The sequence below is a fragment of the Clupea harengus genome, chromosome 2 (genome assembly GCF_900700415.2).
Source record: "Clupea harengus chromosome 2, Ch_v2.0.2, whole genome shotgun sequence".
Lineage (NCBI taxonomy): Eukaryota > Metazoa > Chordata > Actinopteri > Clupeiformes > Clupeidae > Clupea > Clupea harengus.
Genome location: NC_045153.1, coordinates 25,609,637 through 25,681,725, shown reverse-complemented (window position 1 = coordinate 25,681,725; position 72,089 = coordinate 25,609,637). Strand labels below are relative to the sequence as shown.

Here is a 72,089-nt window from a genome sequence, read left to right as displayed (position 1 = left end):
ACACTGTTCTGGACTGGCCCTAAATAGAGTGTTGATAGATTGCCTTATGCTTTTCTGTGCGCACTTGATGCGTTAGACTCCAGGCGGTTTGATGTATGATTTTTTTCTCTCTCTCTCTCTCTCTCTCTCTCTCTTTCTTTCTCTTTTCCCGCACCAGCCCTCCTCTGTGCTTCCCTCGCTCTGGCTGGACTTGTTCTTCACAGATGATCTCCTCTGGATTTCCAATTTGCAGTGCTGTGTGTGGAGTGGAGCGGGGCGGCGGGCGGGCGGGCGGGAGGGCGGGAGGACGGGCGAGTGAGCGAGCGAGCGAACGAGCCTTCAGCCGGGGCTGGCCGAGTCCGGCTGCCCTCTCCTATGTCTGCGCTGTGACACCTCCATTCCCAGCCCTTGTCAGTCTCCCATGAAAAAAAAAAAAGAGGATTACTGTCAGTTTCTGGGAGGCTTCACAATGCAGCGCGCCACGCCACACTCCCTAACACTGCTGCTTCACTCTCTCTCTCTCTCTCTCTCTCTCTCTCTCGCTCCTCTTCCTCCAGTTTTTCTCTCCTCTCCCTCCTTTCCCTCCTTCTTCTATTGCTTTCTCTCTTTCCCTCTCTCTTGCTGTCTCTCCCTCTCAAGCGATGGACGGATGACTGGTGCCCACGAGGAGCTGTGGAGTACTTCTGTTTAAATGTTTGTGTGTGTGTGTGTGGACGTGTCTGTTCGCCTGTGTGTGTGTGTGTGTGTGTGTGTGTGTGTGTGTGTGTGTGTGTGTGTGTGTGTGTGTGTGTGTGTGTGTGTGTCTGTGTGTCTGTGTGTGTGTGAGTGTGCTTCCCTATGTATATATGTGTGTTTTGTGGGTGGGTATGTTTGATTGAGTGTCTCACTGGTCACATGCCCAGATGCAATCAAACACACACGACCAGTGCCATCAAATGCCGTGGGACAGGGTCTTAAAAGCGCAGCTGCTAATCACACGCGGACGGCATTAGACTCCCTGCGTCTATATCTGTTTGTAGATTTGACGGTTGTGTGTTTCTGCAAAGCCCCCCTCCCTCCTCCGCCTCTCCTCAATCCCCTTGATTTTCCCAAGAGACACCCTGCTGAGAAAACGACAGGGCAGCAAAAATGTACAAAACCAGCTCTCTGCTGCTGTTTCTCTCTCCCTCTCTCCCTCTCTCTCTCTCTCCCTGTCTCTCTCTCTCTCACTCACTGACTCACTTTCTCTCTCTCTCACTCACTCACTCTCTCATTCTCACTCTCTCTCTCTCTCTTTGGGTACAAGCTCCTTCTCCCAGCTCAAATATCACATGCTAGGGCAAAAGGATCTACAGACAGGATTTTAAATTCTCTCCCCACTGGCTTCTCTCAAACACATCAAAAGATGGAGAATCTATTTGTTGAACAACTCCTCTTTTTACATTTATATGAGCCAGGTATCTAAATCATTCATGTGTTTACAATCAGAAAAGATAGCGGAATAAAAAAACAGAATACGAGCCATTTTGTAAAATGTGATATGCCTAAATTAATCGTTTAAGCGACTTGCATGCTGTTAATATTTTTTCGATTTTAAGTTATAACAGCAATAAAACAGGACTGCACTTGAAACATTTTATCATATGCTCAAGCTGTCTGGCAGGAAGATTTTCACAAATGTTAATTTGATTTAAACACACAGATTTATGCCTCTGTGGATTTGGCAGTTTTACAGCCGTTTCTGGATTCGGGCCAGGGCCCATTCACAATGCAAATCAAGATGCATTGTCCTGCATTGTGAGCTGAACACGGCGAGATTTGTTTACTGTGCTTAATTTCCGTCTAATTGCAGCCACTGTGAAATTATTTAAAAATCCACGGGACAAGAGCTGGTGCTGAACGGCACACAAAAAAGATGAGTAGGGTCTGAAGAGGGGCTGGCGCCCGAGTCACGACAAAAGAGCTCGCCAAAAGAGGAGCAAATTAAAGAATTTGAAGACAAACCATGAAAACAGTGCCTCAAACAAACAAGATGAAATTAATTAATACGATGGAGACAATTGGCTTGTTAAGCACGGTGCGTTCGGTGGAGAGCATTAACACCTGATATGATTGGGTTCTCCAGGCACGAGTGTAGCTTAACATTCCTGTGGTCTCGGATTGCCATTCAAAAAGCTCAAGTTTTGCTATCAGCAAGACGAGAGGCAAACCGTGCCAATACATATGTATTAGAGTCTAAAAAAATGCCACTCTCTAATAGGTCGTGTCTGTCCACTTGTTTCTGAACGCTCCGTTTGACAGTTTACTACATATGGCACTGCTATTTATAGATGACACTGCAGCCAGCGTGGCCGTGGCAACAGCTGTTTAAGGATGGGCATTAATCTCTAATTTATAGAACACTCACTCAATTGAAGGAACTTCCCACAAACATCTGGACTACAGTGTCACGGAGAGGACATGGCTCCGTGCAGTTCCTGAATAAATGCATGTAATTTCAAGAGACTTGATCTTGATCTTAGCGCAGACTGCTTTTGCCCCGCAATGGTAGTGACTGGTAGAAGAGCTGAGCAAAGGCAAGCGAGGCACTCAAGTGCGTGGGGCATTTTTTTGTCATCCATAACGAAGGTAAGCTCCCCTGCCTTTAGTTCAGGGTTCTGGCATGTCATTTTCTTAACACGCTGCCCGTACTGAGGCTGTTTATAAATGTGCGTGATACTGAACCGCCCCCAACAAGCTTAAGTGTCCTCATTCCATTGACATCAAGGTCCTGCCAAACCCCCAGCCTTTCCTCCACCCTCTCACCTGATTATTACCAGTCATCTCCAACAACAATAGTTCAACAGTTTTCTCTCCCCCCCTTCCCAGTGACAATGAGAAAATCGAAAACAATTAATAAAAAAAACACCCAATACACTTTTCTAGTACCAAAAAACAATCCCCCTTCACAGTTCCTGGGATGCTTAAGAGCTCTGGAAACAAGGTGAGATGTCCTCTCTGAGCCTCCCGTGAGATATTTATTATTACTGGGCCTCGGCAAGGCATCACAAGTGCTCGATTCGAAGTTGTGACAGTTCAAGGGAATGGTGGACTGTTAACATATTCAAAATGGGCCATGGCAAGGTCAGTGCTCCAATCCCTCTTCCCATCCGGGGAGCTCTGGCCGGCAGGAATGTCGCTGCCTTCATCTGGGGGTTCCCCCTCCCCTCCCCTACCTCAACCCCAGCCCCTCGCCCTCCCCTCTCCTCCTCCTCCTCGCGGGCTCAGGACAGTGTGAAGCCCTGACTCGTCTAGACATCCTTCGCTTTGTCCTCCCAACGACAGCGCACCTCTACCCAGCCGCATAGCAAATAAATCTGCACCGGGGCGCTTTCTGTGGCTACATCAAAGCCCACTGATTTGCCCCCCACACCATCCACCCTCTATCCCACCCCCCACTACCACCACTGCCGCTGCACCCAACCCCCATCAACTAGCAGCCACCACGAGGCCAGCAGCAACGCCTCAACTGCCACGTAATACATGACGTTATATATTTTGCGAGCTAATATTGGCTTTGGCTGCCGCTGATTGACCCGCATTCTGGAATGGGCCCCCCTCTTGGCGGTCACACCTGGGGCTTGGAGGCTGCGGTGTGGCTGTCAGGCTCGATGGCTGCGGCGGGCGATTGATGACAGCCATTCACTGATGAAGCTGTATTCATCATTCCTGTCCAGGGCTGCACCGGCCAGATGGACCCTGACCATCCATCCTCTGTCAGGGACACATCTGTTCCTGTTGTTGCTTAGAGTACTAACAAGTCACTCGCTCCCCGAAAGGCTGGTGTCAACCATGGAGTTTGTGTGTGTGTGTGTGTGTGTGTGTGTGTGTGTGTGGATGTGTGTGTGTGTGTGTGTGTGTGGATGTGTGTGTGTGAGTGTGTGTGTGTGTGTGTGTGTGTGTGTGTGTGTGTGTGTGTGTGTGTGTGTGCGTGTGTGTGTGTGTGTGTGTGTGTGTGTGTCTATGTTGGGAGGGAGGAACTGATGCCCCCAGTCTGTTAAAGACATAGCCTAGGCTTTACTGTGTGTGTGTGTGTGTGTGTGTGTGTGTGTGTGTGTGTGTGTGTGTGTGTGTGTGTGTGTGTGTGTGCGTGTCCTGTGCTGTGCAGGATCCGTTCTCTACACTTGTGGCAAAGCTTTATCCGGTGTAATCGTTCAGCTGGGGGGCCTGGATGTTTTGCTGCTCAGTGTTTGTGGCTGTTGCTTTTGGGCAAACCCAGCCACCCCGCCACCCCCCCACCCCCCCACCCCCACATCCACCTACCTTTTCTTTCCCCCCTTTTTTCTAATACGTGTCTGTGCTTTGTGGCAGCCGCGTTCAAAATCACCTCCCCACAATGGGAGTTTTTTTTTTTTTTTCCTTGTGGCACAGAATCCTTTCTTACTGGCTGACAAGGACAAGCGCGAGGCTCTGAAAGAGGACGAGTGGCCGCCTCTGTCCTCCTCGCTGACAGACAGGCGTCACACAAAGAGACAAGCAAAGCGTCTTCCTCTCTAATCTCGCTGTCTGTCGCACGCAAAACGTGATGTGGTTAGTCTTCATTTTCATACATCGTCTTTTTATTTAGTGTGTTATGTGAGTATTTCTGTGAGGGGAGGTGGTGTGGGTGAGTGATGGGTTGATGTGTGTGTGTGGGGGGGGGGGGGGGGGGGGGGGGGCTGTTGAGGAAAAGATGATGGGTTGACATTGAGATGTGAAAATTAAAACAGATCTTCGTGTAAGTCTGCAAACATTATGTACACACGTCCTCTCGCCTGATATGTTTGACAAAGCCTGCGTGTAAGTTGTAATAAATCGCACAGGCGCAGAAAAGACTGTTCAAATACCACGGGAGACCCGGGAGATGTAATGCTCACTAATATAGTGTAGCACATGTCTTCGCTGAATGCCAGCTGTCAAAACAATTACATATCAAGAATCTACACCGAGATGATGGAAGGACTGCAGATTTGGGCCAGATTGACAGCCAAATAAGTTGACAGGGTTGACATGGTGTTTCAAGTGACAAGTGACTCTAGACATGTCTGGTTGCTGAATCCTGAAGTGATTCAGAAGCTGAGAACTCTTCAGCAGGAAGTTCAGCGATGTCCCGTCTCAAAACCCCTTCTTCCTGTGCCCTTCAGCTCCTCAGCATCGGTGACTGAATCGAAGCTGTCAGACAGAGCAGAGCCTCACATGACTGTGAAATGGGAATCTCCACTGTTGGATATTAATCTCCCTCTGTTGTATAATGAAAGGCTACACCTCAGCAGTATGTGTGTGTGTGTGTGTGTGTGTGTGTGTGCGCGCGCCTCAGAATGTGTTAATGTAGTGTGGGTGTGTGTGAGAGAGAGAGAGAGAAACCAAGGGGATCAGAGTGAGAACATCAGAATGTGTCTGTGTGTATCTGCATATGTGTATTTTTCAGCATGTGTGTGTATCTGTGTGTGTGTGTGTGTGTTTGAGTGTGCATGCGTGTGTGTGATTGTGTGTGTGTGTGTGCGCGATTGTGTGTGTGTGTGTGTGTTTGTGTGTGTGTGTGTGTGTGTGTGTGTGTGTGTGTGCGATTGTGTGTGTGTGTGTGTGTGTGTGTGCGTGTGTGTTGTGTGTGTGTGTGTGTGTGTGTGTGTGTGTGTGTGTGTGTGTGCGTGTGTGTCTGTGTGCGTGTGTGTGTGTCTGTGTGCGTGTGTGTGTGTGTGTGTGCAGGTGAGCGGTGTGCTAGGCGTGCGTTGGCTGGGTCGTCCAGCTGCCCCAGCGCAGGGCTCCCCCTCTCAGCCGCTCTGAGTTCATTAGGCCCCCCGCTGAGGAGGCAGGCAGTGGCGCAGGAAGCCCTGTGAAGTTCTTCATTGTCTTAAGACTCAATTCTAATCACCTCGCTCAGCGTGACTGACAGCTACGTGCGCCGCCGTGATTGAGGCTATCGATCCGCAGTGGGCCCACCGCTCTTTCTTTCACCCTCCCTACTCTCTCTCTCTCTCTGTCTCTCTCTCTCTCTCTCTGTCAGTCTATCGCTCTCTTTCAGAGGCACATCGGGATGTGCAATCAGAGCTTTTCACTTTCAAAAAATCTCTTCATCTGTCGTAATCATCTGATCAATAATTAGCGTTGGGACGCTGGGGCTCTGACAGTGCTATGTCAGACAGCTTTTCCTCTGGCCCACTCCTTCTTATTCAATATTCCTCTCTCTCTCTCTCTCTCTCTCTCTCTCTCCCTCTCTCTCTCTTCCTGTCTGTCTCAATCTCTTTCTCTCTTTCTGTCTCTTGCTGCCCATGGGGATTGGAAGATGCTGAGTAATGCCAATGTTTGTGATGGGGGAGGGGGGGGGGGGGCAAGCTGTGAGGTTGTGAGGACAGTGTAGAACCCCTAAACGGACTTGACTTTGAGATTTGCAGGCTCCGCCTTGCGCCTGTATCCTAACCCACCCCCCCACCCCACCCAGAACCCACCCTCCAACCCCCTGTTCCTCCCCTCCCACCTCCTCATCCCCTGCCGTGCTAGATCGGCAAGATTGCTGTCACCTTCACGGATGGCAAAAGGCCAAGCTCTCCTGGAACTGAAGCCTCAGCAGCCAGCGGTGGCAAATGTACACTTGTTAATCTCTCAATAATGGCCGACTTAACTGGAGTACCACGGCGCCTGGTGTTGTAGGAGCAGGTAGAATTGATCTGGTAACTTTGGGTTTGTAAACATCAATGAGGCGTGTTGTCCCCCCCCCCCCTTGCGCCGGAGCAGTGGCCGTGACAAGACCAGTGTGGCTTGCCACGAGTGTCCTTGCAGCCCACTATAGTGCAGTAGCAGAAGGTGTACATTTATTCACTGCTTATTGTTGTACGCGGAATTACAAAGACTCACCGTGGTTTTTCAGTTTTCTGTTATACTTTGCAGGTTTAGAGCACAAATATAGTCCACATTCATACCTGATCAGTGCTATTTCCTCTCTTCTCATTAAAAGGCCTGCTATTCTTGCATTTGCCATGGCAACCCTTTATCCCCAAACAAAGACCAGAAGCAGACAGCTGTGAATGACATACTCCTTCTGGAGCCGTTCTCACACGGGCTTCAATTCAGAGTAGGAAACCCATCTCCACTGTGCAGCACAGCATAGGGGGAGAACTCTGTTTTAACCTGGCAAGTCATTTGAGCCTGGGCCTATTAGCTAGGAACCCTCACAGGTCCACTGCTCTCTCACTTCATCTGGTGTTGATAATGAGAGTGAAGTATGCAGGGCACTCACTGGTCAGTTTGTTGCCTCACATGGCTCTCCAGTCGCCAAGGGGCCAGGTGATGTATTTCTATGGAGACTGACTTGGGGTCCTTCAGAAAGGGAAACAAAAGACTGATTGTGCGGAGGCCTTATGTGCTTGGTGATGGTGGAAAACAATGGCTTTACCAAATCCTGCTCAGAACATATTTTGCCACACTGCAGCAAAGCGTGGCCGTGTAATGGGGATTCCAGATATCAGATGGGATTATTCAAATGGAAAATATACATGACTCTTACGCTGCTTTTGCAACCTGAGATTCTTTATGTGGTTCAGAAAATTGCCTGTGGCTGTGTCTAATCCAGAGATATATTTTATCAGTTGTGGCCACTGGTACCCAGGTTTCTATTTGCCTAATAGCAGAGCAGCCTCTCACTCCAGTGGTCTGAGTGAGCTTCCTGATTATGGCTTTGTGAAGCTGACACGTCACCTAGCCAGGCCCATCAGCTAATTGGTGTGGGGAGGGTTTGTTTCCAGGTCACAAAACAGTTACTTGCGATTAAGGTACGTGTTTAAAGGAATCGGATAAATGCAATATAAAACACAGAAACACACACCCCAAACATTTTAATACAGATAAGTAATACTGTTGTACAGACGAACAGACCAGGAAAACAAATCAAACCTGTGAACAAACTCCTTGCATTAAACCAAGGAGAAAAAAATCTTTAGCACTATCCAAGAAGAACAGCCTTTCAGTGATGGAAAAAAGATGTTTGCACATTCTTGTGTTTTGTCTGATCTGGGGTCCAGGAGGAAAAACAATAGTATTCCATTGTTATGACAAAAAAAAAACACAAAAGCACTTTCAGCTAACCGCTACAGCATGTTGATTTTGCTTCCGATTTAACGCCTCTCCTCACCTTTCTTCCATAAATTTGTCACACGGTGCCTTAAAATCTATGCCACTGACAGAGTGTACCAAACGACTGCGTTCACCTTTTCATGGGGCCATTCGGTGCCTCGTTGCTCCTTTCGAAAATAATAGGAGAGGCGGCGCGGCCTCCCAAGGCCACTGTTTATCCTGTCTGCTAATGGTCCTTTGTGGACAAGTAAAAAGACATGAAGAGATGCATGCTAATGGCAATGCTCGCATTCATGGTCACTGACACTGTTGTTTGTATGCATTGGGTGTGTGTGTGTGTGTGTGTGTGTGTGTGTGTGTGTGTGTGTGTGTGTGTGTGTGTGTGTGTGTGTGTGTGTGTGTGTGTGTGTGTGTGTGTGTGTGTGTGTGTGTGTGTGTGTGTGTGTGTGTGTGTGTGTATGTGTGTATGTGTGTGTCAGCGTATGTGTGTGTGTGTGTCTGTCTATGTCTGCCTGTGTTTAAATGTTTGTCGTGAATGTTAGTGTGGGTGAGTGTTAATGCATATATGCATGCATTTATACCTGGCCCCGTGTTGCATATGTGGGTGTGAACAAACACAACAAGGTGGAAATCAAACACAGCACAGAAGAGACTGGAGATTTAGGTGAAAATGCACTACAAAGTTCAACAAATGAGGAATTGTGTGTGTCCTTTCATACAGCGAATTACGCCAAAGCATATTCAGTTGATGGCTGGTGTCAACTCGGTCATGAATATGTATGTTCTGTTTGTGTTACAGTATAATGTGCTGCGAAGCGTCCATAAGAGTCCCATTGATAATTGTGTTTTACTCTAGAGACGGGAAGCACCAATTTCGCAAAATATAGGAGCCATTTTCAATCCCTCTCCATTTTTTCAGCCACAGATTTCAAGATCAACTTGGAGCTTTTGAGAGTTCTGCACTCTTACCCCCTACTCACACTCAAAAGTATCTCAATTTGGTAAGAGCCTGTTGGAGAAAAATTGTACTACAGAGACAATTGATTATGTAACGTTGGAGAGGCTCTCGGGCCCTTTGCAGCCACTCCAGCGGGACTCGGCATCTCAATCCCTGCAGCCAGGATAGGGGAGAGTAGTCACCGCTCGTATAATCAGATTTACCACCTCAAACTCATCACAAAAGTCCTTTCCCTCGCCATGAATATTCTCCCTCCCTATCCTCTCTCTCTCTCTCTCTCTCTCTCTCTCTCTCTCTCTGGCTCGCTTGATGGCTCACTCTCAGGTTTTCTTTTCTTAGTGATTTTTAATCACTTTATCCATTTGAATTGCAAATATAAAAATCACACTCAACCTTTTCTTGATGAATATTCGTAGTTTCCGATTTAGGTAGGAGTGGTCTTTATCATAATTACCATATGTAATGAATAGAAAGATGTGTGCATACATCATGTATTGTTACCTTACAGGAATAATGGACAAAATGTTATTGCAACAGGACGCATTACATTCAGTGATTCGCCGCATCACAGATTGTATACCTGATATGTTCATCATACCATACTTTATTTGGAATGTATGAGTATTCAGTCTTCTGTGCACTGATAGAATACAAGAGCATACCTTTAAATTGTACACTCTCTGTGATGCTGCCAATAGATGGGGAGAGTCAGGGATGTCCCTCTACCTGGGCGAGGCAACGGTCTTCTGTGAATACAGCCACAGGGACACGGGGACAGGTGTACACTTCAAATGAGTGACATCAGTTTCCCCATAATTGTTGCATGACAGAGAGTGGACACTCTGAGACCTGACCGGGTTGAGATAAAGCCCTTTCGCCTGTGGATGGGCCATTTGAGTTCGGTACTTTCATATCACCGTGCATGACAAACAATAGGCAGGGGATCCAATTAGTTTGTCTGGTATGAAAAAAAGAAAAAAAGAAAAAGACACACAAAAAAAAAATCTAAATCCCAACAGATCTGCTATGATTTTCCTCCAGGAAGCGTTTAGCTGACTATTTCTTTGTTTGCCAATGGCTTAATTATGGGACGATTGTAGCATTGGTTTTCCCAGGAGTGCAACTTGTTGGAGGCATGCCAAGTGCATTTTTTAATCCACTTCTTGTGCATGGGGAGAGAGGATGTAGGGTTGGTGCTGGTGGTGGTGGGGGGGTGGAGGTGGGTGGGGGGGTTGAGTAAGCGAGACTAAGGAGCTGTGCGGCGCAGACAGGAATGTCCTGAGGAGCAGGGAGAGAGAGAGAGAGCAAGAGAGAAAGAGGGAGAGAGAGAGAGAGCAAGAGGAGGGAAGCGAGAGAGAGAGCAAGAGAGAAAGAGGGAGAGAGAAAGAGGGAGAGAGACGGAGCGCTTTAGGCTCTGATGGTTATAGGGAGTGAAAAGGCCTGTAGGGCACCATTACACAAGCCTCTGGGTAAGAGACACTCCCCAAGAGGCTGTAATTCAGGTGCTTGTCAGGCTTTTACATTCACAAAGCCGCGGTGCGTCAACATCACATATGTGTACGTCGCCTTTTATTCCTCCTTTCAGCCATACAGTATGGATTTGTATGGCTTGACATACGGTGCTTAAAAGACATTTAAAAACTGACACATTCAAAACTGTGTTTTTCCAACATCAGTTTCCACGGTGGAGTTTCCATGAGCGTTTGACTTTGATACCCATCTAAGGTACAGCGTAGGCTAACGTCTAGAGCATGTTGTTCTGTGCGCGGCGCAACCCGTGTGAATAGCTGTATCTGATGCTTTAAAACCCCGGCTCCGACTCCTGGGTTGCGATGCCAGTTTGATCCCGGCCTCCTTTTCATTCTCGGCGTAACACTTCCTCAAGAGCATCCTCCGTCCTCTTCTCTCTTTTTCCCCCTCCTCTCTTCTATTTATTACAGACGAGTGTGCTGTCTCCTTTGCTCTGCGTCGCCTCCGCTGAGTTTGATGGCAGCAGCCACAGGTTCCCCCAGGCACTGGGACTTCCTAGCAGGTACACACACGGGTTCCTGCCTTGCGAGGAATCATTGTCATCTTCAGTCAGCAGAATATCGCCTCTGGCGCTGCCTAGCATACAATGCGATCATTGAAGTTCACAATCACAGTGACAGAATGTGTTTTCTAGCTATGGATGCTGCATATTTAGAAAGGGGAAAGAGAAAGGTATTCTTAGAGACTTTGATTGCTGTGGATGTGGGGAGTTTTTTTGTACTGGTTTACAGTACTAGTTTTCCTTTACACAAACAGAGGGTGAAACATTTCTGCCAAGGGCTTTTACACATGTTCAGCTCAAAGTGTTTATTTTTTCATGTTGCCTGTCTAAACTGATAATGGCAAAATTAGACAAACTTTTACAGCCTTTTGCTGATAAAACTGTTAACTATCCAAAAATATGACACGTGGTCTGTGAATGACAGTGAAAGACCACTGAATGACAAGACTGTTAAACGTATACTATGCACACACAAACACAGACATACACACACATACCCACACAGACACACACACAGACACACACACACACACACATAAACACAGAAGTACACAAACACAGACATACCCACCCACACACACACACACACACACACACATACATATACACACACACACACACACACACACACACACACACACAAACACAGAAGTACACAAAGACAGACATACCCCCCCCACACACACACACACACACACACACACACACACACACACATACACACACACACACACACACACACACACATACACACACACACACACACACACACACAAATTGAGCTGAGCCGCTCTAACGGCTCCTAATGATCTCCTGGTGGCTCACGTTTCCTGCGGTATCTGACTGAGCGTAGGAGCGAGCGAGCGAGCGTGTGAGACACTGAGGAGACACAGGTGGTAAGGAATGCGCTTGGGCTCATCCGCATGCACAGGCACTCCAGAGATGCCACTGGTAATGGAGGCTGCAGCTGTCGCTGGCCGTATTGATTGCTCAGGCCAGCAGTTTATTGTTCTAAGGACTGACCAACAACAAGACGCTGGAGGTGGAGCTACTCAAGCCAGCGCTGGGCTAAGACTGGGTGTGGGGGGTTGTGGGGGGGGGGGGGGGGGGCCGGAGCCGAGGAGACGATGGGTTTAATTGTTTGTGGTGCTGGCTGGGCCCGCAGCAGGGTCCCCAAGGGGAGAAGGGCCGGCCCAGACCCTGACCTTTTCCTTTACTGAAACCGGCCTGATGCACAGATTGACTGCAGAACATATCAATGTAGCTCACTCAAACCACACTCTAATTAAGACACAAACACGGACACCGAGAGGGTTTTTTTTTTCAAGAGGATTGTGGAGATTTCTTGCCCTATATGTGAGAGGCTAAGGTAAGACTCTAAGGTAAGTGAAAATAATGCTTCCGAGAAAAACGGAAAAAAAAACATTTCGTCCATTTTTCTTCATAATTGTTACCTTATGGATAGTGTGAATTGTCAAGACACTGTCCATTACAAAGCAATCTTAAACAGACAATGATTTATCGATAGTCTCTCATTAGTTAGAATGCTTGATACTAAGCGGAATAATACTTTTTGGATAACATAAAACAAGTAGCAGTGCAGCTGGTGTAACTGCACTGAACACAAACATAACATCATCTCAGTGGAAGCATTAGAAAATCCAGTCAGCCTAAATACATCAACTGCAGTTCCTCAATTCTAATGAATATTAATGGCTGTTTTCTGCTCCATAATGATCACATAATGACCACGGAAAGTAAAACCAGAATTACTGAAACCATTATTCATCATAAATGCGCCTGATATCTGGGTAGCAATGTCATTTACACTGTGTCTATAGGAAAGTGCCATCCATTTTTTTTAATGCTTTCAGACCTGGGTGTTTATCAAAGGATTGAAACTGAATGGATCGTCTGACTATAAATACACGTGTTGCTTTTATGTGGCCACAGGGAAATGAAGCGATGCATAAAAGCCTCCCCTGTTCACAGACTCGCCCCGCGGATGCTTTGAAAAGGTGGCAGGTGAGCTCTCTATGTCTTCTTCGGTTCGGCTAAAGTGGCTTTTAAAAGGCACATGGTCAGTTGAAGCCAATTGTTTAGTCTGAAACTAATGTAGATTTTCCACGGTCGTCAAAGGAACAAACACAATTTGGCAAGTAGCGCAAAATGAAATTGAGCATCGTCTGCGCTGCGCTGCTTCTTCAGCTCCACACACTCCGAGGTCTCTCCCATGGGCCTTTTGAATCACAGAGGAGTCCGCCTCAATCCACACAAACATTATCTGTGAGCGACTGAACTCTATTTGGGAATTGGTAAAGCGTCCAGAGAAATAGACCTGGAATAGAACAGGCCGGCAAATTCCATTTCACATCTGAAGTGGCCTGCTTGTGAAAGATCATTTGGTTTGGAGTGAGTAAACACAGTGGAGTCCATCGCTCACAATGAGTTATGGGAGAGGCCTGGGGACCCGCGGCTGATCAGGAAGTGCTGTGGCCACCTTGGAAATGCAGTGTGGCACAAAAAAAATAAAAAAGTGGCCGCCTGACTCCCATGGTGTCCAGCCTGTCCTTTGCCTATACCATCTCACTTATAAAATAGAGCTGCTTGAAATGGTCCTGAAATGAGAGCAGTTTTCAGTGTGGGTTACAAGTAAATGTGTCTAGAAATACACACACACACACATTAAAAACAGAGGAAAAATCCGGGTATGGTTCCTAATATTGAAAGATAAGGGAGTTTCATTTAAAAGTCTGTTACTAATATTGAAACTATGATAACCATATATTTGTGATGCCCATTTGAGCATATTGGTGCCATATGATGCCATCACAAGTTCTGTGTAGCAGCATGATATGGATTTGTGCACTGTTTATTAGCTTCCAGTGATGGTGTAGAGGTGGTACTGGTGGTGCTGGTCTTGTGAATTTCAGGCTTTTGCATTCCCTGCTCCTCCATGCATCTCATTGCATGCATTGTTTAAAAGCTCGTCTCGTACTACGGCTGACCCCTTCTCCTGCTTCAAATCTATAATGCGCAACACCTTCCAGAAGGAGACCTTTGTTGTTTTGACATTGAAAATGTGTGTTTTTCCATGTGTAGCCGGAGCATCTTTACCCACAGTCAATATATTGATGAAGCGATAAGTTATGAGGCTATGAGAAAGAGCCTCCTCTCAGTGAGCGCTCTCTCACCACCTCTACATGTTTTATCCATGTGAGATGCATCATTGATAGATACGGCAAATTATAGGATACATTAATATGGTTCCACATCGGGCTGCGCTGGGCCCAGGCGTTTCAGGTCCAGGCCTTCTATGTGACCTGTCCTGTGAGGCAAACAAGTTTTATGTGGAATTTCACAGTGTGTGTATATCAGACACTGCAGGGCGCTCGTTTGTTATTGGACGTAGGAAGAGGATATGGCCGAGTAGCACAAGGAAAGGCGCCAGTAAATGGACCTGAACTTCAATCTTGCTTCAGTGTTGCAGAGATCAGAGTCAGCTGGACGAAAAACAAAAACAACAGCACAGAAACAGCTAAATTATTCTTATTGTTTAAGCAGAAATACATGAATAAATTAGCAATCAACTATGGAGCAAAGAAAAACTGTAAAACTGTAAAGGTAAGTAAAGACAGCAAAGTAAAAAAAGAAACTTGTGAGTGGTGATTGTCTGAGGACAAATCCTTCCTTCCTAGCTAATGGGAATAACCCAGGCAAACTAAACTCCCAAAATGAAGAGGAAATGTTTTTTTGCTACAAGGTGCCGTTCTCCTTCTGCCATCTCCAGCTTAACTAACAACATATCTTTTGATCTCTGTCCTTCTCTCACACTAGCATAGCACATTCTGGCTAACTGCTAGCTCTCTTAACCTCACGCCCTCAGAGGCTGCAGTCCACTAGACTGACTGTAGAACATGTAATGTGTGATTTTGTAGATCAAGGCCAGCTCAAAGGCCTTTTTGAGATGGCATATCAGAAAGATTATATCCATCATTTTCAAATGAAGGAATCTGATCGTCTAGTGAAAGCATCAGTCTCTCACTATGTTTTCATTCGGCTAAATTACCGAGGGATTCACTGGAGATTGTAAAGACTCTGAGGGGGTAGAGGTTCAGAGTGAGGCTTCATTTTGAACAAATCACAACACAAATTCTGACTGGATAAAGGTCTGTGTCATGAAATGGAGCCACTCAGAATTGTAATTTTACAATTTTACCGAAGAACAACGGGGCGAACTTATTAGAGCTTATTTTATACAACGTGTGGCACATCAAACTAAGGCACTCATTACATCAGTATTGACCTCACACGTAGTACATCCAATCAAAATACACTCAACTTAAACCATCATCACACCTCCCCCTTAAGTTTGTTCATTATACAACCCATTAACAAACTGACATTCCTTGCAAATAAACATTTGTGCTGTCCTCATTAGGGTAGGAGATATTTATTGACTGCAATAACAACATGACACATCACTAGTGTAACATTTCCTGTTCAGTCACAATTTACGCCTAAGACTACACCCAAAATAACTGATAGTATCTGTCCTCTCCTAAGTAAACTGCATTTATCTGATATATTCCTGGAACTTCACAGGTGTCTTTGTGGCTCTTCTGGAGATCCTCTGTGTTATAGGCACTGGTGTGGGTGACTGAACAGGCATTTCTCCTGGGGGCGGATAATCTGAACCAGATACAGGCGAGTCTGGTTCTGAGTCGGATACAGGCGAGTCTGGTTTACTCGTGGTATTCCTAGACGGTTGGGTATCGCTCTCCGGTGGCAACTGTCTTACCAAACTGGGTAACTTGGGAATGAGTTTAAGGTGTCTCTGTTTTCGATGGGCTAACTGTGTCTCAATTTGGGAGTATCTGTGCTCTTGTGTCTGTGTGCCTGCTCCTGGGCTTCACCCCACGTCTACTGAACATTGCTCCTCAGCAGCTCAGTGATTGGGTGCATAAACTGAAGCCAGGTGAAGCAAGAATTTGGTCAAATAATTCACCATCTCCAGCATTTGGGGGAGTTTGTGAATGCTTTGTGGACTAGGCAGCTCTGTTATTTCCTTGGCTTTGCTGCTTTGTCTGGCTTTATCCCACCAGCCCCAATGACACGTCCAAACTATTGGATCTTCGAATGCACTAGAGCAGAGGTCGCCAACCTGTCGATCGCGATCGACGTGTCGATCTCGAAGACCTTCCCTGTCGATCTCCGAATTATTTATTTTTTCAAATACAGAAAAAAAAAAAAAAAAAAATTGAACATTTTCTGAAGTGTCTTCTGAAATGTTTTCTAACGGACTTCGGAAGACCAACGTCAGAAAAGATCTCCGCCTAATTCATGAACGCCAGCTATTTAAATCTGAGGATGTCCGTAGAGTTGATATGAACGTAATCACCAACGATTTCTCACAAATTCAGGCCTTCCCACTAAATGCCCCTTCTAAAGCAGCTTGCACACTGCCCCGTCAAACGCCAACATTCTTCAACAAACGCCAACAAACACCGACAGTTGGGTCAGTGTGCGCCAGCAGTTGGTGTTTGTTGGTCATTGTCGGGTACTGTCGGAAGAGTTCAACATGTTCAGTCGGATTGGGTAAAGTTGCAGAATGTCTGACCAATGTAGAGAGATTTCCAACAGTCTGACAGCTCGCAACTAGGCTCAACTCGCGTGCATAACATCCTCGAGCTCTCTTGGATGTCGTTGTTATCTTGATTATCGGCCAGTTTGTTAAATAAACCGATATCCTAAGTCTATTTATAGATTAACGTTATGTATTAGCTTACCCAAATGAACGGTTTTCGAGACAGATATTTGTCGACGACTCGTTTAACACTGCAACGTGTTTCTAAATATTAATATTAATGTTAAAGGTGACGTTACATGAGTACGTTTGCGCTTATGTTAGTTATCTGCCACTCCCACTTCATTCCAATTACCGTGTTGGTTTTCGAAATATTAATATGCCTGCATACTGTCGTATTAAAAGTTTTGGCACCCTCTGAGGCTGCATGATAATTTACTCTGTCTTCACCAAAAAAAGATCACAGTGGTATATTATTAATTTTCTATTTAACACTGAGTACTGGGGTGTTTTCCAGACAAAGATATTTACTGTAGCAGTATTTGAAATTAAATCAAATGTGAAAAATAGGCTGTGCAAATATTTAGGCACCCTAATCATTTTCATGATTTGAATACCTGCACTGAAATTAAGTGATTTAGTGTGTTCTTGGTCACATCAATTTGAAAGCTGGACCAAAGTGTTTAATTTCACTCAATTACAATTAGGCTAAATAAAAAGTTAAGTTGTAAGTACAGTCTGGACAGTCTTTTTCTCTCAACGCCTCAATAGGTAGATCTTGCCTGTCACCAAGGCAGAGTTTGTGATCTTTGGCCAAAAAAGTTTGGTGACCACTGCACTAGAGCTTTCTAGAGCTTTCTAGAGCTTTAGCCCTGAGGCTCTGATTGTCTGCATTGCAACTTTGAGATTTAGATTGTGTTCTGCTTTCCATAGACCAAGATTACATCCATCACCATAAGTGTGCCTTTATGTTCACATAAAAGTGTACCCATTTACCTCTGAAAAATGAAAGTAGTCAGCTTTTGACAACTGGGTTCAAGCGGAATTTGCCAAAAATCCAATAGAGGCATTGAGTGTTGAAAAGATTATGGCCGTGACAACTTTGGTGCCACATCTTCCAGTGTAGGTAAGATGAATCTCTCTCCTCACTGCTTCATTTGGCCTCTATAAGTCAACACAAATTCTCACTTTGCCATTCTTCCTGACTACAAGCACCATTGGTGCACAGCAGTCCGTGGCTTCAGTCACGTCTACAACAATCCCCAAGGACTCCATCCGTGCCAACTCCTCTTCCATTCTCACCAGTATTGGGAAGACAACAGGATAAGAGGTGGCGATGCTATTCAACAGTCCGATTCAAAATTTCAATGTCCCCACATACGCAGCTCTCAATGCCAATCTCATTTAACATGATTTGAAATAGCAAGACAAAGTAAACATCAGTCATTCGTCAATGTTTGAAAATATCTAACAGTTACAGTTAATTCTTGTCAAATTAGTTAATGCGAAGTATCGTACTTCTCATCAAAATAGTTGTGGATATCTGTTTTATTGTCATAAAATGTAACCTAATGTTATTCTAATGACACAATAAGATAGCTAAGATAACAATATTTGCTAGTAAGACTTTAAAGTCATCAATCACTCTGACCCTTCACAAAAGTTTGCTAATCCAACTTAGTTGCTGCTGTTTCTGAATAAGTTAACGTTAGCAAAGAGGTAAAAAAACAAATAGAAGCCTTTATTTAGCTTAGAAGTCATGAAAGAGGCTTTCGTGCAGATCCGGCCCAAAGGTAAGTGCTGTCTGGGGTGTAGATTATCCTACAAAGGCACTCATTACTTCCGTATTGACCTTACACATAGTATGAACAAATCAAAATGCTCTTAACATAAACCATCATCACAGTCTGCTAAGGTGTTTCCAAAGAGAGCCAAGCTCAGCTCTATATGGGAGAAGAGAAGGGGGGATGACATGCCATGTAAATACAAATAAAGCATGGCCATAATTTAATAATGCGTAGAAGAATAATACAAATCACATAGTGTGGGTAAGAGATTATTATGGAGATTATTATGTCCTGACCAGACCTTCATAATGTGTGGATCTTTTTTTTAAACTTCATTAGAACCCCTCAATAATGTTATTAATTTGATGCCATTGCTTAGAGGCATGGGAATACCACTCTGATCTCACCATGGCTAATGTTTTAAAATTTGTGAAAAAGCTATATTTTAGGATGTGTGTGTGTGTGTGTGAGAGAGAGAGATTTATTTTTCAATGACACAATTGATTTTGTACTACTTTTTGATGCTTTATTAGGAATATCCAACATTTATTCATATACTACACTTTGTATGTGTGTTTTTGCGTATTTTGAGCATTTTGTGTATTGTATAAAAATATACATTTAAGTTGAAATGGACACATTTATAAAGGTTGGGGACGTGGGGAAATGCTTTTTTTCTATTTCATTGATCAATTGATTAGTTAAATAATCTTTAAAATTGTTGATGTTTCTTGTCTTCAAAAAAATCCAAATAAGCATAAGCGAGAGAGAGAGAGATGCAGAGGGAGTGAGAAAGGAAGAGAAAGTGTGAGAAATAGCGATTACTTTGTTGAAAACATTTGAATCAGATGTATTCATTGTTTCTTTGTTGCCAACGCATAGACCAGACAAAAGTAACTTCATTCATGTGCAAGGACAGAAGTTATAAAAAATACTACCCAGAGTCAATATATATATATATATATATATATATATATATATATATTACTGAATTTTTTCACCAATTACCATGCCACCTAAAAAGACTGAAATCCTGAAATACTGTATGGGGTTTAATGGATTGGAAGGAGAAAAAAAAATATTCATTGAGTCATCAAAGCAGGCATGGACTGTGGGTAGACAGTACTTCACTGAGATGGGCAAAGTGTCGTTCAGTTACAATTGTGCTCCTAAAGCTGATGAAAGGCAAAAACATTAATTGAATGACCTTGGCATGGCTGTTTTTTATGAATACATCCACTTCAACATAAAATGCATACTGTAGAGAAAAAAATTGTCTTTTAGCCATTTTAAAATTCGCTGCTTTGACCATGTCCCTCTGAATACTGACCATTGTTGCCCGGAATGACATTACATGGTTAACTTCCATGACCTTCTTCAGAAGCCTTCTTGTGGGTTTGGAATAAAGCAGGCCGTGCTGAATACCACAAAGCCAAGCGTGGAGTGCCTGCCAGTTCCAATGAAGGTGTTGCATGTATTGTTGGAGCGCATACTGTAGGTGCTGATCTATGTTCACAGAACTGACTAAGGGAGAAAAGGATGGCATGACAGTTCAAATGGCTTTACACAGCAACTCAAAAGTTGGGAATACTGTAGAGAGCTGCATATTCTTTGAGCATGTCTACAACAACAAATGAACAAAAAGATTTCCAAATCACAAATGTCACTTTATTACAATTCTCCATATGGGTCTCTGCCAAATACTTACAAGGGATTTATCTTTTACAAGTGATGTGAGCAATGGAGAGGAACGCCATGTTTGTAAAAATGTAATGTAATGTGAATGACATACTGAAAGGCTACTTTATTGTTGTTATTCTTTACTATGAGAGCAAACTGAGAGATGGTGGGGTAGAGGTGACAGAACACAAGTGTAGAGGAGAGGAGGGGAGAAGTGAGAAGAGGGGAGGAGGACAAGAGAGGAGAGTTCTAGTCTCCTGCTGTTGCCAAGCACTGGCTGAAATGGCAGATCCATCAAAGCCATGGAAGCCGTCCTGCCTGGTGAGGGCTTGGGCATGGGCTCGGCCTGGCACTGGGAGCAGGGAGCTGCTCTGCTGCGGAGAGGAGGAGAGAAAGAGAGAGAGAGAGAGAGAGAGAGAGAGAGAGAGAGAGAGAGCACTGGCCATTGGCATGCTGCCAGACTGGACTCTCTACCATTGTCCTTCACCCTTCAAGCCCACGCTCCGAGCCTACCATGCAATTACAATAACTTTCAGCTCGGGCTTCTAGGACACATCAACATCAATATTTCTTTGTGGGTTTTTTTTTTCTTCAGTGAGGTAATCCCAGATGTGACATCTACAGTACATCTCATGAAAAGCTGATGGCAGTGGGAGAAAAGGTGTTGTTGATTACTGTCAGTCCGAAAGAATGGTATATTTGGCTATGCACTGGACATTGAGCATATACAGACTTAAGTGATTGCTTTGTCTCTCTAGAAAACACACTCACACATGTGCTTTTAGTATAGTGCTCAATTCAGGATGATGTTAAATAAGTTGATGGAGACAGGTTTGAATGTTGTGCAAATTTCAAGTATGCATTCAACTGAATATGAGTGCATGCATTGCAGCAGTCTTAAGCACAATCAATACAGCCATTCACACCTATATTCAAGGAATGCATTTTTTCCTGCTTCTGTGCGGTTTAAATACGATGCATTACTCAGAATTCACATTGAACTTGTTTACAATCAATGCCAACGTCTACCATTGCAACAACAAACTGAACAGCTAGCTCTCTCGTTGTTGTCTGCAACACTGTGCAGAGTGTTGAAGAACTGCACTGCACTGAGCTGAGCAAAGCTGTATGGATTCAGGCATTCTCTTGAACAGGTTGCAGCCAAAACAAAATGTTCTGTTTTAAACATGCATGCACAATGCTAAGAAGGGAAAAAAAACCTGACAATTGCTTATCTCCATGGAGATCAATAATGGGTACGGGATCATTGTGTAAAGTGTCTGCAGGTTTAATGCAGATAGGATGTCATTATTATTTTCTTTCTCCTAATGACGGTCATTATGCACGGACACTGATTGAATTCCATTTGTTACCTGCGTTTGAGCCTGAGTGGAATAATTACCATTTAAGTGTCTCCATTAAAATTCATACACGAATTTCATGCCCAGACCTCCAGTTAGAAATAACTAAAGTATTCTTTGAATGTAAAATGAATTGCAATTTTATCCCTGCTCTGATTAAACAATAGTCTGTCCACATTAAATAAATTCTCGCATGATGTGTGGTGATCAACAGAAACCAGCTCATAGCTCGCCTGTCCAGCATGCTTATTTAATATTTAATTAAAATGGATCTGCTGGTAAAACATAATCAATATCAAGTTCTCTGACTAAATTGCATTTTCAACCTCCTGTGCCTCATTCACAATAAACATGGCTTTTTTCCATTATTGTGAACCTCTTTCAAGTATCTTGTTTTTCATGGTGACTGCTTATGCTACACTGCTTCAATTCCACGTTGCCTGTATTCAATTCACGGCTGATCAGTAAATATCACTGTATAGAGTGCATAGATTTAATCTGATTCCTCTTCAGTCAAGTACACAGGGACTGAGGCAAGGACCTCTGTGCTTAAGAACTCTGTCCCATGAAGAACCTGCCTTTAAACATTAGTGAAATGCATTGTATCTATCTATTTGCACAGCATATCCAGCACTGACTTTATACAATACAGAGTAAACAATGCACAGTACTAGGTAAACATATGTTTAGGCATTTCAAGGGGTTTGACTGTAGCTGCTAGGACATCATCCATTACTGTGCCCGTTGAGAGCTAGGAGTCTATTAATACATGTTTGTTTATTCCCTGCTAGATATCTCTAGGACCAACAAGAACATGTCACTTCTTGTTTTGTTTGTAATAGAGTCCCACCCCTCGCATATGTCCACCCAAGTGGAATTAACCATGTTTGTGTTCCAGGTAAATAAGGCGTACTCTTCCCTAATACAGCCGTCGAGCTGCAGACTCACAGCTGTGGCCGAGCGTGGAGCCGGTGGAGAGGCGAGCGAGGCGAGCGAGGCGGGAGCGCGGCTCGGCTGAGAGCTAATCAATCACTGACAGATTACTGCTAAAGCCACTTCCATAGCCATTAAAGAAGGACAAATGCAGAATTGCAACTGAACAACTTCTAGTTTTAAGCCAACAGTGGGACTTCCTGGTTATTTATCAAAGTCAGAGCCTGAGCAGCACGCCTCGATGCGCAGCCGTGGTTACGCGGCGGCAGACGGAGTCGGGAGTAGGCAGTGCACCGAGAGGAGTGTTTATGCCCTCAGCTGTGTTGCTGTCAGCCTCGTGGAATTTACTGTAAATCACATTGCTTTTATTGCAAGATTTAGTAGATATCCTCTGTGGGCTCCATTCACTCGGAGCTTGTCCCCATTAGGATGTTAGCCCTCAGTCCATAAAGGGACTTGGCTACACATCATCATATAATGTGAGACCAAACCTTTCAGTTCTTCATTTTGTGTGCGTGTGCGTGTGTGTGTGTGTGTGTGTGTGTGTGTGTGTGTGTGTGTGTGTGTGTGTGTGTGTGTGTGCGTGTATGTGTGTGTCTCTGTGTGTGTGTGTGTGTGTGTGTATGTGTGTGTCTGTGTGTGTCTGTGTGTGTGTGTGTGTACGTGTGTGTTTTGCTCTCCATTTTAACCTGTACTCTGCAACAATCACTGGCGAGATGAAAAAGACCTCCTTTCTCATCTCCTCCTTTGTGCACTGCTGTTGTCTGTGATAGTTCTGAACTCTGTCTCTTTTTGTGAGGTGTCGTTTAGACGGATGCATCTCCTTTGAGAAACAGGTAAAAGAGACCAAATTTCTTTCATTGCTCAATAAGGGTTACCCTATTTCATGAAATAGTAAAAATGACCAATGAAAAGAGCACATCAATCTTCAATATCACGGTGTTTCATTAAGAGATTAGTTTGTTCAGAAGTAAACAAAAATTCCCCCTAAATAAATATGAGAATAGATAAATAGGAAACACAAAGCATTTTGCACAGGAAACTGAACTGAGGAATTGGGCATTTCTTTGAAATTGAATTAGATTAAAAATGTCAGATGACACAGTCCTTGTTTGAGAACAGCCATTGTTTGGCTTCCTCCAAAGCTTGTGTTTCACTGCGGAAAAAAACGAAACCCCCAGCAACCACTCTTGAAGTGATCAGTGATGACAGAGGAGTCTGTAGGCAGAAGGTTAAAAAACAGCCTATCACGTGACTGGGTAAACCCCTAACCTTGTTCCTGAGGAGACGAACAATCTCACTGTGGGGGGAAAAAAGCTCGAGCAAACAGCTTGGCAACATATTCCTCTCAAACGAGACGATGGTGCTTACTCTGGATGCCAAGATCATTACTGCTTAAGTGGATAATCAGTTCAAATCTATTTAAACAAACATGGGTGTTCAATCTCAGCTTTGCACCTCTGCTTACAATACAAATACTAAAATCAAAAACACAACATCCATTTTTCTAAATTCACTAATGGGTGTTGATATGTATGCTGGGGATTTTCCCCCCCAGACTGCAAATGAATGCAGACAAGGCAGCTGTTACATCAGATGATATAATTAATTTGCAGTTATTGATTGTGTGTGCAATCTTTTATTGAACCTGTGGTTTTTCTTTGGAAACAACAGCAATAGAAATGTTGCAGTGATTAGAGGATCTGACTGATAATCTATTCTAAAAAGCTCACAAATTAACTGGTCTTGCATGTCATGTTTACATATCTTCCAGATAGCAACACGATGTATTTACCAATAGTACAACACAATTTACTAAATAAACAGTAAAATAAAAACAGTCTCCATCATACATTTAGTGAATGCCTCCAACTGTGGTGTTTTATAAAACCTCAGATTACATAGAAGTGTCTGTTTAATGAATGATCGATGCATTGACTAACATGGCTGATAGCTGCGAATGTAAACATGACTCTGGCTCTCACCCTTGAGACCACCTCCTCACAAAAGGGGATGTGCGGTTTTTCTTGCTGGAAGGCTGGAGAGAGACGGAGTGGGCATGGGGAGATGTGAGCGTGTCTGGCTGATGTGTGTGCTGACGTGCTGTAGCAAAAGTTCAGGGAGGCAGCTGAGCAAAATAATTTAGAATGTCCTGCCTGCTGACACAAGGACAAAAGGCACGGGGAGAACTTTCTCTCCGCGTCGGTGGAAACAATGGCCGCGGCTCTACCTGGAACCACACAGCGGTTGTTTTCGCACTGACCTCCAGTGCACAGAGTGATAGTCGGGGGGCCATTTCTGATAGGAAGAGAGCCAGAGACAGTGTGCACTGGACAGGGAATAGGCTACTACAGCCTCCGTTATATGAAGCTAGAGCAATTCAGTCACTGTATGCTGCAAACATGCAACCTCCCCCCCCCCCCTTTATTTTTGCTTTGGCTTGATCTTAAACATATGATAAATAACACCTTTGATTTTATCCCCGGAACCTCCCGTAATGACTCTCTAGTCTGCACTGTTTTTCCTCTCTTCTCTTCTCTGCCTCTCCCTTTCCCTTTCCCACCCTCCCTCTGTCTCTCTCTGTGCTGTCCACCCTCTGCCTTGGTCATCTGGTCTGCATGAACACTGCCATTGAGTGCTAGTCTACTCCCCCCCCCCCCCCTTCCTGTCTGTGGTCTCTTACTTTGACATTATATGGGCAGAAAAATGCACATATCAATATTAAAAGGTTGTTTAAAGATTCAATGTCCGATGGAATAAAGATTTGACATACCAAGAAAGACAGACTCCTGCTATTTTTTTTGTTTCTCTCTCTCTGTCTCTCTTGCTTCCGACCCTGGCCATTGTTATCAGCAGTACCGGGCTAAATCAGAGCGGTAATTATTACCTTGGAGTGTGTGAGCCATCATTTGTTAGAGTGGCTGAGTGTTGGAGAGTTTGCTACCAGTGGGCAAGAATTCTCCACAGAGGGGGCTGCTGGAAATGGCATGGTGGCTCAGTGGGGAACACTCAGGGCCGAATCAATGCATCACTCCAAGGACCTCGCGCACAACGACACCCTCATAGGGTATGCTGGGACGCCCAGGTGCCAAACTCCAGATTGTGTGTCTGAAGCGAGGTTCTAACAGCCATCCCTATGGAAATCCCCCTCATAAGATGATCCATAACAGAGATGGATGACTGTCAGGGGTGATATCTGAAAGCAATGAATTTGGTGGGGGAATACGAATCACTTAGAAGAAAAGGAATATTGCCTGTGAACGTTTTTCATTCTCTGTGCTTGAATTACCATAAATGGGAACATCATACAATCATGGTGGATAATTAACATGTAATTATCATTAGGTTTAGAATATCAACATGCTATGAAGGTTTTGAAGTCATTTGTTCTAGGCTGCAATGTTTAATTTGGATATTGTTTGACACTGACAAGACTGTCCAGAAATCAAAGCTGAAGTTACCGTGGGTCTGTCATGCAAACACAGTTTATGCAAACAGGTCAATGAACTGAATACATTTTGCCATCAAAAGAGCATGTCCTATTTGCATTCGCTTGAATATCATTGGAGAGCCGCAGTGATGCACGTAGAGATGACCAACGACCGTCATTCTGGTCAGTACTCATAAAGAAGAATATTTTTCTTTTCACTCACAAAACTCTATTCGACAAGATATATAAAAATCAGTTGCGAGTTGAAGATGCCTACGTATTCTGTGACACTGTCAGTACGTATTTATTCAGATTGATCCGTTACACAAAACTGCAAATTGTAACCAATCCACCTGCTCCTCGAATGGTTAACCTAATCGGAACTATCCTACTTAAATTTGCAATTAGGTTATGTTAAACTACATTAAAGTACTTTTGAAAATGGCTCTCCTACATCACGCATGCGCAATGGCTCGGCGTGGTGGCTAGTGTAGAGCAGCTGTTTAGGGTTTGAAATTCCAACATGGCAGAGGCTGTGCTGTTCAGTCTTCCCCTTACTAACTTGGAATGCTTTCAAATCGCAAGCATCTGCGCTTAATCCCAAATTTCATTCATCGGCAAAGCTGTTGGATCCATGTTACTCTAATCACCGTGGCTACCCTGTCATATATACAGGTAAGAGTTACCACTGCTATGTCCTGAGATGCGAGAAATTTGTGAAAAGCACCGAAGCTGTAGGCTACTACGGAAGAGCGAGCGCTTTAACCGCAAAACATGCTCCTCTTTTCAGTCTTGCTCATCATGCATCATCTTGAAATACTAGTCGGTATCTGAATCCATCGGATACGTTTTCGCTGAAGAGATGTTAATTGTAATGCAAAGTAGAGAGATGATGTGAAGTTTGGCATGTGATGAGCGATAGTGAAAATCCATTCTAATTGCTATGCAATACCTTAGATGAGAAAGTGAGAGTGGGTGGGGTTGGAATTGTTTCAAAGTAACTTTCCAAACAATGCTAACTTCATATATATCTCATTAACTAGAGAAAAAGTTTGTATGTATAATTTAAGGCTGTCAACAAGGTAATGCTATATAGTGGATGCTTCGTAGAAACAATGGCATAATTTAAGTCTAGTGATTGCCTGGCTGTGGTTTTAACGGTAAATATTTGCCACAGAACGTAGTTATTATGTTATTAATGCGCAGTGCTCAGTATACCGTGCATGGTGGCTCTGCACATTGGTACTTTAAATTAGAACGGGTTAGAAGTGACATGGGCTTTGCTTTCCGTAGTCATGTGCTCTCTCTCTCTCTCTCTCTCTATGTCTCGCTCTCTCTCTCTTTCTCTTGCTCGCTCGCTCGCTTATTCTCTACCTTCACATGTTATCCAAGAGCTTTTGTTGGGGTTTTGCCTTCTTCTTCTTAATGATATGCATGTAGGTTAAATGAATACCTGACGAAAAGGCCCCCACGTTTTGGAGTTTGCAGTGAAACTCGATAGCCTGAGAGGAAAAAGTGGCCCGTAATGAGAAGAAGCAACCTTTGGAATTCCTCCTCGTAAAAAATCCCATTCTGCTCTTTTTCCTCCTCTCCCTGTTCTTGTTCTTTTAGGCTTGAAGACATGATCACTAGCAGCAGTGTTTATGGTATGTTTATTTTGTAATATAATTCTCATGCAGATCGCTTTAAAATGGCATTATTGAAGTTTATTAGTGCATGGATTATGGTAATGTTAACAAGAAAAACATTGGGCGGATTTTATTTGTATAGCCTACTTATTTTAAGTATATTTGTGATGTGCAAATCGTCTTTGCGGTTTATATTCTTCTGTTTGTTAGTTTACATAGTTATGTGATTCACCGTCGGAAAGGAAACAAGTAGAGTTGTAGCATAATAATAACAACAGTTGTATCAAATAGTTGCGATAGTATTACCGGCAATTATCGCGTGTAATCGCTGTCATTTTTGTGTTATTTTACATTTAAGTAACCAGTGACTATTAGCGTATTTACTAATCTGCGGTTCTGTGTTCAAAAAGTTGATGCAGTAGAGACGTCAGTTCCTTATTTAATTCTGGAAACAGCAAAGAGTAGTGGAACTGATTTTGTGACAGAATCAGCTCCGATGAAAATTATTACTTATATGTATATTACTGTCTCTGAAAACAAGTATTTTATTGGCATATCAGATTTGTCCGCGTGAAAAGAGTAGACTAATACTCTTTCCTGGCTGTAGTCAAGCTTCTCGGGATGTGATTAGCAGATGGGATGTTCGCGCCGTTGGCATGTTAAAGCTCATCATTTAGCCTCTGTCGGTGGTAGCTCACATCAACATCAGGTAAAATGTTAGACTTACCACGAACCCTGTACTAAGACAACAATGTAACATGCAAACGGTTTAGGGATTTTTATGCTTAAGGATTGAAAAATTGAAGTTGGGCAAAATAATACCATTTGGATATAGACTGTGTGTGTGGCTTCAGAGGCATTTTTGTATTTTACAGTTCATATTATAAATCCCATTTGGCCATTATAGTAACATACATTTCCATCTTTTTCTCGTAAAAAAATGTCTGTGTAATTTAAAGTAGACTATACAAACAAATGGTGTGTATCATATTTTAAGAGTTTTCCCTGATGCACACAAAAAGTTACCAGAGCAGGTTTGCAGAGAACTTAATTGGTGAATTCATCCAAAAGGAGAGAGAGCAACTATTGTCACTGGTGTTGAATATTTTATATTCACCTTCATATAATGATTGCCTCCCCTATCTTGCATCTTGCAATACCTGCCACAGACTTCACTTATTTTAGTCAGCTCAGTGTGGTGTTGTGGCGGTGTATGCCAACATTAAACTTGTACAGTCGCATAGTAGTAGTGGTAAAGCTTGTAGCCATTGTCTGAGATTTCAGCGTATCTGGTCTTTTGGCAGAGAGGCCATCACATTTTGTAAACACACATACACACTCACCAATGCGCCAGTGAATGAAATAATGACAAAAACGTCAGAGTGGATTTTCACTTGTTAAAATGTTTGTAAATATCTATGTGTGAGTGAAAACAAGTGCTTTGTTTTTTAACTTGGCAACACTACAGTATGCTTCAGTGTGTGTTTGATTTAATTCACTTTCATAAGATTTTTCAGCTTGCCACATTACAGTAATGTTGGGAAATTAAAACCTTGTTTGAGCGCAACAGAACCAACAATATTTTCATGACAACATATCATTTGCATTTTGTTATTTAAAAGGACAATTAAATTCAGTAGTGGCAAGCTTGAGTGTGTTTTCAGTCCTCTTCAGAAATAACAGCATTGAGAATCCATCAATATGAAAATATACATCACAATCATTTTCATTATGCTTGAGTGTTTTGGTGCTCCCCCCCCCCCCCTCAGAGTGGACATCAAGCATGTTTTTGAAGCCATTATCCATAGACTGTTGGAGCGCTACATCAAATTTGCAAGCAGTTGGGTGAAGTTTTTGTGTAATAGGATATCACTGGCTTGTTGGAGCACAGTGTGGTGCAGGTATGCACTAATGTACTGTCAGTGCGTCTCACAAGCAGTAGTGTTCCACGGGGAGCGTTTACCCTTTCTGACAGGAAACAATCACAACTTTTTTAACCCTCCTTGTTGTATGGAGGGTTCTTTTGCTTCATATGAATAGGCAATGAAAGTCGTGTGTGTGTGTGTGTGTGTGTGTGTGTGTGTGTGTGTGTGTGTGTGTGTGTGTGTGTGTGAGTGTGTGTGCCTGCGCACTAAGAGGTCGTGTTTCTTACCGCCTGTTGGGTGGAGGGGAGGAGGTGGAGTGTGAAGGCTCCGCTATCAGATGGGATGAAATCTTGGTTAGTCCTGATTTAACCCCAGGCGTTGCCTTATGAGCATGTTAAACGACATGACAGCTCCGTTTATTCCTGATTTTATGGCATTTATGATTGCTTTCTGTGCAGAGACAGTACACTCACACACACACACACACATGCACACACATGCACAACCACATTCAAATACACACACACACACACACACACACACACACACACACACACACACACACACACACACACACACACACACACGTACATACACACACATGCACTGGCTCATGTGGAGTTTTTGCCTGTGCGCACGATGACAGATGCTGACCCCTCCCCTTCTCATCGCCCTCTTTACTTGATGCCTCCCATGTTGACATGCTAGCCGTGCACACTGGCCACAGAGCCTCCCAGAGCCTTGTGGGAAATGTCAACACACATCATGCCCTGCGGCCACACACTTTTGCCTGTGTGTGTGGATTTTGGACTCTGAATTATGGGTCTTTGTTTTATGTAGCTGGTATTTACATATTAATCCTGCCTTTCATACCTGCTGTTAAAGCACCCATTGTTGTTATTATTACTATTATTTGTAAATGCCTTTGACATTTCTTTTGATGTTTTGCTGTTTCTTTTCATTTTGGATGGACATAATCTATCATGTGATTGTTTGAGGATTAATACATGAGGTGATCATTAATAGAGGCGTATGCCATGGATGACTTGAAATCAGCTTTAAAGGAGATTGGACTTTGAGCTCTGTGGTGGGGGTTAGGACTCCACAATCCGTGGATCAGTGAAATTATCAAGTGGAAGTCTCAGACCATTTATGTAGTGTTTAAACTTATTAAATTAACTCTCATTCCAGCCCAAAACATTTATACTTGTCAGACTCTACATACCATGAATGATTTCTTTTTGTGTATTTATAAACCGATCATTATTGAAACTATTGTATTGCTTTCTGCAAATGGTGCAGTAAAGGTTTTTACATTATTTACATTTTAATATTATTTGTTATCATATCAACTGCAAATCTGTTTTCCAGCAGAAGTGGCTAATTGCATTCATACATATTCATGCTTCACCATTAATGCGTGTGGTGTTCTGCTGATACATGCTGTATTTATTAGAGTGGGGGAGAAGTATTATATTGTTTTTTTTCCCATTTACATTTCTTTTTTTTCATGATATCAACCTAAGTGTATTTGAGTCTGTTTCTATTTCCTTAGTAATGGTATAATGACTGGTGGTCAATGAGTTCTGAGAACTTCTTCATTTTTGTGGTTGGTGCCAGAAAGGAGAATACAGACAATTGTAAAGGCATCCGCACTGTAATATTTGAGTTATCATGTGAGTTGACATTTGCTATGGTTACTCACCACCCATCTTGATCTTTCCCAACCGATTTCCCACTTACTTTATCTTCGAGGGATACTTTAGTTGCTCCAAATCCACTGTGATTAATGTTCATGAAACCATTGCTTATGTTTGATAGTTATGAAAGAGGTGTCATTTGTGTGCATTATATTAGCGCTAATACAGCTTTGTGCATCCACATCTCCTAACAAAAGCCTGTTGACGAGCAACACAAGAGGTAATATTGCGAGCAGCTCTAAGTTGTGTTGGCATGCAGGTTGCGAATGAGCCGCGCTAACTTAGCGTGACATGCTGCTGGTGTTTTCTCCCGCTCGCGTTGCAAAGCGTTTTCTCTCTCACTCTCTCTCTCTCTCTCTCTCTCTCTCTCTCTCTCTCTCTCTCTCTCATTCTCTCATTCTCTCGCTTTTCCCGTGATGGAACCAGTCTGCCCTGGCCGGCGTCTCCATTACCTGGAGGTTGTTTGTATAAATTAGACTGACAGTTTTTATCTTAATCTAATGGTGACAATTAAAGCAACCTTCAGACTCACACTCAAGTTACTCACGGACAAAACACCTCGGGGAGCACAGGCAAGCGCTGCCTCAAATTGATGAAACGCTCATGCTTACAGACGGATACATTTGTCAGTCGCTGTAACAGATCTGATTCAGACAACCCCCCCCACCCTCCGCTCGCCCTCCCCTGCTTCATGCCAGACAAAGCCCAGCTCAAATGAAATCAGCGCTAGGTTGTCATCTTTAAGCAAATATGTTAAGTGTTGTCTTGCGTGCGTTTCATCTGAAAAGTGCGGCAGACCCCAAGGGAGCCAGACTCATGCAAATAGAACAAATCCCATTTCTTCAGAGAGATAACCCCCCTGTCTCCCTTTCTCTTCCTCTGTCTCTCGTGTGCACCCTCTCTCTCTCTCTCTCTCTCTCTCGCTCTCTCTCTCTTCGTCTCTCTCCCCAGTCTCTCTCCTGGCAGCTGGCTCTGTTAGCTTTGTGTGTTTCACTGTGCGCTGACAATTCTTCCAGTGATCCAAGTTGGGGTGCATTAGAAAGTGGAAGCAGCTGTCTGTAGCTATACTGAGAGACGTGTTTGCTCTACTGCGAAGATGAAGGACCACGAATCCTTGACATCCTCTTCCCCCCCTCCTCTCCAACACCCCTCCTCCTTCCATGCACACACACACACACACACACAGAAACACACACACACATACACACACACGTGCACCAATGCTCACACATACTCCCCTTACAGACACAGTACTATCTCATTTTGACTCGTAGTATCTGTGTTGGTTTTCTTTTCTTCATTGAAACTAACAGCATATGGGGTGACTGTGTTTGAATGGATGGTACGTGGCCATCTCCTGAGCTTGTGCCTCTTGTGCCTATTTACCTGCTTCTCTCTGGGCTAATTTATGGATCATTTGTGAGGTCAACAGTTGTGGTAGTGGTGTGAATGTGTTTGTGTTGCTGGTGGTTTATGGGGCGGGTGTACATAGATAAACCCAGATGTTGATGATGTAATGGGACCTTAGAGGACTAGCAGGTGTTGTACAGGTGCTTCAGCATAGAACACAGACTGCACTCACCTGCCTGATGTGTGTGTATATACTCCATTTCAGGCAATTACATCTGCTGGTCCAAATTCAGGTGGGCTCTTCTAGTCTATCCTCAGCCCATATAAAGCCTGCCTGTGTAGCTGTGCCTGGATTAGTGTCAGTTTACTCTGTTGTGACACTGACAGCACTGTTTGCAGGAGGACGGAGATTTGGTGAGCTGATTGGGTAAATTACAAGGAAATCAACCGTTTTATTTTGCCCATCAATCACTGAGAGCCATCTTTCATCAGCCGCTCATATTGTGGTCCTTATCTTGTGTCAGGGAGAGGCAAATGGAGTGCTATTTGTAGAGTGACATTCCCCCACAAACAGGCCCGCTGATCTGGGGGTAGTTAATCAGTTCACATCAGCAGCTTTTATGCCATGATTGACACCTGGTCCTGTGAGTGCAGTTACATAGTCCCTTACATCTAAAATTAGAATACATTGCCACTTACGTCAACCAGATGGCTAAAACGTGATCAAATGAGCCAACATAGCATGGATTCAAGCTTATTGTTCATATTTTACTTGTTTTTCTAGAAACGGGTATCAGAAAGAGCCGGAAGGATTGGCCAGATTTTTTGTGATGAAGTGGATATGGTAGTGTATAAAATGCCAGAAAATGATGGAAAGAAGTCTCTTTGTGAGGAGTGAAGTGGTAGTGTGAATGGGGGGTGCTTCATGAACGTGCATTCCTTATGTGTGTTGTTAGCCAGCTCACTGACTGTGTCCTTTCTGTGGCTCTGTGGTATTTCGTCTGACTGAGAGACCAGAGGCAGAATGCCTGAAATGCCTTTGAATTGCACACGGCAAGGGTTGTTAATGTGGGCCTTGTGTGTCAAACAAGTCATTTAAAGGATTTTGAATGGAGTGGAGCGCACTCCCTTTTTCCTGCCATTCCTGCCATTTCAAACAATGAACTGTCGTTTTTGTTTTATATCGGCGCTTGCTAAAGCCGCGTGGATACTCATAAAAGGAGCGAGGCTGCAGCCCTGGGCCTGCTGGGAATTGGTTAGAACAGACAATCCCCAGGTGAGGAAAACTAGGTTTTGCTGTAATACTTTTAATCTGGACGGCTAGAAGATTCACGCGCGTTCATAGATCTGCTTCAGTAATTACCATTCCCCCAGTGGCTGCCGGAGAGACGTTTGGCTAAATCACTGATGTCTTCATTACACTGTTTACATTTTAATTAGACACCCCAAACTTTTGATTCCTAATGGCCTTTATGATTGGAGATTTTCTCCTCTTTAGTTCAATGGAAGCCATGGAGACATGCTGTGCATAAGTGCAACTTGTCAGTTAAGAGGAAAGCTTTTTTTTCTCCTTCCTCTTTTCTTGAATGTGTGTGTCTTGTCGAGAAAAAGGCTTTAAAAAAAATAAAATACAGCTATTTCTTTTTTTTTATTGTGAGATCAAAATAATTATTTTGCTTCCTTCAAATATTGACCTCCAGCGCAACACTAGATACCTGCTTTAAATATGCTTTTGATGCGTTCCTATAATGGGCTCTGACTTCTTGTGCTTTAATGAATAAATGTGTGGTGGAACTTTGTAAATTAGGTTGGAATGACATTGGGAGCTCTTATTGAATATTTTGTGCTATCAAGAGAAAGAAATCAAAGATATTTTAATCTCCCAGAAATAACTGTAATTATAATTTCTACATCTGCCCTTGCAAATGGGCGATTTCTTTCAACTCTTGTCACAGTGCAGTGTTTGGTATATATAAAATCCATTCTGGCGCGTGCAGATTTTTTTTCACCACATTTTATCATCAGGTAATTGCCCCACAACTCTTGCAGAAATATCTTGTGCAAAGCCCAGTGTTACATGCTGAGGGGCACCTGTGAACGCAGTGGTGACTGAGCACAGCTTGTCATAAAAGGTGATTCCAGCTCATCTTCAGTCCACTCCATTACACTGTGAGTGCTGTGTGTATCATACATTTGATTTCAGTAGGACAGCATAACATGATGAGAAATGGCTCTTAAGAATTTGCATGGCAGTGTGCTCTTGTTTGCCTGGCGAGGCACCTCTTCCCTGTGACCTCGAAGGATGTGCATGCAACAAGTCTGTTGTGGACCGCTCACTTCCCTCGATCCACAAGGCCTCACCTAAGGGGGATTTCATGGGGATGTTTTCCAGGATTGTATATCACATGCCGGATGAAATGAGGTGTTTGTGTTCCAGCCTGAGGTCTTGTCTCTGATTTTCCTTTGGAAATTTGACTGAATTTTAAAAGGTTTGTGAGCTCTGTTAATGGTGAACTTTTTTTCTGGGGAGATGAGAATACCACATGTTTTCTGCTATTTGTTAGAGTGTGTGTGTGTGTGTGTGTGTGTGTGTGTGTGTGTGTGTAAGGTCTCACTATATAATATTACAGGAAAAATGTTTGGTATTGTCTTAACAGCAGTGCAACGTGCGTACTCCATTCCTTGGGGTTATAATTGATGTGATGAAATGCTCATGGATGTGATATCCAGTATTTTGGCTCTTGTCTGTAGCTGTAGCGGAAACAAAAACCTTCAGGAATGATGAATTGAGTCATCACATTCACCAGCTAATTGTCTCAAATTGATATTTTGATGTACTACTAAAGATCACATAAAAGAAGTCAGATCTTAATTAGGACGATGATCACAGGAGATGGGTGCCGCTCTCTGCGCCACTCCGCCGCTCAAACTTCCCCGGCATTTCATTCATCCTCGGCGGAGGCCGAGCGCGCTGACAGGTTGGCGGCCGGCCAGGCATTGACAGAAAGAACCTTGAGTGCCGGGGAGCGGAGCGCTGTGAGGCCTGTCAGGGGGAGTGAAGGGAGGCGATTGCGGAGGCTTGGTAAACTGCCATGTAGGTTTAAGGCGTCAGGCTGTGGTGGTGGTAGAGGGGAATGGGGGGCTGTGGTGGCGTGTGGGGTTGGGGGGGGGAGCATCTGCAGTGACACGGGGACGTGAGCGGATCCGACCGATGCCGGGGCTAAATGCCTCACGCGTTGCTGGTCCAGCCGGCTGGCCAGAGAGGGGCTGTAGCTAATGATGGTGCGTAACGTAATTATCTTGTCCGGCTGTCCACTGCTGAATCGCGCCTCGCTCTCTCTCTTTCTCTTTCTCTCTCTTTCTCTCTCTCTCTCTCTCTCTCTCTCTCTCTCTCTCTCGCCCTGATTGCTCAGGGAGTCATTCTGGGGTTTTTTTTCATCTTTTAAAAGCTCTACCTCTAAACATTTTATACTATGTTGTATGCTTCACTGTTATATTGTTCAGATACAGAATATTTGAGCTGATGCAAGATGCGCAGGAACATACCTGAAATGATTAAGATATAAATTTAACTCGACTAGACTAATATATCATGCTGCCATATCCAGAGTGCATTATCTGTGACAAACAATAATAAAGCATAATGACTAAGACGTTATAGGATAACTGTATAAAAGGAGTATATATTATTGTGAGGCTAAAATAAAACATGATTTTACCATGCCTTTAAAATGTAGTAGTTTTGCAGTGTATCTCTCCTTATGTGTAGTTGGAAGTGATATGCTGACAGTCACAGTTGTTAGGTTAAACATTTGTCTGTTGCAACACATTCCAGCATGTCAAAATGGTGTTACACATTCAGTGGGAAATACGCCTATTTGTGTGAAACATTGACTGGCAGTGGAGGAAAGTGAAAGTTATGAATCACCATCAGTCTGGCCCAGCCCTCTTATAGATCCTAATGATCAGGCCCCAGGGGGACTGGAGATGTATTTTATTTTGAGGGATGGAGGAACCATCCTCCCTCTTGCTAAGCAGCCCCTTCTCCTCCTTTTAAAATAGTGTTGGAGCTGACCCTATTTCCCACCACAAAAGCACAGGCAATTTGGTTCCAAAATGAGCCTGAAGGTTTCTCTTAATGAGATTGCCTGTTAAAAGACTACATTTCCCCCCCTTTTTTTCCCGGTCTACTCTGGCCAGCTCAATGACATTTGTTTGCTGAGCTGAGTGCCATATTTCTCTTTTTTTGGTCGCCACGACGCCTGTGTGAAGTAATCAGCCGTCTAAAAACAGTTCAAGTTCTTTTTTTTTCTAGGTCAGAAGATTCTCTAGCTTAATCTCTCATCATTTCATCCTTGTTGCCGGAACAAACGAGAGGAAATGATGGCTCTGGGAGCCACGGAGAAGATCAGTGCCGTGCCTTGGCCTGTGGTCAGTCTGTGAATAGCACTTAATGAGTCTGCAAAAGTGAAAGCATTTCTTCAAGAGCATCGCTGGGCATTAGTCCGCTAAGAGTGTGTGCTCTCCAAGACAACCCTGCATTTTTCCCCATCTTCTTTTTTAGAAACCGTTTCTTTGAGAAAGTGACACGCTATAGGAACCTAGTGGTTTGCGTTTGGCCTATTTGACGGTCACCCTTAAATGTCCACATGGAATTGAATTAATTTAAAATAGAGAGGAAAAAAAGGAGAATGATGATTATGAGGAGGAGGTGGTGGAGGAGGAGGAAGCACAGAGAGAAAGATAAGGAGAGAGAGAGAGAAAAAAAAACAGAGGAAGAGAGGCCTGACACACAAACAGAAAGAAGGAGGCGTTCTCGCTGAGAGTTCAGCGTCATCCGGGAGGTTTATGAGGGCTGACAACTTTTTATGCTCATTATCATGAAATCACCTCAGGGAGTAACATTGACTCTGCAGACTCCAAAATAGCCACTCCAGAGCTGTACTCCGCAGGTCCCAGAGAAAAATAATTTTGTGTCTGACGAAATTTATGTAGAGCCAGTCAGCGCTTTATGCAAAAAGTCACCCCCGCCTAGGGAGGATTTGGGTGTGCATGAGCGCACTTGTGTGTGTTTGGTAGCCTGCGCTGCGTGCGTGTGCGTGTGTGTGTGTGTGTGTGTGTGTGTGTGTGTGTGTGTGTGTGTGTGTGTGTGTGTGTGTGAGTGTGCCTGTCAGTCTGTCACAGAGCCCTAATGTGCCTCCCCAGGGGTACCTGGGGGAGACCCACGCAGCACCCAGCTGGCTTCAGCTGCCGACCATGCGGTGACAGTGGGTTCCCACGGAGAGAGGAGGTGTCATAGCTGGTATGTAAACCAGTGACAGATGACTGGAGACGTGCAGACTGGAGGAAACTAGCACACCAGAGAAAAAGGGCCCGTGATCTCTCTGTGTGCTGCTATCTGCTCCGAGCTAAGAGCAAAAACACACGCGCGCACACACACACACACTCGCATTCCCAGACACACAGTCACCCACATTGTGCACACACACACACACACACACACACACACACACACACACACACACACACACACACACACACAGTCGTAGTGTGATACACGACACACACTCATTCTAAATGGTAAATCAAAGATCAGAGCTTTAGTAACATCTGCACATGGATGAGGCCTGATCGGATCCATATGTGCCCCTCTTACCTTTGACCAGCTTTGAATGAAATATTTTGTTAACGTTAATGTTTCGTTCACTACCTCGAGCAAAGGGGCTGCTGCTGGTAGTGACTGCAAACGAATGAGTAGTGCTTTTTTTATTTATATATTTTATACATCGTTTTTTTTTGCGGGGGGGGGGGGGGGGCAAGCGGCGGCCTCGGGCAGCTTTTGTAGGTCAGAGGGCAGGTGGGTCAGTGTTACACTCTCGGCAGCCTCGCTTCGACCGGGTTCTCTGGAAATAGAACACGGCACGTCACAGCGCTATAAGGGATAGCAGATTCCAGACCTCTTTAGCCCGCGGCTACTCGCGCGGTATCTTCGGCTCATTTATTTAGCCTAAGTGACGGGCAGCCAGGAGCGCAACTCCGGCGGTTACTGTAATCTAATGTAGCCTCTAAACGGACAGCAGCTATGCCATGTACCGACCCTAACCCCACGTCGAATCTCCGCCTCCTTCTGATTTTTTATATTGTGGGTGTGGGTGTATCTGTGTTGTACTAGGCCAAACCACTCCATCTAAATTAAACTGACATAACCTGCGTGAATGGCCATTTCCTTTTCCTTACCGACTGGCCATCCATCAATGATGTGTGTACTTGTCGGACTAAAAGAGAAAGACAAAGGGTATGTCTTGTTACGCCTTCTACAAGCTCCCTTTTCAAGCTGAATTTTCCAAGCAGGAGGTGTTCTGTTTAGGAGTGCTGTTAAATCCTTTTAAAATTGATTTTAATTATGTGTTGTTCTGTCCTCCGTATTACCATTGTCTTAAAACAATATATGACCCCCAACTAAAGATTCACATTTTTGTGCAAATGTGCCCATTTTTATATTTAATTGAATACCAGTATATTGTAGCCCTTTTAATGACTTTCGATTCATATTCACCTTGAAATTCAACTAATAAAATACAACTTTTCTTTGCATGAGGTAAGCCTATTGAAAATGCTCCTACTTCCAAAGTACTCGATTTCTTGACCTTAAAATTGTCACCCTTTATTTTAGAACTTTTAGTTCACTGGCAGAAAAAGAGATTTCCGAATGATCATTGAAAGTTCACTTTACATTCTAATATACAGTTGATAAAATAGCTTAAAATGTGTGTTCAATTAAAGCAGTGTTGTACAAGTGAATATTTAAGGATATTTAAGGATAGTGCTATCATTCAATGGCATACTTTGAGTTCCTTTACACACTTATTTTTTTAAATACTTTGAAGCCACTCTGCTATTTTTAGGACCCCACAGTGCAGAAAGCAATTCACGTTTGAGCAGTGGCTGACCTAAGGTGGTGTATATTGATGAGAGGGATTTGTTCCGTAATAGAATTGTATCTAATTAATTAGCTTTTAATTGGGTGAATACGGAACATGCAAATACAGCACATTCAGATACAATCGTTACCTCACTGCATAAATAACTGTACAGTGGTATGCACTTAATGGAATGTGGATGTTCTTTGAGGCTCTTGTCACCTTGTTGTCATTCAATTTGAATTAGACAAGGTCCTTCTGAGAGAGGAAAATAGGGCAAGTTTGTAGCTACAGCAACTGTTTTTGTGTATATATGTGTGCGAATGTGAATTTGACATAGTGATGCTATTTTGTCAATGCTCCATAACCGTATAGTACCTGAGCCCTAAATACAGTTGCCATCCAAACCAAAACCTTAGCAGCTATTTCATTCCTAACTCTCAAATGTTGCCATGAATGCCTTTACAAATATTTTGGATAGCATACAACTTCAGAAATGCACGTAAACTCTTTGGTTCTTTTGCCTTGGACCTTTGCCTTTCATTAGTTTCTGGCACTTTTTGTATAGGGCAACGAGCATCCTTTTTTTTTTTTTGCTAACAAGGTTCCCTCTTTAACACATTGAGCACCAGGGGCGTGTTGCCTCAGCTGGATGTACTGTCGGGTGTAAGAATTCACAGGACGTGGAATATGCTCCAAACCTGACAGATTTTATACCTGTTGCACCATCTGAGCATAGGGCAAATGAATCTTACGCCCACATTGGGGGAAGGTGTAAGCTGAAAATCCCTGAGGTGACAAAAGATTATAACACCAGGATGATAAGACTGATGTACAGAATGCCACCTTGCTTTATTTTATTTGATATATAATGTATACTGGTATATATACTGTTCATTTCACTCAGCGACAATGCAGTGTGTTATGAAGAGCTATAACAATGCAGAACAAAGAGGAAGGCAGAAAGAAAGAGGGGAAAAATACAAACCAACCCACACGTTGAATGCAGTACAACATGCAATCATACCAGTGGCAGGCATACAATGAAGACACATTCATGGGTGGTCAGTGCTCACTCTTCTCTTAGAGTCCCTCATCCAGTCTATATGTAATAAATCAGCATTGACCAGTGGGCTTACTGAGATGAGCGAGTATTTACAGGTTACATTGACTCTGGTAATAGCCTTTCTGATGACAAACAGTTCACAGAGGGATTTTGTCTCAGTGGGGCTGCGGTGGATAGGCTGCATTCTATTTACTCAGCCTATAATAGGAAGTTCTAAAAAACGAAAATGTAATCAAATCGCGCCTCCGTATTTGCACAGCCGTTTTAAACAGCTTTGTTAACTTTCATTACTCACTAATGCACCTCTAGAATGTACCTCAGATGTACATGAATGTGCATAATCTATCCAAGGAATAGCTGGCTTTAAATAGTGTAACCAATCTATGAAATCACGGATCACAATGCTGGGCATGGCTGAGCCGGACACAGGGGGCTCACACCCAGCGTGTGTACTTCCAGCTGGTGCATTTGGCCCTAGTACTGAGCACTCGCTTTGCTAGAGTGGTGCAGTTCCTTAGTTTAGTTCCTCTGGCCATATCTGGAGGTGTTTTGCTGGCAGAGTTTGTTGCTCAGATGTTGCATGGCCTGTCCTCTAATACCAGGAGATGTTTTTCGGCTGCATCATCATGCTGGTCGTTCACTCCCACCCCTTGATTCCCGCCGACAGCCCGCCTCCCCCCTGCGTTAGTCACAGTTAACTCATCCCTCAGCGGAGGTGCAGCTGGAGGCTTCAGATGTGGGTCCTTGCTGATGTGTCGTACCGCTACCAGCGCATTGCATGCTTTTAGCCTGTCATGACTGGGCAAATGTGTGTGGGGCTGCGCATGGAACCAGAAATTATGCGCCATATTGCCGGCAACCACAAATGCATCGTTCTACGGGGATAATTCATGTTAATGAGAGGAAAGCTTGTCCATGAAATAAGTGACACGTCTGATCTTTTCTATGATGGCCAGCCGATGTCTATTCACATTAAAAAGCAATGATCTTGGTTTGGAGAGTCTCCAAAAGGATTTAAAAAGTGGCAGTTAAACGAGAGCCATTTATCTTTATGAGCGGCTTGATGCGGAAGGTTAAAAGGTCACCCTTTAACCGCGGTTTGTATGGCCTGTTGATTAACAGCGTTGGATTGATAAACAACATATGAAAGCAACCACGAAGGCATTGAAGGTTAGAGGCCTTTGATGTTCACTCTTCGCGTACGGAGGAATCTGTGCTCTCTCCTTCACGGAGACCTCTGCAGCCCCCACGCTGCACGCGGTGCCGGAGCAGGCCGGCGCAGGCCGACGGTTCCATGCTGCTTGACTCGGTGTGTTTGTCAAGCTGGCTGCCCGCTTGTTTTCTCTGACTTTTTTTTTGCTCAGCTGAGCATTCGTCTTCACAATTGCATTAACTTTGAGTTATACCTTTTGTCTCTGTTGTCAAATCAATACCAGGATGACAGCTGGGCCCTGGCAGTGAAGAAGCATAATCTCGGGGAAGAGGAAATGTGAAGGGGGGGGGGGGGGGGAGAGAGGGAGAGGGAGAGGGTGGGAAGGGAGAGAAGAGTTAGGGGGAAGAGAAAAAGAGAGAGAGAGAGATCTGTCTGTGTCAAGTCCCTGCCATGGAGTTTCAGAGAAAACGCTCAGCATGCATCCCAGTTCTGATACACCACTACTTTCTTTTTTAGTTGCTCTGCAAGAGGTTATTGGACTTTTTATTACTAGACTCTGTAATAAGAAATAGATTTACCACTCCACCACTAACTGAATATAGAACACTGATAAACCGGGGATAACTTTTTGTAAATGTAAATGATTTAAAATCCTTGACGAAGTACACTACAAGACTGAAGAATAACGTGTGATGTAATGGGCTCACCGTTTGCTGTGTTTGCAAACCCAAAGCGAAGTGGGAACCATTTGAGTATGTTAGCGAGGCATTTTCTTTATAAAATGCAGCCGCCTCGAAGAGCTCTGCGCGATGTATTGTCTGGCAGTGGGCGAACCAATCTCCCCTCTCCAGTAAAAGTCCGCTGATAAGCACAGCCACTTCACTTCAGTAACTTTCATGGCAGTATTGTGGGGAGATTTTCTGTTTCATATTGACCAAAGATTGCTTCGCTTGCCTCATCTCACCTTTTGTCTGGCCGTGGTATGGGAGCTGACCTTCTTTCTTGAATAGCACTCAATAGTGGCCATCGAAAAAGTCCAAGCCTTGAAGGAGAAAGTCACGTCGAAGCTCTAGACAGTCTCTCTCCTTTTGTCTTTGCCAGAATGTTGTTAATTTTCCCATTAATCCTTTATCGAGATCCTAATTGCTATCCATTTATAAGGTAATTAAGGGATAATGCCTGATGCTTTGCTATTGGACATACAAGGTTGCTGTTCTTCAGTGGTTCACTTGAGCTATTCACAAACGCATCAGCCTCAAGAATGTCCAACAAGAATGTGCGAACAAAAAGACACTTTTGTTTGCCTGTCACGTGAAGTGAAATGACATATCAGATTGCCATTTCATATGAGATTAATCAGAGATGGCACAACAATGGCAGCGAACATGCATGTTAGAGCAGCTTCACTGTTACAAGCCCGACTGTTTCATCTCCACTGCTGTGCTGATTTTTTTATTTTTGCTCAAAGACATTCGCGGCATGGTGTCAGTGCAGCTGACAGCCGTCCTGTACCTACACCCACCAGGTGTATAATGGAGAAGCACAAGCACCATCTCAATCTGTCTGCACTCTACCCAGCCCCCCCCCCTCCCTCCCCCAGCGCATGGAAAGTTGGTGCAACTTTGCTGTAAACTATGGAAATTGTAGGTTTCATTTGCATGCCCTGAATTGCAGTTTAAACCCACTTCTTTCCACTCTTTATGTTTTCGTTACGTAAGTATATGGGGGCAGCATCACACAGTGTAGGACATAGGTAGGCCCAGATGAATGACTATCAAGAGCTCAACATATATACGGAATTATTTATAGACCTCAGTCAGAGAAGATCTAAAAAACTTAGTACCCTTATAGAATGCTCACTGTTATACAGCAAGAGTTATGTCCCTGGTTTTTGTTACAGTAGATTTTGTGGTAGTGTTCTGTATGTTAATCTAATTCACACGTGAACAACTATGTACAGGGGCTGAACAGCACTTGGTCCGATGCCAGTTCCAGCTTAATCTTCCTTCACTTAAGGTTTACTGCTCAGGAAACAAAAGGTTTAGTGCGTTAAATTGATCATCAAGCACGTTCCAGTCTTTTGTGCAGAGATGATAACAGATAGTAGAATAAAGGCCTCATTTGATGTGAAATTACTGCAATACTTAACAATTAAAACAAAATGCGTCTGCTGCAACGTTCCCAGTGAGCCTTGGAGCCGGAGTTGCAGAGATCGAGTTTCACAGCGTGGCGACTATCTCCTGACATACTCTCTTTCTCACACACACACACACACACACACACACACACACACACACACACACACACACACACAAACACCAGCAGAGATGCTGACATGGGGTAGAGTCACACACTTTCAGTGGATTCTTTTTTCCCTTGTTCTTTCTCTGTCTTTTTTGAGCACCTCGTGGAGAAAAATCACACATGGCCGTCTGGCACCCGAGTGAGGAAGAGGCCCGAAACGCAGACATCCTCTGAAGGAATGCGTGGCCGCCTCGAGAAGACAGCAGCCACCGCCGCCCGACTGCCCACAGAAGGCTCTGGGGAGAGAGATGCGCCACCGTAAACAAACAAGGCTTATTTTTGGCCCTCCACGGCTCCTTTTTCTTCCCGGGTTTCTGCTTCTACTTCAAGGACACCTGAATGGTGAATTTTAAACAGGGACGTCGCGTGTGTGATTACCGTAGCGGCGTAACGCGTCTCGGAAATTACAGACGGTTGACAAAAAAAAAAGAGGAGAGAATTTGACCTACTTTATGCTTGTTCATACACATACAAAGTATCTGAAGTAGACCAGAGCTCTGTAGAGTTGTAGATTCTTGCTTTCCCTCTCTCCCCAGGCTACACAAATCCATACACAGTCTCCCTCAGAGCAGATGTTTGCAATGATTACATCAACAACGTGTTAACAGGAATCGCATCATCATCAACCCCCAACACCCCCCCCCCCGCCTTCCCCTCACACACACACACACACACACACACACACACACAATCACTTTTATTCCATTGTGACTAATGGATTGAGAGTGTGAAGTAATCACAGTCCTGAATCGGACCAGTGAACAAGGTAATCTGTTAATTTGCAGCAGGCTCAGGCCTATTGGTTTGTAAATCAAATAACTGCTTGCCTGGTGCCATTAACCGGCAAAGGAGCGTCGAAAAGCAGATTAATGGTGAATGTGAGAGGCTCTTAAGACACCCACCGCCTTGTCTACTGTCCTTTTTGCTTCCTCACCCCCACCGCCACCCCCAACCTCTTCCGTTTCCCTTCCTCCGTGGCAGTTTCGGCGGAGACGTCCATGTGGGGATTATGGCTTTTGGGAATGTGTGGGCTGGCTAGGGGGAGTAGGTTTTGGTCAATGAGCCTTCATGTAGAGAGGTCGCCCATTCCAGCTCCGCTCCCCTCATGTGTGTAAGTGATCCCGCGGGGAGCCCAGGGCTCGTCCTCAAACACACTTTACCCAGAGGCACTGTCAGGCACCGGCGCCTTTATGGCGAAGTCGGACAGAGAGAGAGAGAGAGATATGGCACAGTATTGTTCACCACGTCAGCCTGTTTTGAAGTATGGCTTGCTTGCTTGAGTGGGTTGTTGATGTGACACAACGTGTTACTTAAGCACGTAATCATCTTTTTATCTCATCAAATCATTTATTTTGGTTTAAGAGAAGACGGTTGAGATGGTTGGAATTTGGTTAACCTTTATTTCTCTATTTAGCCATTACAACACATCGGCATACTAGTAGCTAATATGCACTTTCATAAAAGCCTTCTTAATTTGATGGTGTAGAAGCAGGTGTAAACAAGGGGAAGCAGTAGCTCGTTGTGTTCCAGTGTGTGGGAGGTGAGATATGGCACTCCTCTACAACGGTAATCTGCTAACATTAGTTGTCAGCTTCTTTTTTTGCATGTTTTCTAGTTCACTTAAGGGTACTTCTCATGGCTCATTATACCTGTCTTCAGAAACACTGAAGAGCCGTAACGACCCACTGGCCAGTTTATATATCACCACGCGCGTATCTTGTGGCGTAGTGAAGACTAGCAGATGACATATGCTGTGCTTTTAAGGGCTACAGAGGTTAGGTTTCTCTGGAGATGTTTTTTTTTTGTACTTTCATTGTACTAACAATGTAGAAGCCAAGCATGAATGCAAACAGAAGCACAGCGAAGTATGGTAAGCTACTGACTTCCTTAGGTGCACTACTGTGAAATACACAGTGTGGATACAGAGACTGGGAAACGATTTCATTGTGTTGTACAATATTTTCACCCCCCCGGTGAAGTGTTCAACAAATGAGAGTGTTAGCGCTCTGTTAAAATGTGGGGTATGTATTAGAGTAGGAATCAATTGAGTGTGAACATTGAAATCTGCCTGAGAGATTGCTGCAGAGGCTCCGCTCTCGTGACACCACCTCCGTATGAATTATTCAAGGCGTGGTGGACCTGCTCGCTGAGCTGGAGTCGCTGCCAGGAGCTCGCTTTCGGATTCCGCAGGAAGACCACAGGGCGACTATCCTGGTGGCGCGGAGGACACTCGCCAGTCAGTGTCCAAAACGCATTCCTGGTTGATATAGATGCACACAAGAGCAGCTCACACAGTGCTTCAGCTCAAACCCCCACCTCGACAGACATGTGAGCTAGAAGCACCGTCAAAAGACAAGCACCTTTTCCCTTGCCTGCCTTCTGTGGCCTTTTCAGGGGGTTGCTTACGTGTAATGCGCTGCCGATGGAACTCCTCTGTACTGAGAGGAAAAGGTGTGATCTCCAACAGGGTGATAGTGCTTTAAATTAGCATGCAGTAGCGCTAAACTCACTGTTGTGCCATTAAGGCCTGACTATGGTTTGGTGTGTGGGGCGGGGGGAATCCAAAGGAAGTTTTGAACTAAATTAATCTTATTTCTCTACAGAGTCTGATAAAAATGACAAGAGGTATTATGTATAAGCGATTTGCATAATGATGATGATTCATATCTGTGCTTCAGCAATTGCACGGAGCGTTTTAGGTATAGAGGGCTTGTATCTCCAACTCACTCATCAAATGATGTCCAGAGGAAAAGGGAATGGTAGAAATCCATCTCAGAAAAAAGGGAGTGGAAAAAAGAGAAAGCGAGTGCCTAATCTGTAATGGAGTTTGAAGTTTTAATCTCAGATGTGGCAGTGGAGGAGGTAGAAGGGCTCTGAAGTGGGGTTTCCCCTCCTTAAGGTCCCCCACTACACCCACCAGGATAGAAATGTCCTTGTAAGACTTCAACCAAATGATCATGCCGGTCCCTTTCCAGCTCACACGGATTCTCTCAGACAAGGCCTATGTACTTCTTCTTTGAAACATCTGCTTTCTCTTACAAGTATGTAGATGTAACTGATAAAAAAACCCATCTTTTGTGTTTTTGGCTGTGAGAATGGAAAAGCATCAAAGCCTGTGCCTTGGCAATCACCAGAATTTGGTTCTTTTAGAGTTGCCACAGGTGCATTGAATCTCTCACAACCAGCACAAACCATCCCTTTTCCTCTCTCTGTTTCATGTCAACAGCAACACACAGATGTGTGTGTGTGTTTGTGTGTGTGTGTGTGTGTGTGTGTGTGTGTGTGTGAGAGAGAGAGAGAGAGAGAGAGAGGGGCCTGTTAGAGAGGTGGAGGGATGATTGACAGGAGATAGACATCTGCTGCCTCTCTCAGAATTAGTCTCAGGAATTGGTAGCAAAGGCTCAGCTTTGGGGGCTGCAGCTGACAGAACACGCTGGCACGACACACATCCCCCGTACAGTATCTCATCTCGGCCTCCAAAACATAGATAGGGAATGTTTGGATGCGGAAAAGTGTGTGAATGCGTGTGCGTCTCTATATATGTATCTGTGTGGGTGGGTGTTTTTTTGTTTTGTGTGTGTGTGTAATATATACACCTTATTTATTGCGCAGGAAGAATAAAAAAGATGTATTTAAAATGATAATACCATATTTCCTTCCGTATGTCATTTTATTAGTTTTCACAATATAAAACGTCTGAGGCGGGGACAGTTCAAGACCTCGGAAAGACGCGTCACACCGGCTCCTTGTGCCTTCAATTCCGCTAACGACCTTTAAATTGTGACTCCGGATTACGCAGGAAAAGCCGTCATTGGCAGCATCTGATGGAACACCCTTCGTGGAATGAGACACTTGAAAATTATTATTGCGAGCAATATAAGATAATGGATAGTCATTACTCTTCCTGCTGTCACGTTCACATACATTGTGCACTCTTGAAATATGATGCATCTGCTGTACTTACCAGCCACTTAATATCAGAAAGCACACTGTGTGTAATGATTTATAATTAACACAATATAATGTGAATTGCGCCTTGGTTATTGGCTAAATAATTAGCTCATTTTATTTATTTTGATAGATGACCGTGGAGGAGGTGAAAGGCTTCTCTCGTCCTCCCTGTGTCATTGTTAAAGCGGACACTAAAGAGAGAGGACCGACTAACGCTGACAGAATGTGTGTTGCGGTGTGGTGTCACTCTGTAACGGGTACTTGCACTGTGCTAACACACTGGCTCAAAATAAAATCTGGAGTAGCTGCTTGTGGACCTGAGACGACTGCTCAGTGTAGTACTGGCGATTAAATAATAATTAAAAAAACAAAAACAAATAAGCAGATGGCCCTGCATTGCTTGAATGTATGTTTGTGTGCCTGTGTATTTGCACAGCTTTCTGTCTGCATGGGGGTTCAGTGATTTGTTCTTTGTTGGTGTGCGCTTTATTTATTTATTTATTTATTTATTTGTGTGTGTGTGTGTGTGTGTGTGTGTGTGTGTGTGTGTGTGTGTGTGTGTGTGTGTGAGTGTGTGAAAAAACAGACAGATAGAGGCTCTGCCCTGTCTTTAGTGGCACCACAGACATACAGATCCTTGTGCCCGTGAGGGGTCTTCCAGGCCCTTTGGCTCTCACCCTCAATCCCCGAAGGTGCACAGTGCCTGAGGTGTTAGATCACTCGCGGTGAGATCGCAGACTGGAGCATTGTATCAATGGAGGAGGCAGCTCCTTTGAAAGGCATAATCGGTGTTTACTAGATTGAAATGATTACAGCTCTGTCACAGCGGGCTTCGACTGCGCTACATCTTCCCCGAGAACGGAATCATGAATATTACCGTGATTTACAAAGAGTGGCCTTGTCACGGGGAAATTGACTGCTTGACTGACAGGCCAACCACATTAAAGATAAGTGCGGCATATAAATTTACGCTCACCCCTCTGTCTCCCTCGGTCGGTCTGTCTCACCCTCTGCTTAGCATGGATTGACTTGCGTTTGTGCTCCCCTCCCTGCCCCCCCCACTCCTCCCTTGTTTCTGTTTTGTTTGTGGGATTTTTTTTTTCTTCCTTTGTTGGCCCTTTTTGTCATTTGCCAACTGATTGACAGCATTCAACTCTACCTTGACATATGCACAGAGGGTGTGTCTATATTGACAAAGGTCAAGATGAATTGAACGGATATCAGTTAGTCTCATAAGGCTCCAGCCATATTAGAGAATTAACTCAACAGGCCCTAATTGCATTTACAGGCAACTGGCAACAAGCAAAGCAATGAGCAATGAGCAATGAGCTAATTCTGTCGTGCATGAACTGAAGCTAATTTGATAACTTGGCAAAATCATTTTGCTTATTTAATATCATGAGCAAGATCCTAAGTGCAAACATGGGTGGATCAGCCGAATGCTCTCACATGCCACACGATCGATTTAGTTCATGTGTGACAGACTTTGCTCGTTGCCCATCAGTGCAGTCCCATTACCCCTGCATGTGTACGTTATTTCTAAATAACAGATACTGATGTTCTGAATCACATCTGATACAGACACATAATTCAATTCAATTCAATTCAATTCAATTTTATTTATATAGCGCCATAACAATACAATTGTCTCTAGGCGCTTTGTGTTCATTAAGTTAGGCAGTAAGACACCCAGATCAGTGCAGAGTGAAGTGCAGATGTAGATTTTGTTGTGCTTTCCACTGAGATCGTTAGTAAGTCACTGGGTAGTTATCCAACATTCAAACTTAATCCGATCTACTAACCAAGACCCGCCACTATTCTAGGTTGTGGAATCCCAACGATAGATTAAAGCGATAAACTTGATCTAATATGCTGTAGGCAAACTCACTATGATTCTTGTCCCACTCAGTATTGAAGTCATCACCCTTAGAACATACTCCTTAAATGTATCTAAAATCAACACTAGAAGGGCTCAAAAGCTACAACTAGGCTCTGTCGAATAGCCAATGCACAGATTGCTTTGTGTATTTATCTAAGAGCTCAGAGTGCCTTTCAGCTTGCCCATCAGAAGGGCTAACTGTTTCTTTTGGATTTACATCATAAGAATTATAATTTTTGTCAAACAAGAAGAAAAGTTTGATATGACTTATTTTGTATGTTCAAATTCATACAGAAAGAGTTGCAAGGAGGCACCTGGGAATAAATAAAATTAAATAATCTCAAAACAAACATGAAAAGTCTGTTGGTCTTCAGCGTTGAGACTCGCTCTTCGCTCTTCAGCCGTAGCAGGTTCTCAGGTCAATCCGACAGTCTCCCCCGACAACAGATCGACCAACCCCTACCCTTCTGGTAGTTTTTATACTTCACCAAATTCAGCCCAAAAAGTCCCTGAGGCAAAGGTGATGTCATTGTTTAAGGCATTCAACAGGATGTACCCAAACATGGCATTTCCAGTGCACCCCATACAACTACAAGTGCCTCTGTCTCACATAAAAATTTTCTTCAGTTACATTCAATATATTCAATAAAATCATTTAAACATGATATACATTCTAATCCAATCGGTGAGTTAAACAATATTGTGAATTTGTACTTCATAAGTACTTTTATAAATGATAATTTCTTCTTGACATTTGACAAGACATTTGATTATCAACAGATCACAAATAATTACTGATATTTGAAAGACTATCACATTACTATTAATAATGAGTGTAATTCTGCATCAACACAGTTCTATCAGATATGTTAAAATCATATTCTTATAAATTAAGAAGACTAACTCTGCCCACCTCTACTTATCTAGTTTATAGTAATTGTATTGATCATCTCCATGCATGAGCCAAATTCAGCAGAATCAACAGGACCATCAAAGGAAGAGATTTTCTCGGGTACTTCCTCTGTGTCGGTCACATCAGGCACATGTTGTGGGCTGTTGGTTGCACTCATGTAAGTTATCTGGTGCTCAGTTTCCTGTGGGGACACATGCAAACATTTGTTAAATCTGCCTCCAGTTCTCTTTCTTTCTTCGATTTGCTCCCGTTCAAACCTCGTCAATGAAGCGCTAATGTTCGACTCGGCAGCATCTTGAGATCGGACGCGGAGCTTAGGCTCCGGGACAGTGTGTGGACACTGCGCTCGGAAGCTGAGTGTTCACAGCTGAGTGCCCGTGGCTTAGCTTCATTGTGCTGCTTAGAGAGTAAAGACATGGCTGAGCACAAACCCAGTGGGAGATGGGAGTTAGAACTCACAACACCACCAGACACATCAGATGTGGATAGCACAGTATCACTGGTTTGATGCAATCCTTTTTTAACCTGATATGACAAATACATTTCAGGTCAGATCGATCAAACACGGACCTAGTAAAGGTAAAATGTTAAAAAATAATAATGAAAGAATAATGAAATATTGCCCTAAAGTTGTTTGCAATCAAGTAGAATGAGCGTGCGATGAGTGAATAATGCAGGGGCCACTGTTCTTCCTCACTACTCTTCTTCCTCACTCTACTGTTCTTCCTCACTCCACTGTTCTTCCTCACTCCACTGTTCTTCCTCACTCTACTGGAACTTGTTTGCTTCATCTTACCCGACACCGCAGAAAGGCCTGCACCATTTGCATGTGTACGTCTCAGGTCGCACCCCTCCCCTCTCTGTTGCTAGCTGTGCTAAGTTCAGAGGTCGCACCCCTCCCCTCTCTGTTGCTAGCTGTGCTAAGTTCAGAGGTCGCACCCCTCCCCTCTCTGTTGCTAGCTGTGCTAAGTTCAGCACATTTACACACTGTGCATCTTGAATAACATGCTGGCTCTGTTAGCTCGAGGCCGGTCAGAAACGCCTTTGGCACATTCGCATTACTCTTATTACAAGCTTTGATTCAGTCACAGGTTTTCCCCTCTCTCTCTCTCTCTGTCTTTCTCTCTCTCTCTCTTTCAAGCTCAGACAATTAACCAAAACACTAACTCCTGTTTTGTCTTTGACATGCATTTGGGGTTAATTAGTTGATTAATCTTGTTTAGAGCTCTTAATTCAATTACTGTACCCAGGAGGTAAGAGTGACAGTGCAGGTTTGTGGCGTTGCATAGCGCTGATGGTCAGGTGGTCGTTCCCTAGGTTTTGTTTGTGTGTGTTTATGTGTGAGAGAAAGCACCGTCACTCTCAGTGCTTAGTGCTGCTGCCAGCTCTCTGACAAGACCGCACTCCTGAATGTTAAGAGCAGCTAGTCAGGGAGCCAGTAAAAGGGACATTGACTGATTGACTGATTTTGTTTCAAATGAGAGGCTAAATGACAGCTTCCGGCTTAAAGCGATCATTGGAATGACTAATATATGGATCCTCAAATTGAGTTTAAGCGGGTTTTAAGTTGATATGCGGGATGAATGGGCCTCGGTTGCCATAACGATTACCACTACAGATTGAATTAGAATCACACCATCCTGCCGGTGGCTAACAGAGTGGAGGCACTGAGTGGGAGGGTGAAAGAGGGGAAGCGTTGCAGTTGTAGATTATTAGAAGAATATGAACTTGTTTTTATTTATAAGTGTAATTAATGTCTGTCCCCTGTATTTGCATGGTTGTCATAGCAAGCGCCTCTGTCTGAGTTAGAGTGTTTGTGTGTGTGTGTGTGTGTGTGTGTGCGTGTGCGTCCGTGCGGGTGTGAGTGCAGCATGAAAGCAGAAGCTCTCGTAATTATGTTTACATCCACAGATGAAAATCCCGGGCCTGTAATGATCAGTAATTATAAATATTTTTCAGGCTTTTTTTTCTCTCTGGCTTCAGCGGAGGCCATTGTGTTGTAGTGGGGAGAGAGAGAGAGAGCAGAGCACGGCGCTTAATTATGACATTGCACACGACTAAATCCAGCAGCCTGCTTCAGCCCTGCACACACTTGGGCGCCATAATCATGCTCAAGACTGACTTTAAAGAGCTCATTACAGTTCGTTTTCTAAAGAGCGCTGTATTAAACACAGTTACCTAATAAGCATCTTTGGTGGTGCAAATTGCTGAAAATGGTAATGAGTCTGATTAGACGGCGCTTCAATTAGGACAGCTAGCCTCAGTCCAAACACACACAGCCCTGTCAAAAAAGAAAGTGTTTAAAGGGAGGGTAGTGGGGGGAGGGGGATCTGGAGCCTTGATGCAAGGGAATCCTGCTAGAAGGCAGAACAGTGGTACACAGACAGACACACACACACACACACACGCACGCACGCACACACACACACACACACACACGCACACACACACACACACACATACACACACACACACACACACACACACACAATCTCACCCACATCCAGACACGCAATCTCACAAACACACACACACACACACACACACACACACACACACCTGGGGAGAAAAAAGAAGGGAACTGCTCGGCCACCTCTGTGCTTCCTTTCAGGAGCCCAGTAATGAATAGAGAATTGTGCGAGCGGCAGTCCAATTTACGCACTGGGAAATTGGATGGACAGAGCGGAGGCCCAGTTCTGTTTGCTTAAAAACGACCAAGGCTACCAAGATTAATAGTTCCCAAAAAGGTCAGCCTCTGTGTTTCATTGCTGATGATCACAGTGCCAGAAATTAAACACCATGCGATATCAATGTGTCTCAGAGTGCCTCCTGTTGTTGACATAAGCCTCATAATGGTTCTTTAAAAAATGAATTCCCATTGGTACCTGTTTAAATCTTTACCTTTTTTTTCTAGAATGATATAGGCTAATATTTGTGTGTCATGTATGTGATGGCCATTGCAGAGATGACTGCTGATGATGCATTAATATTTTGTGTGGTTAAATAATGGGGACCTGCAGAGATGGATACTGCTCACTCATAGTCAGATGTGGTCATATCTTTGTACCAGTCATTTTAAATATCAAACATTCCTCCTCTTCTCTGCATATTACAACTTTGAGTTGGGAATCTGCGATTGTTAAAGTAACAGTATGCAACAATTGTACCTTAAAATAACAGCTTGAAAAAAATTGTGCCGCTACAATGACTTTTAATATGGCGATTTGCGCCTCCGCCATTGCCATCGGGGGTCTGTGGGGAAATAACTCCGCTATGTAGGATTCTGAGGCCGCCCGATCTGGGGGCGGATGTACTTCGACCTGCTTTCTGGCAGTGATTACGCAATGTCATATAGTGCCAGTCCACGCTCGCAGCTACAGTATAGACGAGAAGCCAGCGAAGTCTCATCAGTATTCATCATGGAGAACGCACCAAAGAAACAGAAGAAGACGATGTCTGATGAAGCAAAGAAGAGAAAAAGAGAGGCCGACAGAGCAAGAGATCGGACTAGGGTCATAATCGGAACCGCTTTTACTCGTTGGAGAGAGCTGAAAGACACATTTGGATACAAGTTCGATTCACAGCTAGCCATCTTTCTGCTGGATTAGTAAGTAGTTTGTACTGTCTCTTGCTTGATGTTTGACTGTGTTATCAAAGTTGTTGACTCGCTAGTTTGTCATACTCGAGGAAAGCACATTTCAATAGGTTTTGCTAGGCTTTAGGGTGACCAGATTTTAGTTTTCTAAAAAAGAGGACTTCGTCGCTGGGGGAGGGTGCGGGGTCCAGCATGCTAAACACTAGCCTACCCTGCCTTCTCCCCTGCGACGAAGTGTCCTCTTTTTCACAAACTCAAATATGGTCACCCTATTATAACACTTTTGGACATTGATGCTAGGTTTACGTCCTCTTTTTTGTCCAGGTAAAAGAGGACTTGTCCGCCCGGGTAAAATAGGACGTCTGGTCACCCTAGCTTAGCCGCTATCAAGACATCTCGTTAGCGATATCAGCCATCTTGTTATAACACGCTTGGACAATGATGCTAGTAATAATCGAGTAGCTAGTAATAACGTCGTATACACTTCTTTGTAATGTCATTGTGATCGCTATCTGGCTAACTTGCCACCCAAGCTCCACTAGTCTCAGGATATTCCAGATATTTCCAAGGAATTTAGCGATAGTTGACTTTGTCTGTTAGCATTCCCTTACAGCCAGTTGGTCTGTGGTTCATGTTTCGTTAGCTTAGTATGCTACTTGTGTGTTACCTGACTTGAATGCCGTGATTTGTGAAAACATATATAAAGATGTAGCGGCAAACTATTGGTTCTTTCTATCAAAAGCGGTAGGGAATGTCTACTCCCAGCAAGGGACATGCACAGCCACCACCGCCGCCTGTATCTAGTATTTCAGAAGAGTCCGACCGAGATGGGTATGTATCTTAGAACTGCGTTTCTAAACCAGCCATGCAGGACATTGCAAGTTGTGACTGACTTATTTATCTTTTGAATCAGGGACAAAGAATTCGCTATGCAAGGTGTTCAACCGTTGGGCAAAGAAACCGAAGCGATTGGTGTGCTAGAATCTAGGTGAGTTCGTCTTACAACTGCGACCGTAATGCATTGTTTTGTTGATGAATATATTTATTTAGATTCGTTTTATATTCACAGCATGCACTCCTTGAGCATTGCTGAAGAGCAGCAGCATGACTCTCTGGATGAGGAGGAGGCGAATTATATGAGGAATAGCATGTAAGTCTTGCACATGAAACCATCTTAGTTCGTGTTCTTTTGTGCTTCAAGTTTATGGTGTTGTGGGTGTGTGTGTTTTGTAAATCATTTTTATTTACAGTATTGACATGGATGATTGCTGGGAGGATCCTAATCAGAAGGGCTTGGAAGAAGATTGGGACAGCTCTGATGAAGACTATAGTCCTTTTCTTCATCTACGGTATGTTTCAGTTTCTAGTTGCATTTCAGGTTGAACTACTGCTATGTTGAAGGGTGCATCACAAATATTTTGGTCTTTCAGGAGAAGACAACGTTTTAGGAGAACATGATGCAGTTGTTCCTTTTTGATCTTCAAATTGATTCTATGTACATATCTTGCTGCTTTGCAGTGCCCCAGCTATGACTGCCAACATCAACCAACTCCTGGAGATAAGCATGGATAAAGCCGTGCTTGATGTGGCAACACCCGATCCTCCAGGTGAGGACATACAAGAAACTCCAGAACAACAAAAAGTTTCAGGTATGCCCCTATAGTTATGCAAATGCTAGTATTTGTCATACATTTGCACATACACACAAGCACTTATGATCATATTTCTGAACTTTTTTTGTCTGTCTTGTAGAACCATTACCAATACAATAATTGTATAACTCTGGGTGATTTTCCATGTTTGTTTTGTGTGCAAAATCAGCTGCTTAGGCCTGACTGCTAAGCACATTATAATTGAAATTGAAATGAAGCCTCATCTGATACTTTTCCTGGAGTAGCATCTAGTGGTGAGAAGTGTGTCACTGACTGGGCCTTTCGGGTTATGTATGTGTTTTTCAGGACAACTTCAGATTTGGAGAATTTCCAAAACCACATACTCATGTATGCAGGAAAGCGGTTTGCCTACAGCCCCCCTGTTTACAAAACCCAGACATTGCTTGCAGCAATCGATTACAACCACCGCATTCCTGCACGTGGCAAGGATGGACACCGAATGTAAGCTTTGCTATAACAGTAGTGTACTACCAAAAATAATTCATTAGTTCTTACCTAAACAGTTGTGGGATTGTGCAATTACTTTACTTTACTAGGTACAGACAGTACTTCAACAAGAAGTCCGAGCACTGGAACGAGAGCAAAGGCTACCATTACATTCCAGACCTGCAGAAGGCCATCCTTGCTGAGAGGCTGGGAAGTGGAATGGGCCTTCCAAGAATACAGGGTCTAAGGCCTGATGATCCCAGGCGCTTGGGTTTGCTTGCCGCAACGCAGCCTCCATCCACATTTGAACTTGTCACGGCTCAGGTTTCACGGGGAGAGGGTGGTGCCCAAAGTGAATTCTAAACTATTCCATTCTTTCATAGCTGTGTATGTAAATAATTTGCAAATAATTCAAGAGTCGTAAAAAGAAATATTTTTTTATTTATATGTAAATAAAAAACAATGAACATCAAACTGTACATGTTTTGACATTGAACATAAATAACAAAACTATTTACATATTTACACCAAACAGCGCACCCTGAAGCCAACATATTGACCCAAGGGGTCAGGAAATGCAGTTCTTATCTTCCAAACGCAGCAGCTCGGAATAATAACCCTATTGCCTTCACCCAAGCGGCCATGCTGCCACAGTACAAATTGGCGGTATGCCGCATATCTGTACTGTCGCTGCTCCACCCCTGGTTCCTGTTCGTCATCAACAGCAAACACATCGTTCCATGCAGCCCATGCCAGCCGAAAACGCCCGGGTCAAGAACATATAACTGCATATGTGCCATGCTGCTGACGGAGTTTTCAGGGGCCTGGCGGCAGCAGAGCCTTTCTTGGTCTGTTGTCATCTCCCTGCAATTACTGAAGAGGCAGATGTTGACAATGACGTCGATTCCTGCAATTAAACCATAGAAAAAAACTTGTTGACATCCAAACCTCATACACCATTAGCCATGCATGAATTATCCTTTCGAATTTAGCTAATACAGTGTTATAATAAACTGTTTCTACTGTCTTTGACGTTAGCTATTGTGATCTGTCCTATGTCGATAAAACAACGAAAATTGATGTATTGTGATGTACATCCCTGCCTATGTAATTAATGAAAGAATAGGCTGTAGCCTTATCAGTGTCATCCCTGTCTCACGGAGATTTAGTTAGGGTGACCAGATTTTAGTTTGTGAAAAAGAGGACACTTCGTTGCGGGGGAGGGGTAGTGTATAGCCCTCCCCCGCGACGAAATTTACCAAAGGCTCAGAATGATCGTATTTAGAGGATAATTATCGTACATCTGCCAGCACTGACAAGGCTATCGACCATTGACAGTTCTCTCTACAGTCAGAGCTCGCGCAAGAAGGTAGAACGTAAGGAAAATACCCTTTCCAAACCTTGTAAGGGCGTAATAACTAGTTTGTGAAAGACCCAGATACACACAGATATCCGACAAGGCAAAATCCCGGACGTTTTTGGAATCCCTGCTGGACGCATTTTTTAGGTCTCGAAAGAGGACCTGTCCGGGTAAGAGCACGTCTGGTCACCCTATTTTAGTAGATGCCAAAAGTCTAAGTCAATCACACGCAAGGTAAGCCTTAGAAGTTTGCAACCTTGGAAACCTAACTTCGCTAGCTTGTAATGAATTACACGTTCCAATGTAAATGATGAATATGTAGCGTTTTGGTGTTGTCAATAATATTGTATTCGATCACACAATGTATAGGCTAAAAACGCGATCGGTATTTCATCTAAACTAAATGTTGTCAGTTATTTGGTTGTGTTAGCATTCATCTCCGATATCACAATGAATAAAACTATGCAGTCATATTTATGTAAAATCTTTGAATATTCTTACCTTATCGGTTGACATAATTTGTTGGTTTCTGACTTCGTCTGGTCATCAATACAAGTGTATGCGAGGCTGCATCTATCGTAACTGGGTATTTACGACACTGAAGTAAACGTTAAATACCTCCAAACCTTAAGGGGGAGCTCCAAGGGAAAAACTCCTTAATGCTGCTTTAAGAATGAATGCCATTTATCAGCTAAATTGATCTGCTGGATTTGTATATTTGTCTCTGTAACAAAATGGGTTTCAGTAATATTTGGAATAGAGATCCACTTTTGTTTTCAAATTGTATTATTATCATCATTATTATTGGTATTATATATGAGGTTCCATGAGGCTGTACAAAACCACACAGCACACAAAAAAGGTAAAAGTTAGTATGATATTTGTTTATTTTTTTTCTTTAAAAAAAACCTGCTACTGGGTTACCTGTGGGGCTAGCTGCCCGAGGCAGCGCTAGCAGGGCGAAATCAGCGTTGTGAAACCTGATTGTGGGTGGTTATGGTAACCAGGAAGTTGAGAAGTCGGTCCAGTAACACTGCAGGCTGGACCAATTTGTGTGGATTTCTCCACTTGTTTCCCATTTGGATCGTGTTTGGCGCATTATTCTCATTATTGCTTTTCGGCCAAACTGAGATGAATACATTTTAATTTACATTAGAGGTGGTGTTGAGAGGTAACTTGTGTGCGGATGTAATAGATAGATATTCCTAAAGCATGCATTACAGTAACATGGGTGTTCACAATGGAAGAGTTTTAGATGATGCTATTAAAGCAATGCTTCTTCTGAGTGTGTAAAGAGTTAACATCTCATCTATGGTAAGTAGTGTAGGCTACTAGGGTAGGATAGCAGGTTATAGGTAGGCCTAGCAGTAGTCAGCTGACTCCATGTTTTGATCTGTGTGCAAACGTCCTTATCAGCTAGTGTAATATTTATGATATGTGCAATAATTCTGGAATGATGGAGGATGACTAGTTTGTCTAGTCAGAGCTAGGATGGAACTATAAACTATTTGCCGACAGCTATGAGCTGAGAGCTGTTAGTTGTCGGCCGAAGTTCTAACACCTGGATTGGTATGTGGAGCGGTAACGTTAGTCCGATATCCGATGAGTGAATTACATTCGTATCAGCACCCGATACCGATATTGGATCGGATTGGTCCCAACTCTAATCTAAAGAATACCAGATTCTTGTAGCCTTAAATAAAACTGGGTGGTGGTGTGACCACAGGAATTTAAGGTTGGACCTTAGACTGTCAGTAAAGTTCTGGCTAATTGTGCTCTTTGTAGTAACACCATTTGCAACAAAAAGCAGGAGAAGCTTCTCTTTTGCTCACTTTCTATGGGAGTATGTGTTTTCAAGTACGTGTGTGTGTGTCCCTTCAAGTGACAGAAACTTCTCCTAAAAGGGAGGACTTTACCATGGGGCAGTAGAGAACAATGCACAGAATATAAAATACCAAATATCACAGATAGTTTATCAAAGTCTATGCTATGGTAATGGGATTACTCGGATTTGGAGGGCAATAATATCAATAAATAAGAGTTCAAATGAATACATAGCCATATTTGACGGATATTGACTCAAATTCTATGGTCAGTTCAATCGTTACTTGTAGTTTAGGCCAGATGAGAATGAATTGCACTGTCAAATGGCATTGTCTTTTCCCCGATTTCATGCATTTTCTTTATCCATTTGTTTTTGCAAACTGTGTATGCGTGTGTGTGTGTGTGTGTGTGTGTGTGTGTGTGTGTGTGTGTGTGTGTGTGTGTGTGTGTGTGTGTGCGTGTGTGCGTGTGTGCGTGTGTTGATGTGCTGTCACAAAGCCAGTAGAGTCAGTGCAGGTGGAGAGCACCATGTTTAATCCCCAGCGTTGATGTATTAGGGTTTGAAGCAGTCCCTGTAAGTGATTCATCTCATGCTGTCCTTCTCCTGAGAAGAGGCCTGGCTCTCCTGGCCACGGCACCTCCTCTATAGTTCAGCAGCCCTCGCTCACTGTATTTAAATCATTTCCCTCCTCTAGCTTTGTTCCCATTTCATTAAATATCCGAGGCGTTGTGCATCTGAGCCACTCTGTGTAGGCACTCTTGGCCAGGAGCACCACTACTGCGATATAGGGGTGTCCAAAGTGGCGCATTATGCAGATGGAATTCAAACAGGAGAAGAAGTAGCAGTTTTTTTTTTTTCTTTTTTCTTTCCTCGCCACGCGAATGCTGTCATGTACAAACGAGGAGGAATTGCACGGTCTTTTCCTTTTACATGTTTTCGTCACTTTTTTTTTGTGTGTGCTTATTAACCAAATCCACACTGACGACCTATTTGGTGGAGAGGCAGGGCTTTCCCTTTCAGCACGGCAAAGGATGTTACGAATGACATCTCACTTCTGTTGCTAAGCACTTCACACTGTGATTTTTGAAGTTGTTAAATTGCTCAAAGCTGAGTTTTTATCCCTTTGTTAGTGCAGAGTAGCATTCATAAAGCCCATTAAAATGAAAGACTGGAACATTGTTTAAATCCCCTTTCGCGTGAGCAGTGTGGAGGATTTTTCAACCCCTCTCTCTCTCTCTTGGGAAAAAAAAAAAATCTTACTGAAAAAAAAAAAATGTCTTACTATGTTGTAGTGCACGGTGCCACCCACATCCTTCTCAGAGCCCCTGTTTCAGGGTGAGGGTTAATATATAGGAGAAGAACGAGAGATGAGTAATGTAATAAAGGACACGCTGAGAGACGTGAGGAAAGAGACAACAGGCTTTTTATTTACTGAATTCACAAGGCAATCACTGGCACTCTCCTAAGCAATTACTGTGTGTACGCTATTTAAAACACAATGTAGACTACAGCCGACAAGGGGGGGAAACGAACCTGTCCCTGAAGATCACAAAAGGAAAGGCCGTGTTGACGACTGTCTGCTGTGTTTTGATTGGACCTCATGTGTAGTCCCCATGATAAGGATTCAGGCTGTAAACAGCATAAAGACACAGCTAAGGAGAATATTGTTTGTTCCCAGTGTCAGGGTTGATTTTTATAATTGTGATAGTATATTTACACTACTGCCAGAGAAAGGTCTCATTTAATGTTTTTTTCTTCTTTTTTTTTCACGTTATTTTTTTTCATTATTTTGTTTTCCCTCATTTCATTAGTATTTAGCTGCCGTTTCTGTGGCTTGGCTGAGTTCTTTGTCTTGAGCTTTCCTTAATCATTAGCTGGCTAGCCTGTCATCCGTGCCAGCCATAGCGCGGATCTCTTTGACTAAAACCTTGTAAATTAACACAATTAGCGCAGCATCATCCTGCTAATTAGCCGCGGGTGTCTGCTATGGCTGCCGCACTAGCAAACGGAAGGGAGAGGGGGGGTCACAAGGGAGACGGCGAGGAGAGAAGAGCTCATCTGAGGCTTTGGCCATGTGTGTGTGTGTTTTCAAAAGGGTGAGCTGCAAGGCTATGCCCTTAACTTCAAGCGCAGTGCTTAAATAAACACTGGAGCGGAAGATGAATCATTGGCATTTATTAGCATGTATGTGTTCATGCTGTTTTTCCTAGGCATCCTATTTTTTACTTTTTGTCCGTGTATGGATCCTTATTTTTTGCTCTCCATACACCTGCTGTGAACCTGCAGTGTTCTTTACCCGCATGCATGGGGGATTTGTGTGGGGGGTTGTGTAGATAGTCAAGACAGATCAGATGTGGAAACATAAAGCGCGTGCCAGTGTGGTTTGACCTGTATTACCGGTGTCAGCTTTTAGACGAGGAAGCCTGGCTTAAGGAAAACACTGGTTTAGATACAGTAATGTGTCTGTAGGCTAACAGAGCACCGCACCTTTGTTGTCAGTAGTGATCATAGTCCCCACTGTGTGTGTGTGTGTGTGTGTGTGTGTGTGTGTGTGTGTGTGTGCGTGTGTGTGTTTCAAAGCAACTATTACATCAGTCTGTTCTTGAGCAAATGTCTTTTTGATAATCCCATGCTGAGTCTAAGATGACAGCATATGTAACTACTTGTGTTTGCAGATGGAGTTTAGGATTAAGCTTCATAGTGGCTTTTGAGCCCCAGCGGCAATGAGAAAAGAGGGACTGGAGAGGCAGACAGTGAAAGAGAAGCAGGGAGGGAGGGGGGGAGCGGACAGAGAGAGAGAGGGAGGCAGAGACACAAGGAGAGAGGAGCAGAGAACGAGAGAGAGAGAGAGAGAGAGAGAAAGAGAGAGAGACGGAAGACAAGTAAAGCATGTTTTTTCTCCTCCTCCCTCCCTCCTTCCCTCTCACCCTGTTGGCCAGGAAGCAAGAGGCAGGCGCAGGGGCTGTTGTAATTCACGCCGAGCTGTGGGGTTTGTGTGATGAAAGCAACGGAGCGCTGCCAGGGAGATTGCTTTGCTGCACTCCTCCAAGCAGATTTGAAACTGTCTAGGACTGCCTTTAGATGAGAGTTGGATTATAGAGTGACCTGCGATGTCTGTGTCAGTCCGCTCCTGAGCCGGGTGCATTATACTGTGCTAACCAGGTGCCGGGGCCCAAATCCATGCTGCTCCTATGATGCAGTCTGTCAGCAACACCTATGATATGTCGCTTGGTGCGGAGGGGGGAAACTTAAGTATGAAATAGGCTCTATTTTCTGGCTTTTTTCCGTCAAAGTTTCTCGTTTCTTTCTGGTGTTAGGGGTACCAGTCTTTTATCGCGAGTGTCGGTTCTGCTGTCTTAAAAGTTCTGATCTCTTAATATTGTGTTCTGATTTTAAAGGCATATGTCTCCACCCTTTTCACACATTATCTCTTTGTCTGTGTTTGTCGTGTGGTATTTTTGTGTGTGTGGTTGTACAGGCTTAAAGATGCAGTGGACCCCAGAGCATGCCCAGTGGGCGGAACAGCACTTTGACATCTCCTCCACCACCCGCTCCCCAGCACACAAGGCCGAGGCCTATCGGGGACACCTGCAGAGGACGTACCAGTACGCCTGGGCCAACGACGACATCTCCGCCCTGACCGCCTCCAACCTCCTGAAGAAGTATGCCGAGAAGTACTCGGGCATCCTGGAGGGCCCCAGCGAGAGAAGCCTGCTGTGTTCCTACACGGATGGGCCCGCTCCCGCCGGCCTCCTGAACGGACGCAAGTCGGAGAGCGACTGGCAGGACGGCATCTACCCCATGAGCTGTGCGGCCGACGTCATCGCGGCGAGCAAAGCCGGCGTCACGGTGGAAGTCTCTGCCAGTGTGGGGAATTCCACGGGGTCAGGGACGGGCAGCCTGGTGGAGCCCGGCTACTCCAGCAGCAACTGCGGCGGCCACACGCCGGCCCAGGACTTCAGCAGCAGCTACAACGGCTCCTACCTGCACTCCAGCTACAGCGGGCAGAGCACGCCCGGCCTGCCCTCGCCACACCCGTCACCCCTGCACAGCGCCGGGCTTCTACAGCCCCCACCACCCCCACCGCCTCCTCCCCCTCCCACACTAGTGCCCAGCTACAACGCGGGCTCCCCGAACCTGTCCAGCTACAGCTACCCCACAGCAGGGTACCCCCCACAGACTCCAGTGGCTGGTTATAGTCCGGGGGGAGGGCCTCCACCTCCCCCGTCCGCCTACCTGCCGTCGGGCATTGCTGCGCCCACTCCACTCACCCCTTCCACTTTACCCGGCTACACCTACCAGTCCCACAGCCACGCGCCCATCGCCCCCACCCCTCTCAATGGCAGCTCCGCCAACTCGCTGAAGAGGAAAGCGTTCTACATGACAGGCCAGGGAGACATGGACTCCGCTTATGGAAATTTCAGTTACAGCCAGCAACAGCAGCAGCCACAGCAGCGCTCCACCCAGAGCCCCATGTACCGAATGCCTGACAGCAGCATCGCTGACTCAAGCAGAGGGAACGGATTTGACAGAAACGCTGAAGCGTCATCTTTGGCGTTTAAGCCCACCAAGCAGTCGATGTCCTCGGATCAGCAGAGGAAGTTCAGCGGGCAGTCGGCCGGCTCGCGGGCGCTCACCCCCCCGTCGTCCTACGGCTCGGGCAAATCGTTCAGCGGGAAGTTCAGCGAGGAGCACAGGCAGCACCTCGGCCATTCCGGCGGTGCTTCGTCTGCGCACCCGGCCGCGGAGCAGCTGAAGAACAGCGACGCCAGCCTGGTGGAGCTGATCACCACCGAGGTCCTCCAGCAGGGGATGCCGCCCGTCGACTGGAGCGACATCGCCGGCCTGGACCTGGCCAAGGCCACCCTCAAGGACGAGGTGCTGTGGCCCTTGCTGCGGCCGGACATGTTCAGTGGGCTGGGCGCCCTGCCTCGCACCGTCCTGCTCTTCGGGCCCCAGGGGAGCGGGCGGACGCTGCTGGCCCGCTGCGTGGCCAGCCAGATGGGCGCCGCCTTCCTGCAGCTCAGCGGCCAGGCGTTGGCCACTAAGTGGGTGTCGGAGGGCGATAAGATCGTGCAGGCCTCCTTCCTGGTGGCGCGTTGCCGGCAGCCGGCCGTGGTGTTCATCAGCGAGGTGGAGCTGCTCCTGTCGGGGCAGCTGGCCGAGGAAAGCCCCGTGCAGCGCTTGCGGAGTGAGCTGCTGCTGCAGCTGGACGGCCTGCTGTCGGCGGCGGCCGACGAGCAGGTGCTGGTGATCTGCTCCACCAGCAAGCCGGAAGAGATTGACGAGCCGCTGCGGAGGTATTTCATGAAGCGGCTGCTGGTGCCGCTGCCGGACGCCGGCGCTCGCCACCAGATCATCAGCCAGCTGCTCGCCCAGCACAACTACTGCCTCAACGACAAGGAGGTGGCCCTGCTGGTCCAGCGGACTGAGGGCTTCTCCGGGTTGGACGTGGCGCGCCTGTGCCAGGAGGCCGTCATAGGCCCGCTGCACGGCATGGCCGGATCTGACTTCTTGCCCAGTCAGGTGAGGCCAGTCTCGTACCAGGACTTTGAGAACGTCATTTGCAAAATCCAGCCCAGCATATCACAAAAAGAACTTGACACATACACTGAATGGAATAAAATGTTTGGCTGTTGTCAATGAGAAACATAGCAAAAAGCGAAAAAACAAAAAAAAATAAACATGTTTTAAAAGGCGAGCCTTTTAAAAGACGGATGCGTTTCAGAATTATTTTGTGGTAAGCATTCAGTTTTGAAGGGGGGACACGAATACATAATGGCAACCCAAACCACAAAGACATGAAATGACACTTGAAATAAGACTTGAAAAGGCGCAGAGCCTTGCTTTAGTCTATGTCTGGCAATCTGCACAAAAACACAGCAGAGAAATACTGTTTGATGCTCCACACTGCTGAAGGTAAGCCTCACCTACCCATGGTGCACTGTAAGTAAGTCGACTTAAAGGGGAAGGAAACCTTTATTTGCTCCTTATTATGTGTATATATCATTCTGCTGTTTTTTTTTGTTTTTATTCTGTTGCTATCAAGTGCCTGAAGTGGTGCTTTATCATTTTGTATTTCCTTTTTTTTTTTTTGCCTCACAATCAACATTGGTGGCACGTGCTAATATAGAAAGCTTTAGGACGAGACTAAAACAACACACAGCTCTGCTTTGTCCTCTTTGTTTTACAATGAAACAACAACAGTATTCCTCAATCAAATCTGTCTCACAGTGTATGTGGACAGAGGACAAAAAAAAAAGTCCATGCGGCATTTGTAATCTGGACCCTAACTTATAAGACTTCATTTATTTTAATGTCGTTGAAATGAAAAAGAAATCTCAGGAAAGTGATTGTGATTTGTACAGTACCTCAAACAGATTGTGTCGAAGCACTACACACTGCTGACAACATTAGGCCTGGTTTCTGATTTGCATTATCTAAAATGGAACAAATGTAGGTTTTACCTCAGTAGAATAGTAATGGCAAGGATATGACTATGAATGTACCAGAGGTAATCTGGAATGTTAAAGAGGAAAATTGGAGGAGAAAGTTCTTTCCATCTTTGATTTTCTATAATTTTTCTGTCATTTTTAATCTCTTCTAAATTCTATTCTTAATTCTATCCTTTCTTGAAATTTTTCCATGTCTATTTTCTTTTGTTTGTTGGTTTGTTTGTTTTTCCGTGTCAGTGTTAAGTATTCCATTGAGACACTTGTTTTGTATTACTTGTGGCAGCTGATGAGGGTCTGATAGTGGTGTTGTATGAGCAGTGCACCAGTCATGAACACACCACCCTTTACCTGCCCTCCTCCCACAGACAGTGAATGGAGTCCATGTTGACAAGATTGGCACAGACTAGCATCGTGTTTGGAAAGGTTAGCTATTTCAGCTTAGCCGCACCAGGAAGAATGCAGTATCCCGTCATATAGATATGTTTTTCTAATTAATATATTTTGTAGTTGTTTGTCCGTGCTGCAGAAAGGATAGTTTGACCACTTTGAGTAAACCAAAATGTTTTGGGATGAAACTTTTATTTTCTTGTCTCTCTCTCTCTCTCTCTCTCTCTCTTTCCTTTGGGTAAGAATTCATAATGCAGTTTTATGACTTTGCTCTGCTGCTGTCTGTGGATTGTCTGTGATGATATCTGTGAGCCCTGCATTCAGTTCTACCTCAGTTTAGTGCAGTTTTTCTGGAACAACACACAAAAGAGAGATGGATAGACGGCTGAACCTCTCTGACTTGTTTGCTCGCAAACCCTCCCAATAGAACAAGCTGCCATTTTTATCAAGGCAAAAAAAAAAAAAAACCTTCTCTTTGTTCAATCATCTTTCTTACTCATAGTCTGTATACCCTGCCATATGTATATGAAAGTGTGTGCACAAACACTATTTACGATAGGTTCTCCTTTGAGTATAGACATTGCATTCATCTTTCACAAAGATTTCCTTACCTTTTCATTGTGCTGCCCCAGACACATGTTAGCAGTAACATGTCTGGACCAGAGCAAGGCAGGTGAACAGAGAGACAGCGGGTTCTATTTTAATCGTGCACGACGCAGAGCGCAAACGCTACATTTTATTGCAAGGCAAATGGGAGTGGCCAAATGTAATGTCCGATTTCATTCATCTGCGCCGCACTGCAAAAGGGCTGAGGGGAAGTGGCTTATGAATAGTGCCGTGCTCAAATAGTGCGTTCTTAGAATTGTCCTTTTCAAATACGGAATCATATATATACAGAGGCTTCAGCCACGCTAAGCACACTGGCTAGCAACCTGAGCACAGTGAGAAAGTATTTGGGGAAATTGTTATAAGTTTTTTTTTTTTTAAGAAAAATTAAGAATTACTGTATAGGCAGAACTAAAAAAAACCTAAACCAACATAGAAGCGGCAATAAACCTAATTCTAATTATTGAGATATTTCGTAAGCAATGAAAATTAAATTAATGTGTTATATTTATTATACATATTTACTCAATTACATCCCAACCAAGTATTTCAACAGGTGTGTCATTCTGTGTAAGAACCTTTTTTGCATGGAATTCACATTTAGTTGCAATACCATTCCCACGCATCGCACAAACACTCCCTTGCGTGTTGCGCCTTGCATCGGTCTGCGCGCCCATGAAAATAGTGCCTAGCGTCGATACGCTGCATGAGAATATAAAGCCTTGTGTTTGAATGTATGTTATTCCTTTCTATGTCATTTTTTTATTTTAATTTCCCTAGCTTTGTCTTTTCTCTCCCTTCTCACACGTCTGCCTTTCTTGTTTTGTTCTCCTTCCTTCTTGGTTTGTTGTTCATTTCTTGAAGCATTTTGAAAGAAAAAAAAAAAACAGCATTTTGTGAGGCACTAGTAGTGTGGTGTAGGAACACCCCTGAGAGAGAATTCAACAAATGGCACACTGAGGGACCTAGCTTTGATTTGTTTGCTTCCAGAGGCGTGGGTATGTTATGTTCCCTTTTAGTTTCGTGTCAGTCATCCCTTCTGTTCGGTGTACTTCACTGGTGTCTGATGAAATCACATCTCAATGTCTTGTGCTGTTGACACAATGCCCTATCATACTCTCAGCACTAGGTATCTGTCTCCTAATCTTGGTGAGTGCATAGATGTATTTACAAATGTCCAGTTTGCCATACAAGGCTTTGAAATCCCTTGTTATTTAGATCATGGTGGGGTGATTGAGCCTTATGAACACTTCAGATATTAGAAGTGTTTTGTTAGGCCTTCATTAGTACAGAATTGCTATGATTGCCCTCATCACAACACATGCCCCAAAAGTTAATGTGCTATTCATCAAATGCACTTTTAAACCTAGGTATAATCACGCATTTGTTTTTTTTTTGTTTTTTGTTTTTTTGTTTTGTTGTTGTTGTTGTTTTTTCAAGCCCCTGCAAAGCCAAAGCAAATTCAGCTTTTTCTTATGATTTCGAATGTAATTATGAAAACAATTCCTGACATTATTTATTTTCTGTTCTATGTGGAAAACAAACAAACAAACAATAGATTTTTGATCTAGTGTGTATGCACTGTTGCCAACACCCTTTTTCTAGACTTCTATTGATTGCAAAGGGGAGCTGTGAAACATTCTGCTTTTGTCACTAGAGCAGACCAAATGACAGAGCAAATTTCCTAAAATCGAACCGAAACAATTATCCAAACTTGTCAATCCTTCCTATAAATAGACCACATGAGTACCGCCTAACCATAATGGATGGTTGTAACCAACCATGCACACATGAGCTGTTTCTTATAAGTGGTAAGTGTTCTGATGTACTGTCGGTGCTCTGTCCCACCCTAATGCTGTGACCACACAATGCGCCTCAACTGGGTGGAAAAAAACACTTTTACTGTTAGAGCAAACCGAGATCCCTGAGATGTTTCAAATTTTGAAAAGAGAGAGAGAGAGAAAACAGAATGAACGTGGTCTTACAGGAGTGCACACCACAACCTTGTAAAGTACAAAAAAAAAATGGTTTGAAGCACATCCCCTTGTACTTATTGTAGACAACCAAATTTCATTCTCTTTTTTTTACCACCAGCTGTCTGTGCTTACTCTATTCAGCACTGTCATAAATGTGGCTTTCATCTTTGTGTCGCTTATTTATCAATTTTTATATTCAAACATCGTTCCCTTATAACCATTTCTACCTCATTGCTACATATTGTACATGTAGTACTTATGTTCTGTCTTTTTGAATGTCATGCATTTGTTACAAAATGGGGAAAAAAAGATGAAAAAAATAGAAAACAACAAAGATGAAAAAAAAAAAATGTTTAAAAAGCTTGTCCTTGAACTTGAGCAGTCTACCTCAGAAAGACTGTCCGTACACTGAACAGAGTCAGCTCTGGAAACGATAAGACACATTAGTGAGGGGTGCCACGGAAGATAATGCACACTCACTTAAGACACTGATTAAACTCACAATGCCACATCTCTTGAAGAATATTGTGGGCTGTATAGGTCTTCTCCAAGGTCTCTAATGCAAATTCACGGTTAAAAAAGTATTAAAAAATATATATTTATCGCTTTACTCTTTTGTGAATTGTAGTGTGCATGTGAATGTGTATGTGTGTGCACTTATGAAGAGGTGTGTAAGTGTGCAGTTTTATATATGAATTTATATCGGACATGGAAGTGCATTTCATTTACTGCGTTTGTACATGAAATGCACTTACACCTATGTGTGCGTACTGTACATTTGCTGTTGATATGATGTGTTTTTTTAAATGCACCACATACATATTTATGTGTGTATGTACAATATTGCCATAACGACAGTCAACATAAATGTGTTTTCATGTATTCTTAGGGGACAATGAACAATAAAATAAAAAAACGATTTTTTTTTCTTTTGAAATAATGTGATTCATTTTGTTTTCTGTAATATGTGGACCCTTCTTTAATTGTTGAGATGTTCACATATGCTTCAGTTGCATTTTGTGTTTATTTTGAAATAAATGCAATTTCATGTGCAGTTTTGAAGGAGATGTGTACTTGAGTAAGACCTATACAATGCACAATACACACAGTGTTTTCCCTAATTGTGTGTTTTTTCCTATTCTAAGCATTATCTAAAATCATATTTCTGTACCTGTAAGCTTTACATTAATCTGTCTTTGCCAATCCAACACGTAATGTTACTGTATTCATTGAATTAAAACGAATTGAAAACGTTTTGATGACACCAAAAGGACTGTTGTATGAAGCTGGATATGTCTGGACATTATTTGCCATTTATTACTATCCAGATAAGGTGATGAAAATGTATTTCATCTAAACACAGAGCACATGAAGCATTTCACAGATTTGGAAGGCACATTAGCAACAGGCTTTTTAAACAGCTATCCTTAAATGCTAAGTTATCTATGCTGTAGGATAGTAAACCTGAAAGTGAAATTCCGTCGCACATCGTAATTTGTAAATAAATGACATTTCAAAGCACTATGTTTGACTTGGGTTGAGCTGAACAGATGGGAACGTAAGACAGCCAGAGCTGACAGAGCAGTAGAAACCAACCACATTCCTATATGATGCTTTGGACCGCTGTCCACCTAATCAGCTCAGAACTCCAAAATCTGTGTGTAAATAATGTCACACTAATTGACAAAAAAAACCTGCCTTTGAGGGTAGATTTCACCTTTAATACACACATTGTAATGTGTTCTTGTGAGAATGAAATCACACGCCGCACATTTGACATATTGGGCGAAAACTGCTAAATGTGTGCCTTAAAAAAAACCTATGAGGACAGATCAGGGCTGTCAACATGCCACCCAACAAGTGAACAAAGAAATACAAAGCCACGCCCCTCTCCTTAGACAATAAAAAGATTCACAAGCTTTTTTATTCTTTGACTTAATGTGGTTTGGTCATATCTGCCTAGATCTTCTTTGTTATGGTATGATTATGTAGTTGATGGTTTGTCAGTAGGATGCTGCTGTTTGTTAAAATGGGGGTTGAGGTGCATTTATGGCCTGTGCCGTTTCATTATTTTCACAACTGTGCACATTAAAAGACTCTTTGCTTAATGGATGCAGTCCAACAGGTTTCCCCTCTGTGCTACAGGAGGAAGGTTGGGCCCGGTTGCCAAGACGAAAGGTTAACAAAAGCAGAGGACAAAAAACACTACGAAACGGAAAGAAACGCAAGCTATTTTTTATGAAGTAACTTCTCCGGTGTTGATGTTTCTCATTCATGTGGTGTTTATATGGACAGAGAAAACGACCTTACCTCAAATGGATTTCAATGAGACTACATTTCTAGTGTATTACATTGCGCTTGTGAATCAATGAAGTATCAACCTTGCATTAAATTTGACGTCTTATCAATTTAAAATGAAAGTGTGCCATTGTCAATGGTAGATGTTATAGTTTGATCCATTAGACTGTATCACTACGGAACTCCAAAGTGTGCTGATGTTGCAGTGTGGTATCACAGCCTGTACATTATTTTATATTATTTTTTGACAACATAAATGGTCTGCTTCAGTGTTCATTAAAATGCAATTAATTAATGATCCGCTGTTAAGAGTTTGGTGTCTGGTCCCCTTGTCTTCAACAAAGGTTACAGTCCCCGTGGCAATACAGACTAAATTGCTGACTCATGAATCAATTGATTTCTGGTTCCTAATCAAGAGGATTTTAGAAGATCCAAGAGGATGAGGCTTTTTTTAACCCTTCATAGTCATATTGTCCTCAAATGACATACAAAAATATTGATTGTATGCTAGTTGTGTATACTACATTTAGAGAAAAAAAAACACCCTGTAGTTTCACTTGTGCCAAGATAGTAAGATTAAAGTATATACTCTGCATTATGAAATTATCAAATAATGTCTGATAGTACTCAAAATGTGTACACAGAATTGCAACTGGATAGTACTAAAAATATCTGTGATAAATATACAATTTTACCGTTATTTCACATCCTGTAATCAATACGTAGAGTATACTGTGGCGCATATACAGTGTTGGGTGGAGAATGTCAATAGTGAAAAACAAGCGTGAACAGAGGATCTAAAAATACATGATAACATGGAAATAGACAGCATGGTGTAAAGTTCCCATAATATATAGTTAGATCCAAAGGTTTTCCATACCTATATTGTGTTCTTTTGTGTTTGAGTGACATGAGTGCTATGTTGAAGGTAAAAATACACAACTGTTG

General features: G+C 43.7%; 1 protein-coding gene across 3 annotated transcripts; it reads left to right on the top strand.

Moving 5' to 3' along the window:
* Nucleotides 1-26,335: 26,335 nt before the first annotated feature.
* On the top strand, nucleotides 26,336-70,107 carry fign (fidgetin). Of its 3 annotated transcripts, XM_031558344.1 has the most exons (3): nucleotides 26,402-26,486; nucleotides 27,423-27,457; nucleotides 62,898-70,107. In XM_031558344.1, exons 2-3 carry the CDS (start codon nucleotides 27,433-27,435, stop codon nucleotides 65,063-65,065), a joined length of 2,193 nt encoding a protein of 730 aa, XP_031414204.1. In that variant the 5' UTR covers nucleotides 26,402-26,486; nucleotides 27,423-27,432; the 3' UTR covers nucleotides 65,066-70,107. The 3 variants fall into 3 exon arrangements, with proteins under 3 accessions (XP_031414214.1, XP_031414204.1, XP_031414199.1); XM_031558354.1 differs by lacking the exon at nucleotides 27,423-27,457 and having other exon boundaries at nucleotides 26,336-26,486; XM_031558339.2 differs by lacking the exon at nucleotides 26,402-26,486 and having other exon boundaries at nucleotides 26,531-27,457.
* The last annotated feature ends 1,982 nt before the right edge of the window (nucleotides 70,108-72,089 follow it).

What these genes read in the sequence shown, in the direction of transcription:
- fign (XM_031558344.1), top strand. Translation starts at nt 27,433, where the DNA reads ATGATCACTAGCAGCAGTGTTTATG. An exon ending in CACTAGCAGCAGTGTTTATG is followed by an intron (nt 27,458 to 62,897) that starts GTATGTTTATTT and finishes GTGGTTGTACAG; the next exon opens with GCTTAAAGATGCAGTGGACC.